Genomic DNA, 72,089 nt, shown 5'->3' on the forward strand with positions numbered 1-72,089 from the left:
TTGGTACTAAAATAAGTTTTTGGAGTCATTTTTCTGCCAGAAATTGGTCGAAATAGAAGCTTCTGAGTAGGAGGAAAAGTCTGTTACATGGCAATTTTGGTCACTGTGGGGCTTTAAAAAGTGGGTATTCAACATGAGGCACAATCCATTTGACATTTTGAATAATTTTTTCAACAGTTCAAAAAATAGTTTTTTTGATGAAAAACGATGACCCCGGACCTGTTGAACTTTCTCCAGATGGTCAGAAATGGTCATTTTTTAATGTTTTCTCTTTTGACTGTAAACAACTATTAAATGTGCATTATCATGTATGGAACTAAAATGAGTTGTTTAGAGTCATTTTTTCTGCCAGAAATCGGTCGAAATAGAAGCTTCTGAGTAGGAGGAAAAGTCTGTAAATTGGCAATTTTGGTCTGTGGGGCTTTAAAAAGTGGGTATTCAACATGAGGCACAATCCATTTGATATTTTGAATTATTTTTCAACAGTTCAAAAAATACATTTCTTGATGAAAAACGATGACCCCGGACCTGTCGAACTTTCTCCAGATGGTCAGAAATTGTCATTTTTTTATTGTTTTCTCATTTTGACTGTAAACAACTGTTAAATGTGAATTATCATGTTTGGAACTAAAATGAGTTGTATAGAGTAATTTTTCTGCCAGAAATTGGTCGAAATAGAAGCTTCTGAGTAGGAGGAAAAGTCTGTTAGAATGGCAATTTTGGTCACTGTGGGGCTTTAAAAAGTGGGTATTCAACATGAGGCACAATCCATTTGACATTTTGAATCATTTTTTCAACAGTTCAAAAAATAAATTTTTTGATGAAAAACGATGACCTTGGACCTGTCGAACTTCCTCCAGATGGTCAGAAATGGTAATTTTTTTTATTGTTTTCTCTTTTGACTGTAAACAACTGTTAAATGTGAATTATCATGTTTAGAACTAAAATGAGTTGTTTAGAGTAATTTTTCTGCCAGAAATTGGTCGAAATAGAAGCTTCTGAGTAGGAGGAACAGTCTGTAAAAATTGCAATTTTGGTCACTGTGGGGCTTTAAACAGTGGGTATTCAACATGAGGCACAATCCATTTGACATTTTGAATCATTTTTTCAACAGTTCAAAAAATAAATTTTTTGATGAAAAACGATGTCCCTGGACCTGTCGAACTTTCTCCAGATGGTCAGAAATGGTCATTTTTTAATGTTTTCTCTTTTGACTAAAAATGACTATTAAATGTGCATTATCATGTATGGAACTAAAATGTGTTGTTTAGAGTCATTTTTCTGCTAGAAATTGGTAGAAATAGAAGATTCTGAGTAGGAGGAAAAGTCTGTAAAAATGGCAATTTTGGTCACTGTGGGGCTTTTAAAAGTGGGTATTCAACATGAGGCACAATCCATTTGATATTTTGAATTATTTTTCAACAGTTCAAAAAATACATTTTTTGATGAAAAACGATGACCCCGGACCTGTCGAACTTTCTCCAGATGGTCAGAAATTGTCATTTTTTTATTGTTTTCTCATTTTGACTGTAAACAACTGTTAAATGTGAATTATCATGTTTGGAACTAAAATGAGTTGTATAGAGTAATTTTTCTGCCAGAAATTGGTCGAAATAGAAGCTTCTGAGTAGGAGGAAAAGTTTGTTAGAATGGCAATTTTGGTCACTGTGGGGCTTTAAAAAGTGGGTATTCAACGTGAGGCACAATCCATTTGACATTTTGAATCATTTTTTCAACAGTTCAAAAAATAAATTTTTTGATGAAAAACGATGACCTTGGACCTGTCGAACTTTCTCCAGATGGTCAGAAATGGTCATTTTTTAATGTTATCTCTTTTGACTAAAAATGACTATTAAATGTGCATTATCATGTATGGAACTAAAATGAGTTGTTTAGAGTCATTTTTCTGCCAGAAATTGGTCGAAATAGAAGCTTCTGAATAGGAGTAAAAGTCTGTAAAAATGGCAATTTTGGTCACTGTGGGGCTTAAAAAAGTGGATATTCAACATGAGGCATAATCCATTTGACATTTTGAATAATTTTTTCAACAGTTGAAAAAATAATTTTTTTGATGAAAAACGATGACCCCGAACCTGTCGAACTTTCTCCAGATGGTCAGAAATGGTAATGTTTTATTGTTTTCTGTTTTGACTGTAAATAACTATTAAATGTGAATTATCATGTTTGGAACTAAAATAAGTGTTTGGAGTCAATTTTCTGCCAGAAATTTGTCGAAATAGAAGCTTCTGAGTAGGAGGAAAAGTCTGTTAAATGGCAATTTTGGTCACTGTGGGGCTTTAAAAAGTGGGTATTCAACATGAGGCACAATCCATTTGACATTTTGTCAACAGTTCAAAAAAAAAATTTTTTGATGAAAAACGATGACCTTGGACCTGTCAAACTTTCTCCAGATGGTCAGAAATGGTCATTTTTTTTATTGTTTTCTCTTTTGACTGTAAACAACTGTTAAATGTGAATTATCATGTTTGGAACTAAAATGAGTTGTTTTGAGTATTTTTTCTGCCAGAAATTGGTAGAAATAGAAGCTTCTGAGTAGGAGGAACAGTCTGTAAAAATTGCAATTTTGGTCACTGTGGGGCTTTAAACAGTGGGTATTCAACATGAGGCACAATCCATTTGACATTTTGAATCATTTTTTCAACAGTTCAAAAAATACATTTTTTGATGAAAAACGATGTCCCTGGACCTGTCGAACTTTCTCCAGATGGTCAGAAATGGTCATTTTTTAATGTTTTCTCTTTTGACTAAAAATGACTATTAAATGTGCATTATCATGTATGGAACTAAAATGAGTTGTTTAGAGTCATTTTTCTGCCAGAAATTGGTCGAAATAGAAGCTTCTGAATAGGAGTAAAAGTCTGTAAAAATGGCAATTTTGGTCACTGTGGGGCTTCAAAAAGGGGATATTCAACATGAGGCATAATCCATTTGACATTTTGAATAATTTTTTCAACAGTTGAAAAAATAATTTTTTTGATGAAAAACGATGACCCCGAACCTGTCGAACTTTCTACAGATGGTCAGAAATGGTAATGTTTTATTGTTTTCTCTTTTGACTGTAAATGACTATTAAATGTGAATTATCATGTTTGGAACTAAAATAAGTGTTTGGAGTCAATTTTCTGCCAGAAATTGGTCGAAATAGAAGCTTCTGAGTAGGAGGAAAAGTCTGTTAAATGGCAATTTTGGTCGCTGTGGGGCTTTAAAAAGTGGGTATTCAACATGAGGCACAATCCATTTGACATTTTGAATAATTTTTTCAACAGTTCAAAAAATAATTTTTTTGATGAAAAACGATGACCTTAGACCTGTCGAACTTTCTCCAGATGGTCAGAAATGGTCATTTTTTTATTGTTTTCTCTTTTGACAGTAAACAACTGTTAAATGTGAATTATCATGCTTGGAACTAAAATGAGTTGTTTAGAGTAATTTTTCTGCCAGAAATTGGTAGAAATAGAAGCTTCTGAGTAGGAGGAACAGTCTGTAAAAATGGCAATTTTGGTCACTGTGGGGCTTTAAACAGTGGGTATTCAACTTGAGGCACAATCCATTTGACATTTTGAATCATTTTTTCAACAGTTCAAAAAATAAATTTTTTGATGAAAAACGATGTCCCTGGACCTGTCGAACTTTCTCCAGATGGTCAGAAATGGTCATTTTTTAATGTTTTCTCTTTTGACTAAAAATGACTATTAAATGTGCATTATCATGTATGGAACTAAAATGAGTTGTTTAGAGTAATTTTTCTGCCAGAAATTGGTCGAAATAGAAGCTTCTGAATAGGAGTAAAAGTCTGTAAAAATGGCAATTTTGGTCACTGTGGGGCTTCAAAAAGGGGATATTCAACATGAGGCATAATCCATTTGACATTTTGAATAATTTTTTCAACAGTTGAAAAAATAATTTTTTGGATGAAAAACGATGACCCCGAACCTGTCGAACTTTCTCCAGATGGTCAGAAATGGTAATGTTTTATTGTTTTCTCTTTTGACTGTAAATGACTATTAAATGTGAATTATCATGTTTGGAACTAAAATGAGTGTGTTTAGAGTCATTTTTTGCCAGAAATTGGTCGAAATAGAAGCTTCTGAGTAGGAGGAAAAGTCTGTAAAAATGGCAATTTTGGTTACTGTGGGGCTTCAAAAAGTGTTTATTTAACACGAGGCACAATCCATTTGACATTTTGAATAATGTTTTGAACAGTTCAAAAAATTAATTTTTTGATGAAAAATTATGACCCCGGACCTGTTGAACTTTCTGCAGATGGTCAGAAATGGTAATTTTTTAATGTTCTCTCTTTTGACTGTAAACAACTATTAAATGTGCATTATCATGTATGGAACTAAAATGTGTTGTTTAGAGTCATTTTTCTGCCAGAAATTGGTAGAAATAGAAGCTTCTGAGTAGGAGGAATAGTCTGTAAAAATGGCAATTTTGGTCACTGTGGGGCTGTAAAAAGTTGTTATTCAACATGAGGAACAATCCCTTTGACATGTTGAATCATTTTTTCAACAGTTAAAAAATGAATTTTTTGATGAAAAACGATGACCCCAGACCTGTCGAACTTTCTCAAGATTGTCAGAAAAGGTCATTTTTTTATGTTTTCTCTTTTGACTCTAAACGACTGTTAAATGTGAATTATCATGTTTGGAACTAAAATAAGTGTTTAGAGTCAATTTTCTTCCAGAAATTGGTCAAAATAGAAGCTTCTGAGTAGGAGGAAATGTCTGCTAAAATGGTAATTTTGGTCACTGTGGGGCTTTAAAAAGTGGGTATTCAACATGAGGCCCAATCCATTTGACATTTTGAATCATTTTTTCAACAGTTCAAAAAATTAATTTTTTGATGAAAAACGATGACCTCAGACCTGTCGAACTTTTTCCAGATAGTCAGAAATGGTCATTTTTTAATGTTTTCTCTTTTGACTGTAAACAACTGTTAAATGTGAATTATCATGTTTGGAAGTAAAATGAGTTGTTTAGATTAATTTTTCTGCCAGAAATTGGTAGAAATATAAGCTTCTGAGTAGGAGGAAAAGTCTGTAAAAATGGCAATTTTGGTCACTGTGGGGCTTTAAAAAGTGGGTATTCAACATGAGGCACAATCCATTTGACAGTTTGAATCGTTTTTTCAACAGTTCAAAAAATACATTTTTTGATGAAAAACGATGACCCCAGACCTGTCGAACTTTTTCCAGATGGTCAGAAATGGTCATTTTTTAATGTTTTCTCTTTTGACTGTAAACGACTGTTAAATGTGAATTATCATGTTTGGAACTAAAATAAGTGTTTGGAGTCATTTTTCTGCCAGAAATTGGTCGAAATAGAAGCTTCTGAGTAGGAGGAAAAGTCTGTAAAAATGGCAATTTTGGTTACTGTGGGGCTTCAAAAAGTGTTTATTCAACATGAGGCATAATCCATTTGACATTTTGAATAATTTTTTCAACAGTTGAAAAAATAATTTTTTTGATGAAAAACGATGACCCCGAACCTGTCGAACTTTCTCCAGATGGTCAGAAATGGTAATGTTTTATTGTTTTCTCTTTTGACTGTAAATGACTATTAAATGTGAATTATCATGTTTGGAACTAAAATAAGTGTTTGGAGTCATTTTTCTGCCAGAAATTGGTCGAAATAGAAGCTTCTGAGTAGGAGGAAAAGTCTGTAAAAATGGCAATTCTGGTTACTGTGGGGCTTCAAAAAGTGTTTATTCAACATGAGGCACAATCCATTTGACATTTTGGATACTTTTTTCAACAGTTAAAAAAATAATTTTTGGATGAAAAACGATGACCCCGGACCTGTCGAACTTTCTCCAGATGGTCAGAAATGGTCATTTTTTAATGTTTTCTCTTTTGACTGTAAACAACTGTTAAATGTAAATTATCATGTTAGGAACTAAAATGAGTTGTTTAGAGTCATTATTTCTGCCAGAAATTGGTCGAAATAGAAGCTTCTGAGTAGGAGGAAAAGTCTGTAAATTGGCAATTTTGGTCACTGTGGGGCTTTAAAAAGTGGTTATTCAATATGAGGCACAATCCATTTGACATTTTGGATACTTTTTTCAACAGTTCAAAAAATTAATTTTTTGATTAAAAATGATGACCCCGGACCTGTCGAACTTTCTCCAGATGGTCAGAAATGGTCATTTTTTTTATTGTTTTCTCTTTTGACTGTAAACAACTGTTAAATGTGAATTATCATGTTTGGAACTAAAATGAGTCATTTAGAGTAATTTTTCTGCCAGAAATTGGTAGAAATATAAGCTTCTGAGTAGGAGGAAAAGTCTGTAAAAATGGCAATTTTGGTCACTGTGGGGCTTAAAAAGTGGGTATTCAACATGAGGCACAATCCATTTGACATTTTGAATCATTTTATCAACAGTTCAAAAAATACATTTTTTGATGAAAAACGATGACCCCGGACCTGTTGAACTTTCTGCAGATGGTCAGAAATGGTCATTTTTTAATGTTTTCTCTTTTGACTGTAAACAACTATTAAATGTGCATTATCATGTATGGAACTAAAATGAGTTGTTTAGAGTAATTTTTCTGCCAGAAATTGGTCGAAATAGAAGCTTCTGAATAGGAGTAAAAGTCTGTAAAAATGGCAATTTTGGTCACTGTGGGGCTTCAAAAAGTGGATATTCAACATGAGGCATAATCCATTTGACATTTTGAATAATTTTTTCAACAGTTGAAAAAATAATTTTTTTGATGAAAAACGATGACCCCGAACCTGTCGAACTTTCTCCAGATGGTCAGAAATGGTAATGTTTTATTGTTTTCTCTTTTGACTGTAAATGACTATTAAATGTGAATTATCATGTTTGGAACTAAAATGAGTGTGTTTAGAGTCATTTTTTGCCAGAAATTGGTCGAAATAGAAGCTTCTGAGTAGGAGGAAAAGTCTGTAAAAATGGCAATTTTGGTTACTGTGGGGCTTCAAAAAGTGTTTATTTAACACGAGGCACAATCCATTTGACATTTTGAATAATGTTTTCAACAGTTCAAAAAATTTATTTTTTGATGAAAAATGATGACCCCGGACCTGTTGAACTTTCTGCAGATGGTCAGAAATGGTAATTTTTTAATGTTCTCTCTTTTGACTGTAAACAACTATTAAATGTGCATTATCATGTATGGAACTAAAATGTGTTGTTTAGAGTAATTTTTCTGCCAGAAATTGGTAGAAATAGAAGCTTCTGAGTAGGAGGAAAAGTCTGTAAAAATGGCAATTTTGGTCACTGTGGGGCTGTAAAAAGTTGTTATTCAACATGAGGAACAATCCCTTTGACATTTTGAATCATTTTTTCAACAGTTAAAAAACTGAATTTTTTGATGAAAAACGATGACCCCAGACCTGTCGAACTTTCTCAAGATGGTCAGAAAAGGTCATTTTTTTATGTTTTCTCTTTTGACTCTAAACGACTGTTAAATGTGAATTATCATGTTTGGAACTAAAATAAGTGTTTAGAGTCAATTTTCTTCCAGAAATTGGTCAAAATAGAAGCTTCTGAGTAGGAGGAAATGTCTGCTAAAATGGTAATTTTGGTCACTGTGGGGCTTTAAAAAGTGGGTATTCAACATGAGGCCCAATCCATTTGACATTTTCAATCATTTTTTCAACAGTTCAAAAAATTAATTTTTTGATGAAAAACGATGACCCCAGACCTGTCGAACTTTTTCCAGATGGTCAGAAATGGTCATTTTTTAATGTTTTCTCTTTTGACTGTAAACAACTGTTAAATGTGAATTGTCATGTTTGGAAGTAAAAGGAGTTGTTTAGATTAATTTTTCTGCCAGAAATTGGTAGAAATAGAAGCTTCTGAGTAGGAGGAAAAGTCTGTAAAAATGGCAATTTTGGTCACTGTGGGGCTTTAAACAGTGGGTATTCAACATGAGGCACAATCCATTTGACATTTTGAATCATTTTTTCAACAGTTCAAAAAAGAAATTTTTTGATGAAAAACGATGTCCCTGGACCTGTCGAACTTTCTCCAGATGGTCAGAAATGGTAATTTTTTTATGTTTTCTCTTTTGACTAAAAATGACTATTAAATGTGCATTATCATGTATGGAACTAACATGAGTTGTTTAGAGTCATTTTTCTGCCAGAAATTGGTCAAAATAGAAGCTTCTGAATAGGAGTAAAAGTCTGTAAAAATGGCAATTTTGGTCACTGTGGGGCTTCAAAAAGGGGATATTCAACATGAGGCATAATCCATTTGACATTTTGAATCATTTTTTCAACAGTTGAAAAAAAAATTTTTTTGATGAAAAACGATGACCCCGAACCTGTCGAACTTTCTCCAGATGGTCAGAAATGGTAATGTTTTATTGTTTTCTCTTTTGACTGTAAATGATTATTAAATGTGAATTATCATGTTTGGAACTAAAATAAGTGTTTGGAGTCAATTTTCTGCCAGAAATTGGTCGAAATAGAAGCTTCTGAGTAGGAGGAAAAGTCTGTTAAATGGCAATTTTGGTCACTGTGGGGCTTTAAAAAGTGGGTATTCAACATGAGGCACAATCCATTTGACATTTTGAATCATTTTTTCAACAGTTAAAAAAATAAATTTTTTGATGGAAAACGATGACCTTGGACCTGTCGAACTTTCTCCAGATGGTCAGAAATGGTCATTTTTTAATTGTTTTCTCTTTTGACTGTAAACAACTGTTAAATGTGAATTATCATGTTTGGAACTAAAATAAGTGTTTAGAGTCAATTTTCTTCCAGAAATTGCTCAAAATAGAAGCTTCTGAGTAGGAGGAAAAGTCTGTAAAAATGGCAATTTTGGTTACTGTGGGGCTTCAAAAAGTGTTTATTTAACATGAGGCACAATCCATTTGACATTTTGAATAATGTTTTCAACAGTTCCAAAAATTAATTTCTTGATTAAAAATGATGACCCCGGACCTGTCGAACTTTCTCCAGATGGTCAGAAATGGTCATTTTTGTATTGTTTTCTCTTTTGACTGTAAACAACTGTTAAATGTGAATTATCATGTTTGGAACTAAAATGAGTTGTTTAGAGTAATTTTTCTGCCAGAAATTGGTAGAAATATAAGCTTCTGAGTAGGAGGAAAAGTCTGTAAAAATGGCAATTTTGGTCACTGTGGGGCTTTAAAAAGTGGGTATTCAACATGAGGAACAATCCCTTTGACATTTTGAATCATTTTTTCAACAGTTCAAAAAATAAATTTTTTGATGAAAAACGATGACCCCGTCACCTGTCGAACTTTCTCCAGATGGTCAGAAATGGTCATTTTTTAATGTTTTCTCTTTTGACTGTAAACGACTATTAAATGTGCATTATCATGTATGGAACTAAAATGTGTTGTTTAGAGTCATTTTTTTGCCAGAAATTTGTAGAAATAGAAGCTTCTGAGTAGGAGGAAAAGTCTGTTAGAATGGCAATTTTGGTCACTGTGGGGCCTTAAAAAGTGGGTATTCAACATGAGGCACAATCCATTTGATATTTTGAATTATTTTTCAACAGTTCAAAAAATAATTTTTTTTATTAAAAACGATGACCCCGGACCTGTCGAACTTTCTCCAGATGGTCAGAAATGGTCATTTTTTAATGTTTTCTCTTTTGACTGTAAACAACTATTAAATGTGCATTATCATGTATGGAACTAAAATGTGTTGTTTAGAGTCATTTTTCTGCCAGAAATTGGTAGAAATAGAAGCTTCTGAGTAGGAGGAAAAGTCTGTAAAAATGGCAATTTTGGTCACTGTGGGGCTGTAAAAAGTTGTTATTCAACATGAGGAACAATCCCTTTGACATTTTGAATCATTTTTTCAACAGTTCAAAAAATAAATTTTTTGATGAAAAACGATGACCCCCGGACCTGTTGAACTTTCTCCAGATGGTCAGAAATGGTCATTTTTTTATTGTTTTCTCTTTTGACTGTAAACGACTGTTAAATGTAAATTATCATGTTTGGAACTAAAATGAATTGTTTAGAGTCATTTTTCTGCCAGTAATTGGTCAAAATAGAAGCTTCTGAGTAGGAGGAAAAGTCTGTTAAAATGGCAATTTTGGTCACTGTGGGGCTTTAAAAAGTGGGTATTCAACATGAGGCACAATCCATTTAACATTTTGAATAATTTTTTCAACAGTTCAAAAAATAAATTTTTTGATGAAAAACGATGACCCCGGACCTGTCGAACTTTCTCCAGATGGTCAGAAATGGTCATTTTTGTATTGTTTTCTCTTTTGACTGTAAACAACTGTTAAATGTGAATTATCATGTTTGGAACTAAAATGAGTTGTTTAGAGTAATTTTTCTGCCAGAAATTGGTAGAAATATAAGCTTCTGAGTAGGAGGAAAAGTCTGTAAAAATGGCAATTTTGGTCACTGTGGGGCTTTAAAAAGTGGGTATTCAACATGAGGCACAATCCATTTGACATTTTGAATCATTTTATCAACAGTTCAAAAAATAAATTTTTTGATGAAAAACGATGACCCCGGACCTGTTGAACTTTCTGCAGATGGTCAGAAATGGTCATTTTTTAATGTTTTCTCTTTTGACTGTAAACAACTATTAAATGTGCATTATCATGTATGGAACTAAAATGTGTTGTTTAGAGTCATTTTTCTGCCAGAAATTGGTAGAAATAGAAGCTTCTGAGTAGGAGGAAAAGTCTGTAAAAATGGCAATTTTGGTCACTGTGGGGCTGTAAAAAGTTGTTATTCAACATGAGAAACAATCCCTTTGACATTTTGAATAATTTTTTCAACAGTTCAAAAAATAAATTTTATGATGAAAAACGATGACCCCGTCACCTGTCGAACTTTCTCCAGATGGTCAGAAATGGTCATTTTTTAATGTTTTCTCTTTTGACTGTAAACGACTATTAAATGTGCATTATTATGTATGGAACTAAAATGTGTTGTTTAGAGTCATTTTTTTGCCAGAAATTTGTAGAAATAGAAGCTTCTGAGTAGGAGGAAAAGTCTGTTAGAATGGCAATTTTGGTCACTGTGGGGCCTTAAAAAGTGGGTATTCAACATGAGGCACAATCCATTTGATATTTTGAATTATTTTTCAACAGTTCAAAAAATAATTTTTTTTATTAAAAACGATGACCCCGGACCTGTCGAACTTTCTCCAGATGGTCAGAAATTGTCATTTTTTTTTATTGTTTTCTCATTTTGACTGTAAACAACTGTTAAATGTGAATTATCATGTTTGGAACTAAAATGAGTTGTATAGAGTAATTGTTCTGCCAGAAATTGGTCGAAATAGAAGCTTCTGAGTAGGAGGAAAAGTCTGTTAGAATGGCAATTTTGGTCACTGTGGGGCTTTAAAAAGTGGGTATTCAACATGAGGCACAATCCATTTGACATTTTGAATCATTTTTTCAACAGTTCAAAAAAAAAATTTTTTGATGAAAAACGATGACCTTGGACCTGTCGAACTTTCTCCAGATGGTCAGAAATGGTCATTTTCTTATTGTTTTCTCTTTTGACTGTACACAACTGTTAAATGTGAATTATCATGTTTGGAACTAAAATGAGTTGTTTAGAGTAATTTTTCTGCCAGAAATTGGTAGAAATAGAAGCTTCTGAGTAGGAGGAACAGTCTGTAAAAATGGCAATTTTGGTCACTGTGGGGCTTTAAACAGTTGGTATTCAACATGAGGCACAATCCCTTTGACATTTTGAATCATTTTTTCAACAGTTCAAAAAATGAATTTTTTGATGAAAAACGATGACCCCAGACCTGTCGAACTCTCTCCAGATGGTCAGAAATGGTCAAGGTTTATTGTTTTCTCTTTTGACTGTAAACAACTGTTAAATGTAAATTATCATGTTTGGAACTAAAATGAGTTGTTTAGAATAATTTTTCTGCCAGAAATTGGTAGAAATAGAAGCTTCTGAGTAGGAGGAAAAGTCTGTAAAAATGGCAATTTTGGTTACTGTGGGGCTTCAAAAAGTGTTTATTCAACATGAGGCATAATCCATTTGACATTTTGAATAATTTTTTCAACAGTTGAAAAAATAATTTTTTTGATGAAAAACGATGACCCCAGACCTGTCGAACTCTCTCCAGATGGTCAGAAATGGTCATGGTTTATTGTTTTCTCTTTTGACTGTAAACAACTGTTAAATGTAAATTATCATGTTTGGAACTAAAATGAGTTGTTTAGAATAATTTTACTGCCAGAAATTGGTAGAAATAGAAGCTTCTGAGTAGGAGGAAAAGTCTGTAAAAATTGCAATTTTGGTCAATGTGGGGTTTTAAAAAGTGGGTATTCAACATGAGGCACAATCCATTTGACATTTTGAATCATTTTTTCAACAGTTCAAAAAATACATTTTTTGATGAAAAACGATGTCCCTGGACCTGTCGAACTTTCTACAGATGGTCAGAAATGGTCATTTTTTAATGTTATCTCTTTTGACTAAAAATGACTATTAAATGTGCATTATCATGTATGGAACTAAAATGAGTTGTTAGAGTCATTTTTCTGCCAGAAATTGGTCTAAATAGAAGCTTCTGAATAGGAGTAAAAGTCTGTAAAAATGGCAACTTTGGTCACTGTGGGGCTTCAAAAAGTGGATATTCAACATGAGGCATAATCCATTTGACATTTTGAATAATTTTTTCAACAGTTGAAAAAATAATTTTTTGGATGAAAAACGATGACCCCGAACCTGTCGAACTTTCTCCAGATGGTCAGAAATGGTAATGTTTTATTGTTTTCTCTTTTGACTGTAAATGACTATTAAATGTGAATTATCATGTTTGGAACTAAAATAAGTGTTTGGAGTCAATTTTCTGCCAGAAATTGGTCGAAATAGAAGCTTCTGAGTAGGAGGAAAAGTCTGTTAAATGGCAATTTTAGTCACTGTGGGGCTTTAAAAAGTGGGTATTCAACATGAGGCACAATCCATTTGACATTTTGAATCATTTTTTCAACAGTTCAAAAATTAAATTTTTTGATGAAAAACGATGACCTTGGACCTGTCGAACTTTCTCCAGATGGTCAGAAATCGTCATTTTTTTATTGTTTTCTCTTTTGACTGTAAACAACTGTTAAATGTGAATTATCATGTTTGGAACTAAAATGAGTTGTTTAGAGTAATTTTTCTGCCAGAAATTGGTAGAAATAGAAGCTTCTAAGTAGGAGGAACAGTCTGTAAAAATTGCAATTTTGGTCACTGTGGGGCTTTTAAAAGTGGGTATTCAACATGAGGCACAATCCATTTGACATTTTGAATCATTTTTTCAACAGTTCAAAAAATACATTTTTTGATGAAAAACGATGTCCCTGGACCTGTCGAACTTTCTCCAGATGGTCAGAAATGGTCATTTTTTAATGTTTTCTCTTTTGACTAAAAATGACTATTAAATGTGCATTATCATGTATGGAACTAAAATGAGTTGTTTAGTCTCATTTTTCTGCCAGAAATTGGTCGAAATAGAAGCTTCTGAATAGGAGTAAAAGTCTGTAAAAATGGCAATTTTGGTCACTGTGGGGCTTCAAAAAGTGGGTATTCAACATGAGGCACAATCCATTTGACATTTTGAATCATTTTTTCAACAGTTCAAAAAATAAATTTTTTGATGAAAAACGATGACCTTGGACCTGTCGAACTTTCTCCAGATGGTCAGAAATGGTCATTTTTTTATTGTTTTCTCTTTTGACTGTAAACAACTGTTAAATGTGAATTATCATGTTTGGAACTAAAATGAGTTGTTTAGAGTAATTTTTCTGCCAGAAATTGGTAGAAATAGAAGCTTCTGAGTAGGAGGAACAGTCTGTAACAATGGCAATTTTGGTCACTGTGGGGCTTTAACAGTGGGTATTCAACATGAGGCACAATCCATTTGACATTTTGAATCATTTTTTCAACAGTTCAAAAAATACATTTTTTGATGAAAAACGATGTCCCTGGACCTGTCGAACTTTCTCCAGATGGTCAGAAATGGTCATTTTTTAATGTTATCTCTTTTGACTAAAAATGACTATTAAATGTGCATTATCATGTATGGAACTAAAATGAGTTGTTTAGAGTCATTTTTCTGCCAGAAATTGGTCGAAATAGAAGCTTCTGAATAGGAGTAAAAGTCTGTAAAAATGGCAATTTTGGTCACTGTGGGACTTCAAAAAGTGGATATTCAACATGAGGCATAATCCATTTGACATTTTGAATAATTTTTTCAACAGTTGAAAAAATAATTTTTTTGATGAAAAACGATGACCCCGAACCTGTCGAACTTTCTCCAGATGGTCAGAAATGGTAATGTTTTATTGTTTTCTGTTTTGACTGTAAATAACTATTAAATGTGAATTATCATGTTTGGAACTAAAATAAGTGTTTGGAGTCAATTTTCTGCCAGAAATTTGTCGAAATAGAAGCTTCTGAGTAGGAGGAAAAGTCTGTTAAATGGCAATTTTGGTCACTGTGGGGCTTTAAAAAGTGGGTATTCAACATGAGGCACAATCCATTTGACATTTTGAATCATTTTTTCAACAGTTCAAAAAATAAACTTTTTGATGAAAAACGATGACCTTGGACCTGTCAAACTTTCTCCAGATGGTCAGAAATGGTCATTTTTTTTATTGTTTTCTCTTTTGACTGTAAACAACTGTTAAATGTGAATTATCATGTTTGGAACTAAAATGAGTTGTTTAGAGTATTTTTTCTGCCAGAAATTGGTAGAAATAGAAGCTTCTGAGTAGGAGGAACAGTCTGTAAAAATTGCAATTTTGGTCACTGTGGGGCTTTAAACAGTGGGTATTCAACATGAGGCACAATCCATTTGACATTTTGAATCATTTTTTCAACAGTTCAAAAAATACATTTTTTGATGAAAAACGATGTCCCTGGACCTGTCGAACTTTCTCCAGATGGTCAGAAATGGTCATTTTTTAATGTTTCCTCTTTTGACTAAAAATGACTATTAAATGTGCATTATCATGTATGGAACTAAAATGTGTTGTTTAGAGTCATTTTTCTGCCAGAAATTGGTAGAAATAGAAGCTTCTGAGTAGGAGGAAAAGTCTGTAAAAATGGCAATTTTGGTCACTGTGGGGCTGTAAAAAGTTGTTATTCAACATGAGGAACAATCCCTTTGACATTTTGAATAATTTTTTCAACAGTTCAAAAAATAATTTTTTTGATGAAAAACGATGACCCCCGGACCTGTTGAACTTTCTCCAGATGGTCAGAAATGGTCATTTTTTTATTGTTTTCTCTTTTGACTGTAAATGACTATTAAATGTGAATTATCATGTTTGGTACTAAAATAAGTTTTTGGAGTCATTTTTCTGCCAGAAATTGGTCGAAATAGAAGCTTCTGAGTAGGAGGAAAAGTGTGTTACATGGCAATTTTGGTCACTGTGGGGCTTTACAAAGTGGGTATTCAACATGAGGCACAATCCATTTGACATTTTGAATAATTTTTTCAACAGTTCAAAAAATAAATTTTTTGATGAAAAACGATGACCCCGGACCTGTTGAACTTTCTCCAGATGGTCAGAAATGGTCATTTTTTAATGTTTTCTCTTTTGACTGTAAACGACTATTAAATGTGCATTATCATGTATGGAACAAAAATGTGTTGTTTAGAGTCTTTTTTTGCCAGAAATTTGTAGAAATAGAAGCTTCTGAGTATGAGGAAAAGTCTGTTAAAATGGCAATTTTGGTCTGTGGGGCTTTAAAAAGTGGGTATTCAACATGAGGCACAATCCATTTGATATTTTGAATTATTTTTCAACAGTTAAAAAAATACATTTTTTGAAGAAAAACGATGACCCCGGACCTGTCGAACTTTCTCCAGATGGTCAGAAATTGTCATTTTTTTATTGTTTTCTCATTTTGACTGTAAACAACTGTTAAATGTGAATTATCATGTTTGGAACTAAAATGAGTTGTATAGAGAAATTTTTCTGCCAGAAATAGGTCGAAATAGAAGCTTCTGAGTAGGAGGAAAGGTCTGTTAGAATGGCAATTTTGGTCACTGTGGGGCTTTAAAAAGTGGGTATTCAACATGAGGCACAACCATTTGACAGTTTGAATCATTTTTTCAACAGTTCAAAAAATACATTTTTTGATGAAAAACGATGACCCCGGACCTGTCGAACTTTCACCAGATGGTCAAAAATTGTCATTTTTAATGTTTTCTCTTTTGACTGTAAACGACTGTTAAATGTGAATTATCATGTTAGGAACTAAAATGAGTTGTTTAGAGTCATTTTTTCTGCCAGAAATTGGTCGAAATAGAAGCTTCTGAGTAGGTGGAAAAGTCTGTAAATTGGAAATTTTGGTCACTGTGGGGCTTTAAAAAGTGGTTATTCAATATGAGGCACAATCCCTTTGACATTTTGAATAATTTTTTCAACAGTTCAAAAAATTAATTTTTTGATGAAAAATGATGACCCCGGACCTGTCGAACTTTCTCCAGATGGTCAGAAATTGTCACTTTTTTTTATTGTTTTCTCTTTTGACTGTAAACAACTATTAAAAGTGCATTATCATGTATGGAACTAAAATGTGTTATTTAGAGTAATTTTTCTGCCAGAAATTGGAAGAAATAGAAGCTTCTGAGTAGGAGGAAAAGTCTGTAAAAATGGCAATTTTGGTCACTGTGGGGCTGTAAAAAGTTGTTATTCAACATGAGGAACAATCCCTTTGACATTTTGAATAATTTTTTCAACAGTTCACAAAATGTATTTTTTGATGAAAAACGATGACCCCAGACCTGTCGAACTTTCTTCAGATGGTCAAAAAAGGTCATTTTTTAATGTTTTCTCTTTTGACTGTAAACGACTATTAAATGTGCATTATCATGTATGGAACTAAAATGTGTTGTTTAGAGTCATTTTTTTGCCAGAAATTTGTAGAAATAGAAGCTTCTGAGTATGAGGAAAAGTCTGTTAAAATGGCAATTTTGGTCTGTGGGGCTTTAAAAAGTGGGTATTCAACATGAGGCACAATCCATTTGATATTTTGAATTATTTTTCAACAGTTCAAAAAATAAATTTTTTGATGAAAAACGATGACCCCGGACCTGTCGAACTTTCTCCAGATGGTCAGAAATTGTCTTTTTTTTTATTGTTTTCTCATTTTGACTGTAAACAACTGTTAAATGTGAATTATCATGTTTGGAACTAAAATGAGTTGTATAGAGAAATTTTTCTGCCAGAAATTGGTCGAAATAGAAGCTTCTGAGTAGGAGGAAAGGTCTGTTAGAATGGCAATTTTGGTCACTGTGGGGCTTTAAAAAGTGGGTATTCAACATGAGGAACAATCCCTTTGACATTTTGAATAATTTTTTCAACAGTTCACAAAATGAATTTTTTTATGAAAAACGATGACCCCAGACCTGTTGAACTTTCTTCAGATGGTCAAAAAAGGTCATTTTTTAATGTTTTCTCTTTTGACTCTAAACGACTATTAAATGTGAATTATTATGTTTGGAACTAAAATAAGTGTTTGGAGTCATTTATCTGCCAGAAATTGGTAGAAATAGAAGCTTCTGAGTAGGAGGAAAAGTCTGTTAAATGGCAATTTTGGTCACTGTGGGGCTTTAAAAAGTGGGTATTCAACATGAGGCACAATCCATTTGACATTTTGAATCATTTTTTCAACAGTTCAAAAAATACATTTTTTGATGAAAAACGATGACCTTGGACCTGTCGAACTTTCTCCAGTTGGTCAGAAATGGTCATTTTTTTATTGTTTTCTCTTTTGACTGTAAACAACTGTTAAATGTGAATTATCATGTTTGGAACTAAAATGAGTTGTTTAGAGTAATTTTTCTGCCAGAAATTGGTAGAAATAGAAGCTTCTGAGTAGGAGGAACAGTCTGTAAAAATTGCAATTTTGGTCACTGTGGGGCTTTAAACAGTGGGTATTCAACATGAGGCACAATCCATTTGACATTTTGAATCATTTTTTCAACAGTTCAAAAAATAAATTTTTTGATGAAAAACGATGTCCCTGGACCTGTCGAACTTTCTCCAGATGGTCAGAAATGGTCATTTTTTAATGTTTTCTCTTTTGACTAAAAATGACTATTAAATGTGCATTATCATGTATGGAACTAAAATGTGTTGTTTAGAGTCATTTTTCTGCTAGAAATTGGTAGAAATAGAAGATTCTGAGTAGGAGGAAAAGTCTGTAAAAATGGCAATTTTGGTCCCTGTGGGGCTTTTAAAAGTGGGTATTCAACATGAGGCACAATCCATTTGATATTTTGAATTATTTTTCAACAGTTCAAAAAATACATTTTCTGATGAAAAACGATGACACCGGACCTGTCGAACTTTCTCCAGATGGTCAGAAATTGTCATTTTTTTATTGTTTTCTCATTTTGACTGTAAACAACTGTTAAATGTGAATTATCATGTTTGGAACTAAAATGAGTTGTATAGAGTAATTTTTCTGCCAGAAATTGGTCGAAATAGAAGCTTCTGAGTAGGAGGAAAAGTCTGTTAGAATGGCAATTTTGGTCACTGTGGGGCTTTAAAAAGTGGGTATTCAACGTGAGGCACAATCCACTTGACATTTTGAATCATTTTTTCAACAGTTCAAAAAATAAATTTTTTGATGAAATACGATGACCTTGGACCTGTCGAACTTTCTCCAGATGGTCAGAAATGGTCATTTTTTTATTGTTTTCTCTTTTGACTGTAAACAACTGTTAAATGTGAATTATCATGTTTGGAACTAAAATGAGTTGTTTAGAGTAATTTTTCTGCCAGAAATTGGTAGAAATAGAAGCTTCTGAGTAGGAGTAAAAGTCTGTAAAAATGGCAATTTTGGTCACTGTGGGGCTTCAAAAAGTGGATATTCAACATGAGGCATAATCCATTTGACATTTTGAATAATTTTTTCAACAGTTGAAAAAATAATTTTTTTGATGAAAAACGATGACCCCGAACCTGTCGAACTTTCTCCAGATGGTCAGAAATGGTAATGTTTTATTGTTTACTCTTTTGACTGTAAATGACTATTAAATGTGAATTATCATGTTTGGAACTAAAATAAGTGTTTGGAATCAATTTTCTGCCAGAAATTGGTCGAAATAGAAGCTTCTGAGTAGGAGGAAAAGTCTGTTAAATGGCAATTTTGGTCACTGTGGGGCTTTAAAAAGTGGGTATTCAACATGAGGCACAATCCATTTGACATTTTGAATCATTTTTTCAACAGTTCAAAAAATAAATTTTTTGATGAAAAACGATGACCTTGGACCTGTCGAACTTTCTCCAGATGGTCAGAAATGGTCATTTTTTTATTGTTTTCTCTTTTGACTGTAAACAACTGTTAAATGTGAATTATCATGTTTGGAACTAAAATGAGTTGTTTAGAGTAATTTTTCTGCCAGAAATTGGTAGAAATAGAAGCTTCTGAGTAGGAGGAACAGTCTGTAAAAATTGCAATTTTGGTCACTGTGGGGTTTTAAACAGTGGGTATTCAACATGAGGCACAATCCATTTGACATTTTGAATCATTTTTTCAACAGTTCAAAAAATAAATTTTTTGATGAAAATCGATGACCCCAGACCTGTCGAACTTTTTCCAGATGGTCAGAAATTGTCACTTTTTTTATTGTTTTCTCTTTTGACTGTAAACAACTATTAAAAGTGCATTATCATGTATGGAACTAAAATGAGTTGTTAGAGTCATTTTTCTGCCAGAGATTGGTCTAAATAGAAGCTTCTGAATAGGAGTAAAAGTCTGTAAAAATGGCAACTTTGGTCACTGTGGGGCTTCAAAAAGTGGATATTCAACATGAGGCATAATCCATTTGACATTTTGAATAATTTTTTCAACAGTTGAAAAAATAATTTTTTTGATGAAAAACGATGACCCCGAACCTGTCGAACTTTCTCCAGATGGTCAGAAATGGTAATGTTTTATTGTTTTCTCTTTTGACTGTAAATGACTATTAAATGTGAATTATCATGTTTGGAACTAAAATAAGTGTTTGGAGTCAATTTTCTGCCAGAAATTGGTCGAAATAGAAGCTTCTGAGTAGGAGGAAAAGTCTGTTAAATGGCAATTTTGGTCACTGTGGGGCTTTAAAAAGTGGGTATTCAACATGAGGCACAATCCATTTGACATTTTGAATCATTTTTTCAACAGTTCAAAAATTAAATTTTTTGATGAAAAACGATGACCTTGGACCTGTCGAACTTTCTCCAGATGGTCAGAAATCGTCATTTTTTTATTGTTTTCTCTTTTGACTGTAAACAACTGTTAAATGTGAATTATCATGTTTGGAACTAAAATGAGTTGTTTAGAGTAATTTTTCTGCCAGAAATTGGTAGAAATAGAAGCTTCTAAGTAGGAGGAACAGTCTGTAAAAATTGCAATTTTGGTCACTGTGGGGCTTTTAAAAGTGGGTATTCAACATGAGGCACAATCCATTTGACATTTTGAATCATTTTTTCAACAGTTCAAAAAATACATTTTTTGATGAAAAACGATGTCCCTGGACCTGTCGAACTTTCTCCAGATGGTCAGAAATGGTCATTTTTTAATGTTTTCTCTTTTGACTAAAAATGACTATTAAATGTGCATTATCATGTATGGAACTAAAATGAGTTGTTTAGTCTCATTTTTCTGCCAGAAATTGGTCGAAATAGAAGCTTCTGAATAGGAGTAAAAGTCTGTAAAAATGGCAATTTTGGTCACTGTGGGGCTTCAAAAAGTGGGTATTCAACATGAGGCACAATCCATTTGACATTTTGAATCATTTTTTCAACAGTTCAAAAAATAAATTTTTTGATGAAAAACGATGACCTTGGACCTGTCGAACTTTCTCCAGATGGTCAGAAATGGTCATTTTTTTATTGTTTTCTCTTTTGACTGTAAACAACTGTTAAATGTGAATTATCATGTTTGGAACTAAAATGAGTTGTTTAGAGTAATTTTTCTGCCAGAAATTGGTAGAAATAGAAGCTTCTGAGTAGGAGGAACAGTCTGTAAAAATGGCAATTTTGGTCACTGTGGGGCTTTAAACAGTGGGTATTCAACATGAGGCACAATCCATTTGACATTTTGAATCATTTTTTCAACAGTTCAAAAAATACATTTTTTGATGAAAAACGATGTCCCTGGACCTGTCGAACTTTCTCCAGATGGTCAGAAATGGTCATTTTTTAATGTTATCTCTTTTGACTAAAAATGACTATTAAATGTGCATTATCATGTATGGAACTAAAATGAGTTGTTTAGAGTCATTTTTCTGCCAGAAATTGGTCGAAATAGAAGCTTCTGAATAGGAGTAAAAGTCTGTAAAAATGGCAATTTTGGTCACTGTGGGACTTCAAAAAGTGGATATTCAACATGAGGCATAATCCATTTGACATTTTGAATAATTTTTTCAACAGTTGAAAAAATAATTTTTTTGATGAAAAACGATGACCCCGAACCTGTCGAACTTTCTCCAGATGGTCAGAAATGGTAATGTTTTATTGTTTTCTGTTTTGACTGTAAATAACTATTAAATGTGAATTATCATGTTTGGAACTAAAATAAGTGTTTGGAGTCAATTTTCTGCCAGAAATTTGTCGAAATAGAAGCTTCTGAGTAGGAGGAAAAGTCTGTTAAATGGCAATTTTGGTCACTGTGGGGCTTTAAAAAGTGGGTATTCAACATGAGGCACAATCCATTTGACATTTTGAATCATTTTTTCAACAGTTCAAAAAATAAACTTTTTGATGAAAAACGATGACCTTGGACCTGTCAAACTTTCTCCAGATGGTCAGAAATGGTCATTTTTTTTATTGTTTTCTCTTTTGACTGTAAACAACTGTTAAATGTGAATTATCATGTTTGGAACTAAAATGAGTTGTTTAGAGTATTTTTTCTGCCAGAAATTGGTAGAAATAGAAGCTTCTGAGTAGGAGGAACAGTCTGTAAAAATTGCAATTTTGGTCACTGTGGGGCTTTAAACAGTGGGTATTCAACATGAGGCACAATCCATTTGACATTTTGAATCATTTTTTCAACAGTTCAAAAAATACATTTTTTGATGAAAAACGATGTCCCTGGACCTGTCGAACTTTCTCCAGATGGTCAGAAATGGTCATTTTTTAATGTTTCCTCTTTTGACTAAAAATGACTATTAAATGTGCATTATCATGTATGGAACTAAAATGTGTTGTTTAGAGTCATTTTTCTGCCAGAAATTGGTAGAAATAGAAGCTTCTGAGTAGGAGGAAAAGTCTGTAAAAATGGCAATTTTGGTCACTGTGGGGCTGTAAAAAGTTGTTATTCAACATGAGGAACAATCCCTTTGACATTTTGAATAATTTTTTCAACAGTTCAAAAAATAATTTTTTTGATGAAAAACGATGACCCCCGGACCTGTTGAACTTTCTCCAGATGGTCAGAAATGGTCATTTTTTTATTGTTTTCTCTTTTGACTGTAAATGACTATTAAATGTGAATTATCATGTTTGGTACTAAAATAAGTTTTTGGAGTCATTTTTCTGCCAGAAATTGGTCGAAATAGAAGCTTCTGAGTAGGAGGAAAAGTGTGTTACATGGCAATTTTGGTCACTGTGGGGCTTTAAAAAGTGGGTATTCAACATGAGGCACAATCCATTTGACATTTTGAATAATTTTTTCAACAGTTCAAAAAATAAATTTTTTGATGAAAAACGATGACCCCGGACCTGTTGAACTTTCTCCAGATGGTCAGAAATGGTCATTTTTTAATGTTTTCTCTTTTGACTGTAAACGACTATTAAATGTGCATTATCATGTATGGAACAAAAATGTGTTGTTTAGAGTCTTTTTTTGCCAGAAATTTGTAGAAATAGAAGCTTCTGAGTATGAGGAAAAGTCTGTTAAAATGGCAATTTTGGTCTGTGGGGCTTTAAAAAGTGGGTATTCAACATGAGGCACAATCCATTTGATATTTTGAATTATTTTTCAACAGTTAAAAAAATACATTTTTTGAAGAAAAACGATGACCCCGGACCTGTCGAACTTTCTCCAGATGGTCAGAAATTGTCATTTTTTTATTGTTTTCTCATTTTGACTGTAAACAACTGTTAAATGTGAATTATCATGTTTGGAACTAAAATGAGTTGTATAGAGAAATTTTTCTGCCAGAAATAGGTCGAAATAGAAGCTTCTGAGTAGGAGGAAAGGTCTGTTAGAATGGCAATTTTGGTCACTGTGGGGCTTTAAAAAGTGGGTATTCAACATGAGGCATAACCATTTGACAGTTTGAATCATTTTTTCAACAGTTCAAAAAATACATTTTTTGATGAAAAACGATGACCCCGGACCTGTCGAACTTTCACCAGATGGTCAAAAATTGTCATTTTTAATGTTTTCTCTTTTGACTGTAAACGACTGTTAAATGTGAATTATCATGTTAGGAACTAAAATGAGTTGTTTAGAGTCATTTTTTCTGCCAGAAATTGGTCGAAATAGAAGCTTCTGAGTAGGTGGAAAAGTCTGTAAATTGGAAATTTTGGTCACTGTGGGGCTTTAAAAAGTGGTTATTCAATATGAGGCACAATCCCTTTGACATTTTGAATAATTTTTTCAACAGTTCACAAAATGTATTTTTTGATGAAAAACGATGACCCCGGACCTGTCGAACTTTCTTCAGATGGTCAAAAAAGGTCATTTTTTAATGTTTTCTCTTTTGACTGTAAACGACTATTAAATGTGCATTATCATGTATGGAACTAAAATGTGTTGTTTAGAGTCATTTTTTTGCCAGAAATTTGTAGAAATAGAAGCTTCTGAGTATGAGGAAAAGTCTGTTAAAATGGCAATTTTGGTCTGTGGGGCTTTAAAAAGTGGGTATTCAACATGAGGCACAATCCATTTGATATTTTGAATTATTTTTCAACAGTTCAAAAAATAAATTTTTTGATGAAAAACGATGACCCCGGACCTGTCGAACTTTCTCCAGATGGTCAGAAATTGTCTTTTTTTTTATTGTTTTCTCATTTTGACTGTAAACAACTGTTAAATGTGAATTATCATGTTTGGAACTAAAATGAGTTGTATAGAGAAATTTTTCTGCCAGAAATTGGTCGAAATAGAAGCTTCTGAGTAGGAGGAAAGGTCTGTTAGAATGGCAATTTTGGTCACTGTGGGGCTTTAAAAAGTGGGTATTCAACATGAGGAACAATCCCTTTGACATTTTGAATAATTTTTTCAACAGTTCACAAAATGAATTTTTTTATGAAAAACGATGACCCCAGACCTGTTGAACTTTCTTCAGATGGTCAAAAAAGGCCATTTTTTAATGTTTTCTCTTTTGACTCTAAACGACTATTAAATGTGAATTATTATGTTTGGAACTAAAATAAGTGTTTGGAGTCATTTTTCTGCCAGAAATTGGTCGAAATAGAAGCTTCTGAGTAGGAGGAAAAGTCTGTTAAATGGCAATTTTGGTCACTGTGGGGCTTTAAAAAGTGGGTATTCAACATGAGGCACAATCCATTTGACATTTTGAATCATTTTTTCAACAGTTCAAAAAATACATTTTTTGATGAAAAACGATGACCTTGGACCTGTCGAACTTTCTCCAGTTGGTCAGAAATGGTCATTTTTTTATTGTTTTCTCTTTTGACTGTAAACAACTGTTAAATGTGAATTATCATGTTTGGAACTAAAATGAGTTGTTTAGAGTAATTTTTCTGCCAGAAATTGGTAGAAATAGAAGCTTCTGAGTAGGAGGAACAGTCTGTAAAAATGGCAATTTTGGTCACTGTGGGGCTTTAAACAGTGGGTATTCAATATGAGGCACAATCCATTTGACATTTTGAATCATTTTTTCAACAGTTCAAAAAATACATTTTTTGATGAAAAACGATGTCCCTGGACCTGTCGAACTTTCTCCAGATGGTCAGAAATGGTCATTTTTTAATGTTATCTCTTTTGACTAAAAATGACTATTAAATGTGCATTATCATGTATGGAACTAAAATGAGTTGTTTAGAGTCATTTTTCTGCCAGAAATTGGTCGAAATAGAAGCTTCTGAATAGGAGTAAAAGTCTGTAAAAATGGCAATTTTGGTCACTGTGGGGCTTCAAAAAGTGGATATTCAACATGAGGCATAATCCATTTGACATTTTGAATAATTTTTTCAACAGTTGAAAAAATAATTTTTTTGATGAAAAACGATGACCCCGAACCTGTCGAACTTTCTCCAGATGGTCAGAAATGGTAATGTTTTATTGTTTTCTCTTTTGACTGTAAATGACTATTAAATGTGAATTATCATGTTTGGAACTAAAATAAGTGTTTGGAGTCAATTTTCTGCCAGAAATTGGTCGAAATAGAAGCTTCTGAGTAGGAGGAAAAGTCTGTTAAATGGCAATTTTGGTCACTGTGGGGCTTTAAAAAGTGGGTATTCAACATGAGGCACAATCCAATTGACATTTTGAATCATTTTTTCAACAGTTCAAAAAATAAATTTTTTGATGAAAAACGATGACCTTGGACCTGTCGACCTTTCTCCAGATGGTCAGAAATGGTAATTTTTTTATTGTTTTCTCTTTTGACTGTAAACAACTGTTAAATGTGAATTATCATGTTTGGAACTAAAATGAGTTGTTTAGAGTAATTTTTCTGCCAGAAATTGGTAGAAATAGAAGCTTCTGAGTAGGAGGAACAGTCTGTAAAAATTGCAATTTTGGTCACTGTGGGGCTTTAAACAGTGGGTATTCAACATGAGGCACAATCCATTTGACATTTTGAATCATTTTTTCAACAGTTCAAAAAATAAATTTTTTGATGAAAAACGATGTCCCTGGACCTGTCGAACTTTCTCCAGATGGTCAGAAATGGTCATTTTTTAATGTTTTCTCTTTTGACTAAAAATGACTATTAAATGTGCATTATCATGTATGGAACTAAAATGTGTTGTTTAGAGTCATTTTTCTGCTAGAAATTGGTAGAAATAGAAGATTCTGAGTAGGAGGAAAAGTCTGTAAAAATGGCAATTTTGGTCCCTGTGGGGCTTTTAAAAGTGGGTATTCAACATGAGGCACAATCCATTTGATATTTTGAATTATTTTTCAACAGTTCAAAAAATACATTTTCTGATGAAAAACGATGACACCGGACCTGTCGAACTTTCTCCAGATGGTCAGAAATTGTCATTTTTTTATTGTTTTCTCATTTTGACTGTAAACAACTGTTAAATGTGAATTATCATGTTTGGAACTAAAATGAGTTGTATAGAGTAATTTTTCTGCCAGAAATTGGTCGAAATAGAAGCTTCTGAGTAGGAGGAAAAGTCTGTTAGAATGGCAATTTTGGTCACTGTGGGGCTTTAAAAAGTGGGTATTCAACGTGAGGCACAATCCACTTGACATTTTGAATCATTTTTTCAACAGTTCAAAAAATAAATTTTTTGATGAAATACGATGACCTTGGACCTGTCGAACTTTCTCCAGATGGTCAGAAATGGTCATTTTTTTATTGTTTTCTCTTTTGACTGTAAACAACTGTTAAATGTGAATTATCATGTTTGGAACTAAAATGAGTTGTTTAGAGTAATTTTTCTGCCAGAAATTGGTAGAAATAGAAGCTTCTGAGTAGGAGTAAAAGTCTGTAAAAATGGCAATTTTGGTCACTGTGGGGCTTCAAAAAGTGGATATTCAACATGAGGCATAATCCATTTGACATTTTGAATAATTTTTTCAACAGTTGAAAAAATATTTTTTTGATGAAAAACGATGACCCCGAACCTGTCGAACTTTCTCCAGATGGTCAGAAATGGTAATGTTTTATTGTTTACTCTTTTGACTGTAAATGACTATTAAATGTGAATTATCATGTTTGGAACTAAAATAAGTGTTTGGAATCAATTTTCTGCCAGAAATTGGTCGAAATAGAAGCTTCTGAGTAGGAGGAAAAGTCTGTTAAATGGCAATTGTGGTCACTGTGGGGCTTTAAAAAGTGGGTATTCAACATGAGGCACAATCCATTTGACATTTTGAATCATTTTTTCAACAGTTCAAAAAATAAATTTTTTGATGAAAAACGATGACCTTGGACCTGTCGAACTTTCTCCAGATGGTCAGAAATGGTCATTTTTTTATTGTTTTCTCTTTTGACTGTAAACAACTGTTAAATGTGAATTATCATGTTTGGAACTAAAATGAGTTGTTTAGAGTAATTTTTCTGCCAGAAATTGGTAGAAATAGAAGCTTCTGAGTAGGAGGAACAGTCTGTAAAAATTGCAATTTTGGTCACTGTGGGGTTTTAAACAGTGGGTATTCAACATGAGGCACAATCCATTTGACATTTTGAATCATTTTTTCAACAGTTCAAAAAATAAATTTTTTGATGAAAATCGATGACCCCAGACCTGTCGAACTTTTTCCAGATGGTCAGAAATTGTCACTTTTTTTATTGTTTTCTCTTTTGACTGTAAACAACTATTAAAAGTGCATTATCATGTATGGAACTAAAATGTGTTATTTAGAGTCATTTTTCTGCCAGAAATTGGAAGAAATAGAAGCTTCTGAGTAGGAGGAAAAGTCTGTAAAAATGGCAATTTTGGTCACTGTGGGGCTGTAAAAAGTTGTTATTCAACATGAGGAACAATCCCTTTGACATTTTGAATAATTTTTTCAACAGTTCACAAAATGAATTTTTTGATGAAAAACGATGACCCCAGACCTGTCGAACTTTCTTCAGATGGTCAAAAAAGGTCATTTTTTAATGTTTTCTCTTTTGACTGTAAACGACTATTAAATGTGCATTATCATGTATGGAACGAAAATGTGTTGTTTAGAGTAATTTTTTTGCCAGAAATTTGTAGAAATAGAAGCTTCTGAGTATGAGGAAAAGTCTGTTAAAATGGCAATTTTGGTCTGTGGGGCTTTAAAAAGTGGGTATTCAACATGAGGCACAATCCATTTGATATTTTGAATTATTTTTCAACAGTTCAAAAAATACATTTTTTGATGAAAAACGATGACCCCGGACCTGTCGAACTTTCTCCAGATGGTCAGAAATTGTCTTTTTTTTATTGTTTTCTCATTTTGACTGTAAACAACTGTTAAATGTGACTTATCATGTTTGGAACTAAAATGAGTTGTATAGAGAAATTTTTCTGCCAGAAATTGGTCGAAATAGAAGCTTCTGAGTAGGAGGAAAGGTCTGTTAGAATGGCAATTTTGGTCACTGTGGGGCTTTAAAAAGTGGGTATTCAACATGAGGCACAATCCATTTGACAGTTTGAATCATTTTTTCAACAGTTCAAAAAATACATCTTTTGATGAAAAATGATGACCCCGGACCTGTCGAACTTTCACAAGATGGTCAAAAATTGTCATTTTTAATGTTTTCTCTTTTGACTGTAAACGACTGTTAAATGTGAATTATCATGTTAGGAACTAAAATGAGTTGTTTAGAGTCATTTTTTCTGCCAGAAATTGGTCGAAATAGAAGCTTCTGAGTAGGAGAAAAAGTCTGTAAATTGGCAATTTTGGTCACTGTGGGGCTGTAAAAAGTTGTTATTCAACATGAGGAACAATCCCTTTGACATTTTGAATAATTTTTTCAACAGTTCACAAAATGAATTTTTTTATGAAAAACGATGACCCCAGACCTGTCGAACTTTCTTCAGATGGTCAAAAAAGGTCATTTTTTAATGTTTTCTCTTTTGACTCTAAACGACTATTAAATGTGAATTATTATGTTTGGAACTAAAATAAGTGTTTGGAGTCATTTTTCTGCCAGAAATTGGTCGAAATAGAAGCTTCTGAGTAGGAGGAAAAGTCTGTTAAATGGCAATTTTGGTCACTGTGGGGCTTTAAAAAGTGGGTATTCAACATGAGGCACAATCCATTTGACATTTTGAATCATTTTTTCAACAGTTCAAAAAATACATTTTTTTATGAAAAACGATGACCTTGGACCTGTCGAACTTTCTCCAGATGGTCAGAAATGGTCATTTTTTTATTGTTTTCTCTTTTGACTGTAAACAACTGTTAAATGTGAATTATCATGTTTGGAACTAAAATGAGTTGTTTAGAGTAATTTTTCTGCCAGAAATTGGTAGAAATAGAAGCTTCTGAGTAGGAGTAAAAGTCTGTAAAAATGGCAATTTTGGTCACTGTGGGGCTTCAAAAAGTGGATATTCAACATGAGGCATAATCCATTTGACATTTTGAATAATTTTTTCAACAGTTGAAAAAATAATTTTTTTGATGAAAAACGATGACCCCGAACCTGTCGAACTTTCTCCAGATGGTCAGAAATGGTAATGTTTTATTGTTTACTCTTTTGACTGTAAATGACTATTAAATGTGAATTATCATGTTTGGAACTAAAATAAGTGTTTGGAGTCAATTTTCTGCCAGAAATTGGTCGAAATAGAAGCTTCTGAGTAGGAGGAAAAGTCTGTTAAATGGCAATTTTGGTCACTGTGGGGCTTTAAAAAGTGGGTATTCAACATGAGGCACAATCCATTTGACATTTTGAATCATTTTTTCAACAGTTCAAAAAATAAATTTTTTGATGAAAAACGATGACCTTGGACCTGTCGTACTTTTTCCAGATGGTCAGAAATTGTCACTTTTTTTATTGTTTTCTCTTTTGACTGTAAACAACTATTAAAAGTGCATTATCATGTATGGAACTAAAATGTGTTATTTAGAGTCATTTTTCTGCCAGAAATTGGAAGAAATAGAAGCTTCTGAGTAGGAGGAAAAGTCTGTAAAAATGGCAATTTTGGTCACTGTGGGGCTGTAAAAAGTTGGTATTCAACATGAGGAACAATCCCTTTGACATTTTGAATAATTTTTTCAACAGTTCACAAAATGAATTTTTTGATGAAAAACGATGACCCCAGACCTGTCGAACTTTCTTCAGATGGTCAAAAAAGGTCATTTTATAATGTTTTCTCTTTTGACTGTAAACGACTATTAAATGTGCATTATCATGTATGGAACTAAAATGTGTTGTTTAGAGTAATTTTTTTGCCAGAAATTTGTAGAAATAGAAGCTTCTGAGTATGAGGAAAAGTCTGTTAAAATGGCAATTTTGGTCTGTGGGGCTTTAAAAAGTGGGTATTCAACATGAGGCACAATCCATTTGATATTTTGAATTATTTTTCAACAGTTCAAAAAATACATTTTTTGATGAAAAACGATGACCCCGGACCTGTCGAACTTTCTCCAGATGGTCAGAAATTCTTTTTTTTATTGTTTTCTCATTTTGACTGTAAACAACTGTTAAATGTGAATTATCATGTTTGGAACTAAAATGAGTTGTATAGAGAAATTTTTCTGCCAGAAATTGGTCGAAATAAAAGCTTCTGAGTAGGAGGAAAGGTCTGTTAGAATGGCAATTTTGGTCACTGTGGGGCTTTAAAAAGTGGGTATTCAACATGAGGCACAATCCATTTGACAGTTTGAATCATTTTTTCAACAGTTCAAAAAATACATTTTTTGATGAAAAACGATGACCCCGGACCTGTCGAACTTTCACAAGATGGTCAAAAATTGTCATTTTTAATGTTTTCTCTTTTGACTGTAAACGACTGCTAAATGTGAATTATCATGTTAGGAACTAAAATGAGTTGTTTAGAGTTATTTTTTCTGCCAGAAATTGGTCGAAATAGAAGCTTCTGAGTAAGAGAAAAAGTCTGTAAATTGGCAATTTTGGTCACTGTGGGGCTGTAAAAAGTTGTTATTCAACATGAGGAACAATCCCTTTGACATTTTGAATAATTTTTTCAACAGTTCACAAAATGAATTTTTTTATGAAAAACGATGACCCCAGACCTGTCGAACTTTCTTCAGATGGTCAAAAAAGGTCATTTTTTAATGTTTTCTCTTTTGACTCTAAACGACTATTAAATGTGAATTATTATGTTTGGAACTAAAATAAGTGTTTGGAGTCATTTTTCTGCCAGAAATTGGTCGAAATAGAAGCTTCTGAGTAGGAGGAAAAGTCTGTTAAATGGCAATTTTGGTCACTGTGGGGCTTTAAAAAGTGGGTATTCAACATGAGGCACAATCCATTTGACATTTTGAATCATTTTTTCAACAGTTCAAAAAATACATTTTTTGATGAAAAACGATGACCTTGGACCTGTCGAACTTTCTCCAGATGGTCAGAAATGGTCATTTTTTTATTGTTTTCTCTTTTGACTGTAAACAACTGTTAAATGTGAATTATCATGTTTGGAACTAAAATGAGTTGTTTAGAGTAATTTTTCTGCCAGAAATTGGTAGAAATAGAAGCTTCTGAGTAGGAGGAACAGTCTGTAAAAATGGCAATTTTGGTCACTGTGGGGCTTTAAACAGTGGGTATTCAACATGAGGCACAATCCATTTGACATTTTGAATAATTTTTTCAACAGTTCAAAAAATAAATTTTTTGATGAAAAACGATGACCCCGGACCTGTTGAACTTTCTCCAGATGGTCAGAAATTGTCATTTTGTTATTGTTTTCTCTTTTGACTGTAAATGACTGTTAAATGTAAATTATCATGTTAGGAACTAAAATGAGTTGTTTAGAGTCATTTTTTCTGCCAGAAATTGGTCGAAATAGAAGCTTCTGAGTAGGAGGAAAAGTCTGTAAATTGGCAATTTTGGTCACTGTGGGGCTTTAAAAAGTGGTTATTCAATATGAGGCACAATCCATTTGACATTTTGGATACTTTTTTCAACAGTTCAAAAAATAAATGTTTTGATTAAAAATGATGACCCCCGGACCTGTTGAACTTTCTCCAGATGGTCAGAAATTGTCATTTTTGTATTGTTTTCTCTTTTGACTGTAAACGACTGTTAAATGTAAATTATCATGTTTGGAACTAAAATGAATTGTTTAGAGTCATTTTTCTGCCAGTAATTGGTCAAAATAGAAGCTTCTGAGTAGGAGGAAAAGTCTGTTAAAATGGCAATTTTGATCACTGTGGATTTAAAAAGTGGGTATTCAACATGAGGCACAATCCATTTAACATTTTGAATCATTTTTTCAACAGTGCAAAAAATAGATTTTTTGATGAAAAACGATGACCCCGTCACCTGTCGAACTTTCTCCAGATGGTCAGAAATGGTCATTTTTTAATGTTTTCTCTTTTGACTGTAAACGACTATTAAATGTGCATTATCATGTATGGAACTAAAATGTGTTGTTTAGAGTCATTTTTTTGCCAGAAATTTGTAGAAATAGAAGCTTCTGAGTATGAGGAAAAGTCTGTTAAAATGGCAATTTTGGTCTGTGGGGCTTTAAAAAGTGGGTATTCAACATGAGGCACAATCCCTTTGACATTTTGAATCATTTTTTCAACAGTTCAAAAAATTTATTTTTTGATGAAAACGATGACCCCGGACCTGTTGAACTTTTTCCAGATGGTCAGAAATTGATATTTTTTTATTGTTTTCTCTTTTGACTGTAAACGACTGTTAAATGTAAATTATCATGTTAGGAACTAAAATGAGTTGTTTAGAGTCATTTTTTCTGCCAGAAATTGGTCGAAATAGAAGCTTCTGAGTAGGAGGAAAAGTCTGTAAATTGGCAATTTTTGTCACTGTGGGGCTTTAAAAAGTGGTTATTCAATATGAGGCACAATCCATTTGACATTTTGGATACTTTTTTCAACAGTTCAAAAAATTAATTTTTTGATTAAAAATGATTACCCCGGACCTGTCGAACTTTCTCCAGATGGTCAGAAATGGTCATTTTTTTATTGTTTTCTCTTTTGACTGTAAACAACTATTAAATGTGCATTATCATGTATGGAACTAAAATGTGTTGTTTAGAGTCATTTTTCTGCCAGAAATTGGTAGAAATAGAAGCTTCTGAGTAGGAGGAAAAGTCTGTAAAAATGGCAATTTTGGTCACTGTGGGGCTGTAAAAAGTTGTTATTCAACATGAGGAACAATCCCTTTGACATTTTGAATCATTTTTTCAACAGTTCAAAAAATAATTTTTTTGATGAAAAACGATGACCCCCGGACCTGTTGAACTTTCTCCAGATGGTCAGAAATGGTCATTTTTTTTATTGTTTTCTCTTTTGACTGTAAATGACTATTAAATGTGAATTATCATGTTTGGTACTAAAATAAGTTTTTGGAGTCATTTTTCTGCCAGAAATTGGTCGAAATAGAAGCTTCTGAGTAGGAGGAAAAGTCTGTTACATGGCAATTTTGGTCACTGTGGGGCTTTAAAAAGTGGGTATTCAACATGAGGCACAATCCATTTGACATTTTGAATAATTTTTTCAACAGTTCAAAAAATAAGTTTTTTGATGAAAAACGATGACCCCGGACCTGTTGAACTTTCTCCAGATGGTCAGAAATGGTCATTTTTTAATGTTTTCTCTTTTGACTGTAAACGACTATTAAATGTGCATTATCATGTATGGAACTAAAATGTGTTGTTTAGAGTCTTTTTTTGCCAGAAATTTGTAGAAATAGAAGCTTCTGAGTATGAGGAAAAGTCTGTTAAAATGGCAATTTTGGTCTGTGGGGCTTTAAAAAGTGGGTATTCAACATGAGGCACAATCCATTTGATATTTTGAATTATTTTTCAACAGTTCAAAAAATACATTTTTTGAAGAAAAACGATGACCCCGGACCTGTCGAACTTTCTCCAGATGGTCAGAAATTGTCATTTTTTTATTGTTTTCTCATTTTGACTGTAAACAACTGTTAAATGTGAATTATCATGTTTGGAACTAAAATGAGTTGTATAGAGAAATTTTTCTGCCAGAAATAGGTCGAAATAGAAGCTTCTGAGTAGGTGGAAAAGTCTGTAAATTGGAAATTTTGGTCACTGTGGGGCTTTAAAAAGTGGTTATTCAATATGAGGCACAATCCCTTTGACATTTTGAATAATTTTTTCAACAGTTCAAAAAATTAATTTTTTGATGAAAAATGATGACCCCGGACCTGTCGAACTTTCTCCAGATGGTCAGAAATTGTCACTTTTTTTTATTGTTTTCTCTTTTGACTGTAAACAACTATTAAAAGTGCATTATCATGTATGGAACTAAAATGTGTTATTTAGAGTCATTTTTCTGCCATAAATTGGAAGAAATAGAAGATTCTAAGTAGGAGGAAAAGTCTGTAAAAATGGCAATTTTGGTCACTGTGGGGCTGTAAAAAGTTGTTATTCAACATGAGGAACAATCCCTTTGACATTTTGAATAATTTTTTCAACAGTTCACAAAATGAATTTTTTGATGAAAAACGATGACCCCAGACCTGTCGAACTTTCTTCAGATGGTCAAAAAAGGTCATTTTTTAATGTTTTCTCTTTTGACTGTAAACGACTATTAAATGTGCATTATCATGTATGGAACTAAAATGTGTTGTTTAGAGTCATTTTTTTGCCAGAAATTTGTAGAAATAGAAGCTTCTGAGTATGAGGAAAAGTCTGTTAAAATGGCAATTTTGGTCTGTGGGGCTTTAAAAAGTGGGTATTCAACATGAGGCACAATCCATTTGATATTTTGAATTATTTTTCAACAGTTCAAAAAATACATTTTTTTATGAAAAACGATGACCCCGGACCTGTCGAACTTTCTCCAGATGGTCAGAAATTGTCTTTTTTTTTATTGTTTTCTCATTTTGACTGTAAACAACTGTTAAATGTGAATTATCATGTTTGGAACTAAAATGAGTTGTATAGAGAAATTTTTCTGCCAGAAATTGGTCGAAATAGAAGCTTCTGAGTAGGAGGAAAAGTCTGTTAAATGGCAATTTTGGTCACTGTGGGGCTTTAAAAAGTGGGTATTCAACATGAGGCACAATCCATTTGACATTTTGAATCATTTTTTCAACAGTTCAAAAAATACATTTTTTGATGAAAAACGATGACCTTGGACCTGTCGAACTTTCTCCAGATGGTCAGAAATGGTCATTTTTTTATTGTTTTCTCTTTTGACTGTAAACAACTGTTAAATGTGAATTATCATGTTTGGAACTAAAATGAGTTGTTTAGAGTCATTTTTCTGCCAGAAATTGGTCAAAATAGAAGCTTCTGAATAGGAGTAAAAGTCTGTAAAAATGGCAATTTTGGTCACTGTGGGGCTTCAAAAAGTGGATATTCAACATGAGGCATAATCCATTTGACATTTTGAATAATTTTTTCAACAGTTGCAAAAATAATTTTTTTGATGAAAAACGATGACCCCGAACCTGTCGAACTTTCTCCAGATGGTCAGAAATGGTAATGTTTTATTGTTTTCTCTTTTGACTGTAAATGACTATTAAATGTGAATTATCATGTTTGGAACTAAAATAAGTGTTTGGAGTCAATTTTCTGCCAGAAATTGGTCGAAATAGAAGCTTTCTGAATAGGAGTAAAAGTCTGTAAAAATTGCAATTTTGGTCACTGTGGGGCTCCAAAAAGTGGATATTCAACATGAGGCATAATCCATTTGACATTTTGAATAATTTTTTCAACAGTTGAAAAAATAATTTTTTTGATGAAAAACGATGACTCCGAACCTGTCGAACTTTCTCCAGATGGTCAGAAATGGTAATGTTTTATTGTTTTCTCTTTTGACTGTAAATAACTATTAAATGTGAATTATCATGTTTGGAACTAAAATAAGTGTTTGGAGTCAATTTTCTGCCAGAAATTGGTCGAAATAGAAGCTTCTGAGTAGGAGGAAAAGTCTGTTAAATGGCAATTTTGGTCACTGTGGGGCTTTAAAAAGTGGGTATTCAACATGAGGCACAATCCATTTGACATTTTGAATCATTTTTTCAACAGTTCAAAAAATAAATTTTTTGATGAAAAACGATGACCTTGGACCTGTCGAACTTTCTCCAGATGGTCAGAAATGGTCATTTTTTAATGTTTTCTCTTTTGACTAAAAATGACTATTAAATGTGAATTATCATGTTTGGAACTAAAATAAGTGTTTGGAGTCAATTTTCTGCCAGAAATTGGTCGAAATAGAAGCTTCTGAGTAGGAGGAAAAGTCAGTTAAATGGCAATTTTGGTCACTGTGGGGCTTTAAAAAGTGGGTATTCAACATGAGGCACAATCCATTTGACATTTTGAATCATTTTTTCAACAGTTCAAAAAATACATTTTTTGATGAAAAACGATGACCTTGGACCTGTTGAACTTTCTCCAGATGGTCAGAAATGGTCATTTTTTTATTGTTTTCTCTTTTGACTGTAAACAACTGTTAAATGTGAATTATCATGTTTGGAACTAAAATGAGTTGTTTAGAGTAATTTTTCTGCCAGAAATTGGTAGAAATAGAAGCTTCTGAGTAGGAGGAACAGTCTGTAAAATTGCAATTTTGGTCACTGTGGGGTTTTAAACAGTGGGTATTCAATATGAGGCACAATCCATTTGACATTTCGAATCATTTTTTCAACAGTTCAAAAAATAAATTTTTTGATGAAAAACGATGTCCCTGGACCTTTCGAACTTTCTCCAGATGGTCAGAAATGGTCATGTTTTATTGCTTTCTCTTTTGACTAAAAATGACAATTAAATGTGCATTATCATGTATGGAACTAAAATGTGTGGTTTAGAGTCATTTTTCTGCTAGAAATTGGTAGAAATAGAAGCTTCTGAGTAGGAGGAAAAGTCTGTAAAAATGGCAATTTTGGTCACTGAGGGGCTTTTAAAAGTGGGTATTCAACATGAGGCACAATCCATTTGACATTTTAATCATTTTTTCAACAGTTCAAAAAATACATTTTTTGATGAAAAACTATGTCCCTGGACCTGTCAAACTTTCTCCAGATGGTCAGAAATGGTCATTTTTTAATGTTTTCTCTTTTGACTGTAAATGACTATTAAGTGTGCATTATCATGTATGGAACTAAAATGTGTTGTTTAGAGTCATTTTTCTGCCAGAAATTGGTAGAAATAGAAGCTTCTGAGTATGAGGAAAAGTCTGTTAAAATGACAATTTTGGTCTGTGGGGCTTTAAAAAGTGGGTATTCAACATGAGGCACAATCCATTTGACATTTTGAATCGTTTTTTCAACAGTTCAAAAAAGAAATTTTTGATGAAAACCGATGACCCCAGACCTGTCGAACTTTTTCCAGATGGTCAGAAAAGGTCATTTTTTAATGTTTTCTCTTTTGACTGTAAACGACTGTTAAATGTGAATTATCATGTTTGGAACTAAAATAAGTGTTTAGAGTCAATTTTCATCCAGAAATTGGTAGAAATAGAAGCTTCTGAGTAGGAGGAAAAGTCTGTAAAAATGGCAATTTTGGTCACTGTGGGGCTTTAAAAAGTGGGTATTCAACATGAGGCACAATCCATTTGACATTTTGAATCGTTTTTTCAACAGTTCAAAAAAGAAATTTTTGATGAAAAACGATGACCCCAGACCTGTCGAACTTTTTCCAGATGGTCAGAAAAGGTCATTTTTTAATGTTTTCTCTTTTGACTGTAAACGACTGTTAAATGTGAATTATCATGTTTGGAAGTAAAATGAGTTGTTTAGAGTCATTTTTCTGCCAGAAATTGGTCGAAATAGAAGCTTCTGAATAGGAGTAAAAGTCTGTAAAAATGTCAATTTTGGTCACTGTGTGGCTTCAAAAAGTGGATATTCAACATGAGGCATAATCCATTTGACATTTTGAATAATTTTTTCAACAGTTGAAAAAATAATTTTTTTGATGAAAAACGATGACCCCGAACCTGTCGAACTTTCTCCAGATGGTCAGAAATGGTAATGTTTTATTGTTTTCTCTTTTGACTGTAAATGACTATTAAATGTGAATTATCATGTTTGGAACTAAAATAAGTGTTTGGAGTCATTTTTCTGCCAGAAATTTGTCGAAATAGAAGCTTCTGAGTAGGAGGAAAAGTCTGTAAAAATGGCAATTTTGGTTACTGTGGGGCTTCAAAAAGTGTTTATTCAACATGAGGCACAATCCATTTGACATCTTGGATACTTTTTTCAACAGTTAAAAAAATAATTTTTGGATGAAAAACGATGACCCCGGACCTGTCGAACTTTCTCCAGATGGTCAGAAATAGTAATTTTTTAATGTTTTCTCTTTTGACTGTAAACAACTGTTAAATGTGAATTATCATGTTTGGAACTAAAATGAGTTGTTTAGAGTAATTTTTCTGCCAGAAATTGGTAGAAATATAAGCTTCTGAGTAGGAGGAAAAGTCTGTAAAAATGGCAATTTTGGTCACTGTGGGGCTTTAAAAAGTGGGTATTCAACATGAGGCACAATCCATTTGATGAAAAACGATGACCCCGGACCTGTCGAACTTTCTCCAGATGGTCAGAAATGGTCATTTTTTTATGTTTTCTCTTTTGACTGTAAATGACTATTAAATGTGAATTATCATGTATGGAACTAAAATGTGTTGTTTAGAGTCATTTTTCTGCCAGAAATTGGTAGAAATAGAAGCTTCTGAGTAGGAGGAAAAGTCTGTAAAAATGGCAATTTTGGTCACTGTGGGGCTTTAAAAAGTGGGTATTCAACATGAGGCACAATCCATTTGACATTTTTAATAATTTTTTCAACAGTTCAAAAAATACATTTTTTGATGAAAAACGATGTCCCCGGACCTGTCGAACTTTCTCCAGATGGTCAGAAATGTTCATTTTTTTATGTTTTCTCTTTTGTCTGTAAATGACTATTAAATGTGAATTATCATGTTTGGAACTAAAATAAGTGCTTGGAGTCATTTTTCTGCCAGAAATTGGTCGAAATAGAAGCTTCTGAGTACGAGGAAAAGTCTGTTAAAATGGCAATTTTGGTCTGTGGGGCTTTAAAAAGTGGGTATTCAACATGAGGCACAATCCATTTGATATTTTGAATCATTTTTTCAACAGTTAAAAAAATATTTTTGGGATGAAAAACGATGACACCGGACCTGTCGAACTTTCTCCAGATGGTCAGAAATGGTCATTTTTCATTGTTTTCTCTTTTGACTGTAAATGACTATTAAATGTGAATTATCATGTTTGGAACTAAAATAAGTGTTTGGAGTAATTTTTCTGCTGGAAATTGGTCAAAATAGAAGCTTCTGAGTAGGAGGAAAAGTATTTTAAAATGGCAATTTTGGTCACTATGGGGCTTTAAAAAGTGGGTATTCAACATGAGGCACAATCCATTTGACATTTTGAATCATTTTTTCAACAGTTAAAAAAATAAATTTTTTGATGAAAAACGATGGCCCCGGACCTGTCGCACTTTCTCCAGATGGTCAGTAATGGTCATTTTTTATTGTATTCGCTTTTGACTGTAAACAACTGTTAAATGTGAATTATCATGTTTGGAACTAAAATGCGTTGTTTAAAGTAATTTTTCTGCCAGAAATTGGTCGAAATAGGAGCTTCTGAGTATGAGGAAAAGTCTGTTAAATGGCAATTTTGGTCACTGTGGGGCTTTAAAAAGTGGGTATTCAACATGAGGCACAATCCATTTGAAATGTTGAATCATTTTTTCAACAGTTCAAAAAATTAATTTTTTGATGAAAAACGATGACCCCGGACCTGTCGAGCTTTCTCCAGATGGTCAGTAATGGTAATTTTTTATTGTATTCTCTTTTGACTGTAAATGATTATTAAATGTGAATTATCAAGTTTGAAACTAAAATAAGTGTTTAGAGTAATTTTTCTGCCAGAAATTGGTCGAAATAGAAGCTTCTGAGTAGGAGGAGAAGTCTGTTAAATGGCAATTTTGGTCACTGTGGGGCTTTAAAAAGTGGGTATTCAACATGAGGCACAATCCATTTGACATGTTGAATCATTTTTTCAACAGTTCAAAAAATTAATTTTTTGATGAAAAACAATGACCCCGGACCTGTCGAACTTTCTCCAGATGGTCAGAAATGGTCATGTTTTATTGTTTTCTCTTTTGACTGTAAATGATTATTAAATGAGAATTATCAAGTTTGGAACTAAAATAAGTGTTTAGAGTCATTTTTCTGCCAGAAATTGGTCAAAATAGAAGCTTCTGAGTAAGAGGAAAAGTCTGTTAAAATGGCAATTTTGGTCTGTGTGGCTTTAAAAAGTGGGTATTCAACATGAGGCACAATCCATTTGACAATGTTGAATCATTTTTTCAACAGTTCAAAAAATTAATTGTTTGATGAAAAACAATGATCCCGGACCTGTCGAACTTTCTCCAGATGGTCAGAAGAAATGGTCATGTTTTATTGTTTTCTCTTTTGACTGTAAATGATTATTAAATGTGAATTATCAAGTTTGGAACTAAAATAGGTGTTTAGAGTCATTTTTCTGCCAGAAATTGGTCGAAATAGAAGCTTCTGAGTACGAGGAAAAGTCTGTTAAAATGGCAATTTTGGTCTGTGGGGCTTTAAAAAGTGGGTATTCAACATGAGGCACAATCTATTTGATATTTTGAATAATTTTTTCAACAGTTCAAAAAATATATTTTTTGATGAAAAACGATGACCCCGGACCTGTCGAACTTCCTCCAGATGGTCAGTAATGGTCATTTTTTATTGTATTCTCTTTTGACTGTAAACAACTGTTAAATGTGAATTATCATGTTTAGAACTAAAATGCGTTGTTTAAAGTAATTTTTCTGCCAGAAATTGGTCGAAATAGAAGCTTCTGAGTAGGAAGAAAAGTTTGTTAAAATAGCAATTTTGGTCACTGTGGGGCTTAAAAAGTGGTTATTCAACATGAGGCACAATCCATTTGACATTGTGAATAATTTTTTCTACATTTGAAAAAATAGATTTTTTGATGAAAAACGATGACCCCGGACCTGTCGAACTTTCTCCAGATGATCAGAAATGGTCATTTTTTAATGTTTTCTCTTTTGACTGTAAACGACTATTAAATGTGAATTATCATGTATGGAACTAAAATGTGTTGTTTAAAGTCATTTTTCTGCCAGAAATTGGTAGAAATAGAAGCTTCTGAGTAGGAGGAAAAGTCTGTAAAAATGGCAATTTTGGTCACTGTGGGGCTTTAAAAAGTGGGTATTCAACATGAGGCACAATCCATTTGACATTTTGAATCATTTTTTCAACAGTTCAAAAAATACATTTTTTGATGAAAAACGATGTCCCCGGACATGTCGAACTTTCTCCAGATGGTCAGAAATGGTCATTTTTTAATGTTTTCTCTTTTGACTGTAAATGACTATTAAATGTGAATTATCATGTTTGGAACTAAAATGAGTGTGTTTAGAGTCATTTTTTGCCAGAAATTGGTCGAAATAGAAGCTTCTGAGTAGGAGGAAAAGTCTGTAAAAATGGCAATTTTGGTTACTGTGGGGCTTCAAAAAGTGTTTATTCAACATGAGGCACAATCCATTTGACATTTTGAATAATTTTTTCAACAGTTCAAAAAATATATTTTTGGATAAAAAACGATGACCCAGGACCTCTCAAACTTTCTCCAGATGGTCAGAAATGGTCATGTTTTATTGTTTTCTCTTTTGACTGTAAATGACTATTAAATGTGAATTATAATGTTTGGAACTAAAATAAGTGTTTGGAGTCATATTTCTGCCAGAAATTGGTCAAAATAGAAGCTTCTGAGTAGGAGGAAAAGTCTGTTAAAATGGCAATTTTGGTCTGCGGGGCTTTAAAAAGTGGGTATTCAACATGAGGCACAATCCATTTGATATTTTGTATCATTTGTTCAACGGTTCAAAAATATATTTTTTGATGAAAAACGATGGCCCGGGACCTGTCACACTTGCTCCAGATGGTCAGTAATGGTCATTTTTTATTGTATTCTCTTTTGACTGTAAACAACTGTTAAATGTGAATTATCAAGTTTGGAACTAAAATGCGTTGTTTAAAGTAATTTATCTGCCAGAAATTGGTCGAAATAGAAGCTTCTGAGTAGGAGGAAAAGTCTGTTAAATGGCAATTTTGGTCACTGTGGGGCTTTAAAAAGTGGGTATTCAACATGAGGCACAATACATTTGACATGTTGAATCATTTTTTCAACAGTTCAAAAAATTAATTTTTTGATGAAAAACAATGACCTGTCGAACTTTCTCCAGATGGTAAGAAATTGTCATGTTTTATTGTTTTCTCTTTTGACTGTAAATGATTATTAAATGTGAATTATCAAGTTTGGAACTAAAATAAGTGTTTAGAGTCATTTTTCTGCCAAAATTGGTCAAAATAGAAGCTTCTGAGTACGAGGAAAAGTCTGTTAAAATGGCAATTTTGGTCTGTGGGGCTTTAAAAAGTGGGTATTCAACATGAGGCACAATCCATTTGATATTTTGAATCATTTTTTCAACAGTTCAAAAAATATATTTTTTGATGAAAAACGATGAACCCGGACCTGCCAAACTTTCTCCAGATGGTCAGTAATGGTAATTTTTTATTGTATTCTCTTTTGACTGTAAACAACTGTTAAATGTGAATTATCATGTTTGGAACTACTAGGGGGGCACAATCTTACTTGGGTTTCTATTATCATAGGAGCTGTCTTTACCCTTAGGGATATTGCTGCCACCAGTGGGTATCTCCCACTCAACTACTGTTCTCTTGCAAAAGCAATTTTAGCTTGGGCCAGGGCTACTTCCTCCCTCTCTATTTGGAGTTTAACAGCTCTCATCCTGGCCTCATGCTCTATTTTCTGGTATGAAGTCATTCCCCTTTGAGATTCTCTTGAGGCACTAGAAATGTGAGAATCTCTTGAAAGAGATCTCTCCCTTCTATTGCCTGTGAGAACTCTGGTATGTACTCTGAGAAGGGGCTGGCCCTCTCCATTTCCATGTAGGTCCAAGTTGGCCCGGCTAAGCCTTCCAACTGGTACCTGGCTAACTCCTTGATCAGTTTCTGAATCTTCACCATTTGAATCTGGGTTCACCTCCTCATCTTATATCTCTGGGGAAGTATTCTCAGTATCTGGGGGGTTCACTCCTTCTCCTGACCCTGAGGGAACTACTCTAGCTTTCTCAAGATCATCCTTCAGCAGGATGGCTATCAGGATGGGAATGGTAGGGTTGTGACCCTTTCTCAGCTCCCTTGCAGTGCATAAAGCACCCAAGTCCTTGTGGCTGAATTTGTCATAGCTGGAGGTTGTCTGTGGAGGGTCAACCACCACAGGTAGAGAACTTGCAGCTTCACCTGTGCCAGACATGACTCTAGTGTGTAGTGTGTTTATCTAGGGACCTGAATCGATATTTCTATTTTATGCCCCTGTCCGGTTATAATCAATAATATCCATACAACGGCATAAAAGCCCTATTCATAATTCAGTCATAGCAAATGCTGTCACATTAAGCAAGACTACTCCTCCAGCCCCCTAGAAGGCACACCGAGTTCTCTAAACAAAACCAAGCCTCCAGCAACCTGGGAAATCCCCCTTGCCCTTGTTTTGATTTAGTCCGAGAACTCCTGTAAAGCACTGTAAGAACGGCCAGTTCTTAGTGACATCTTTATTGACGTCTTATGTCCAACCTTACGTCAAACCCGGCACCTTTCAGGTATAAATATACCAACGTTGCCTTAAGCAAACACACGGTGGTGATTCTGGAGCAGCTATCTACTTGCCCGAGAGCCCAGCTGATGCGAGAGCCCACGGACGCTGCCCCTCCCTTTTGACGCGCTGAGAAAGACGCTGTCTTTTCTCCTGCTGAGAAAATCCAGCTCCGGCATTTCCAGCCTACCCTTGCGGGTGACTGGGATATCGAGTCCTGAGAGGGAGATACCAGACCTCCTGCTTTCTATTTACCCAGGTACGGAACTGACTAAACCCTTGAAGAGAATTCTTGAGTCAGATTCTTGGCAAAACAAACGTAACTTAAATTGCTACTTACTTACTCCTTCCCACGTAATTAGGCTTAGGTCAGGTACACCGGGGAAGGCGTATTTAGAAGCACCAGTTGAGTACGATTAGTCAATGTACATATGTATGTATATATTTTATCTATTTTAAAGTATCATATGGCTAAGAAACCATATCAATGCTTTTACAGCATTATTTCATAATACTCCTTTTACTGTACGCACTTTACTTTACTATAAGTATTGCAATGTAGCAATTCATTTCTCTTGTATGAGGAAGAAGACTGCTCAATAAATAATACCTTTTATTGAAAACGCCTGTCTCTCTTTTCTCTGCAATCTGGTGAAACTAAGTACGCACATTTTGACTGAGTGAAACAGCTGTCTTTTGTTTTCACATGACTCTAGAGATACACTCTTATTCAGGGAGAGCAAAGTTGTCATGTTTTATGGTTGTCAGAAACTAATCCCTTCTTGTCTATCCAGGGAGGTTAAACTCCTCCTCGCTTATTCGAGAAAGTTTCTAGTGACCTCTGAGCTAGCTGGCAAACCTTAAGTCTAATATAGTCAGTAGAGACCTAGTTAACCTCAGTCCTACGTCTACACAGCTGAATATATTATTCCAATGCGCAGAGCCTATTGGGAATATAGGAACTACACTACAAGTGAGGTGTAAGTGATGCACTTACCTACACTAAGTGTTTTCCTTCTGTACCTTGCTAGTGAGTTGTAGTCAGGGTGTGCTAAGCCCTTTTATCTACAACTACTAAGTTCAGTAGAACTTAAATATGCTAAGCTTTGTTTATATGTACCTATGGTTCTTAATGGGATCTTTCAATTTTATAAAAAGATTGCAATGGTAAAACAACAGCAAGCTCAAATCCGCACCGTTGTACACCAATGTGAGACGTTGGCCTGGTATATGGTGTCCACAGTTCTGTGGGCACCTTGTATCAGTCCAAACAATCCCTTATGGTGGTGGTTGTAAGTCAACCTTATAGACAAGCTATCCTAGGGGTAGCATGGACTAAGCAGCCTTAAAGGCTTAACTCAAGAGGGCATGTGAAGCCAGCTGTTTTACCATATGCAATCCTGTAATATCAAATGAAAGTACACCACACAAGTTATATATTATAAAAATATATGTATTTATTCTCAGAATAATCCCCACTCCTCTTTATGAGCAAGAAAGCACAAGCGTTTACACAAAAGCACAATATAACATGAAAGTTGCACAATTATGGATGAGGCCGGTGGCCACTCAAACCATATATCATAGAAATTGGTATAACAATCACTAATCGATCAGTGGTAAGGCCTAGGGCCTTGGTAATCGCTTGGACTACACTGGACTAACAATAGTTAGGACGGGAGTAGCCCGCGGGATTCGGGTGCAGTGCCTAAAGAACACGCATGCACCAATGCAAAGTCAATGGTGAGTAAAAGTTATCGAGTTACAGTTTTAAGAGTCTTCCGACTGAACTAGAAGGACAAAACTTTAGACTTAGACACTAGAGGTGCAAACCACTACAGGAGCACTGGCGTTCAAGAGTTACCTCACCCACAGGAAGCGGGTGCACAGGTGCAAAGATGTGTCGGGTTTCGTCACGCAGTTCTATGGTGCCTGAAGATGAAGATGCTACAGGCGTCCAGAAGAGAAGTGTCCGGTGCGATCCAAGGGTGGATCGAAGATGCTGGGTACCTGAAAGCAGAGGGGACAGAGTCTGGGTCACTAGCCTGTGACCAGGAAGGAACCAGGAAGGAACCAGGCGATGTCGGGCGCAATCAGGTTGAAGTCGTGAAGCTTGTCTCCGCTGCCACGTGGACTCTGGTGCACCGAGGATGTCCAGGAGTGGATCAAGAGCTGTCCCACAAAGGCTCTCGCTGTCGGCGGTGTCGGTCTCCGGATTGGAGTCAACAAGCCTTGGCAAAGGCAACCCACGCAGATTTTAAAGATTGCTTAATACTCGGACCAGCAAGGTCAGAGCGGGTGCTCCTTTTCAGGTAAGTGAGGGCCAGTCTGGAGCAACAAGACTAGCTGTGTAAATTCTTAGGTTCGTCAGTTCTGGGGCCACTAGCCAACAGGCAAGCCACCGGATCAACGCGTTGAGCAGAAAAATGCAAAAGAGCCCACGCAGCACTCGGTGAGTGTGGCGGGGTGAACTTCGGTGCAAAAGCTGCTCGGGGATAGAGCTTCTGAAACTCCAATGCACAGCTTCGAGGGATCCTCGAGTGCTGCACGGTCAGTGCTTTGTGGTTTTTCTAAGATGGCCGCTCCCACGCTTCGGGTCACCTCCACGGGTCTCAGCTCTGCATAGACTGTGGATTGTGCTGTTAGGAGGCAGGAAAGCTGGCTCTTATTGATCTCTGTTGCTAGAGTTCTGGCGGGAACTGCAAAAAATCAAACATCGAGGTGCTGGATTGTGCCTGTTTGCACAGGGTGGTCACTCCTTGACCACAAGGGAGATTCTTCAGTCTTCCACATCGAGTGGGATGTTGAAGGGTCCAGAGTTTCATTTCATAAGTTTCAGTCAGGATAATCTGATGTGCATCTGCACAGCTCCTACCTTTATTCCAAATTGTAGGAGAGTAGGGTCTGCTATCCTATGTTCACCCAAATTTTTTGCTTTTTGCTTCACTGGTTTTCGACTTAATGTGGCTGTGGGCCTGCTAATCAGACCCATAGCCTGCTGTTCTCTCTCTAAATTCACAGACATGTACTATAGGTACATAACCACATTGGTACTGGACTCCTTGTCAGCCCCTGTAGAGTGCACTATAGGTGCCCAGGGCATAGGGGCATCCAAGGCCTACCAGGGGCTGAAGCATAGCTTTTGCCACCCCTGGCTGGTCCTTAAATTGACACAACTTGCTGATCACTCAGCTGGAGCAAGGTGGTGTAATCACCCCTTGCTTAGATATAGTATACCTATGTCTAAACCTATATCTGGACACATATATACCTATCAGCCACTCCTATAGCAGGCCTTAACAATCCTGGAGGCAGAGTGCTTGGTTTTATGTGAGATAGTGCTCTGGCATGAGCTGAGCCTGTCTGCAGCTTGCGGGACCATTTCCCTATAGCTGTTCCAGTGATACTGCCATACCATATAGTGCATAATAATCCTTAGGGTTATTGCAACTCCGGTTTGGCTTTATCAAAACATGTCGTGTTTGGTGTCATACAACGTGGAATGCTACCCCCTCGACGATTCTGACGATGGGGGCAGCGTCCCACCCCTCCAGGAGGGGAAGACGTGTTACTTACTGCAATGCGGTTAATCCAAACCAGAGCCCCAGCATCACAAAATGAATGCTGCTGCCACAGACACTAGTCTGGCCTCCTGCTGCTGACCGATACTTGACAGAGGAGGCTTGATCAAAGGATCTCCTGTCACAGGGAGGTGTTACACTACCCCAGACAGGAGATAGTGGATTGTAGCAGGGAGGGTTGAAAGAAACTAGACACTGCCTGGGGTGCACAAGGTGTCCCCAAGCAAATGCCAGCCAAACCGGTTCTGGGGCACTCCAGCCCCAGTCCTGGCGGGAAGCTGGACAAAGGAAAAGGGGTGTAACCACCCCCTTCCTGGGTCCCACCCATAGGAGGGACCTAGCAGGTAATCCAGACCCTTGATTTGGAATAAAGGTAGGAGCTGTGCAAATGCACATCAGATTATCCTGACTGAAACTTATGAAATGAAATTCTGGACCCTTCAACATTCTACTCGACGTAGAAGACTGAAGAATCTCCCTTGTGGTCAAGGAGTGACCACCCAGTGCAAACAGGCATCATCCAGCATCTTGATGTTTGCTTTGTTGCAGTTCCCGCCGGAACTCGAGCGACAGAGTTTGACAAGACCCAGCGTGCCTGCCTTCTTATAGCCCGATCCACAGTCTATGCAGAGCTGAGACCCGTGGAGGTGACCTGAAGCGTGGGGGTGGCCATCTTGGAAAACCCACGAAGCGCTGACCGTGCAGCACCCGAGGCTCCCTCGAAGCTGTGCATTGGAGTTTGAGAAGATCCAGCCCCGAGCAGCTTTTGCACCAAAGCTCACCCCTCCACACTTGACGAGTGCTGCATGGGGCCCTTTTGCATTTTCCTGCATCGACACATTGGTCCGGTCGCTTGCCCGTTGGCTAGTGGCCCCAGAACCGACAAAGCTTTGAATTTACACAGCTGGTCTGGTTGCTCCAGACTGGCACTCGCTCCCCTGAAAAGGAGAACCCGCTCTGACCTTGCTGGTCCGAGTGTTAAGCCATCTTTGAATCCTGCGTGGGTTGCCTTTACCAAGGTTTTTTGACTCCGATCCAGAAGTCGACACCGCCGACAGCGAGAGCCTTTATGGGACAGCTCGTGATCCACTCCTGGACATCCTCGGTGCCCCAGAGTCCACGTGGCAGCAGAGACAAGCTTCACAACATCGACTTGATTGCGCCCGACATTGCCAGGTTCCTTCCTGGTTCCTTCCTGGTCACTGGCTAGTGACCCAGACTCTGTCCCCTCTGCTTTCAGGTACTCTTCAACTTCGATCCACCCTTGGATCGCACCGGACACTTCTCTTCTGGACACCTGTAGCATCTTCATCTTCAGGCACCATAGAACTGCGTGACGAAACCCGACACATCTTTGCACCTGTGCACCCGCTTCCTGTGGGTGGGGTAACTCTTGAACGCCGATGCTCCTGTAGAGGTTTACACCTCTAGTGTCTAAGTCTAAAGTTTTGTCCTTCTAGTCCAGTCGGAAGACTCTTAAAACTGTAACTCGATAACTTTTACGCACCATTGACTTTGCATTGGTGCATGCGTGTGCTTTCTGCACTGCACCCGAATCCCACGGGCTACTCCCGTCCTACCTGCGGTTAGTCCAGTGTAGTCCCAGCGATTCCCAAGGCCCTAGGCCTAATCCCCGATTGATTAGTGATTATTATACCACTTTTTTTGATATATGGTTTGAGTGGCCACCGGCCTCATCCAAAAATGTGCAACTTCTATATGTTATATTGTGCTTTTGTTTAAACACTTGTGCTTCATTGCTCATAAAGAGTAGTGGGGATTATTCTGAGAATAAATACATATATTTTTATAATATATAACTTGTATGGTGTCCTTTCATTTGATATTACAGGATTGCATATGGTAAGACAGCTGGCTTCACATGCCCTCTTGAGTTAAGCCTTTAAGGCTGCTTAGCCCATGCTACCCCTAGGATAGCTTGTCTATAAGGTTGACTTACAACCATCACCATAAGGGATTGTTTGGACTGATACAAGGTGCCCACAGAACTGCTGCACGGTCAGCTCTTCGTAGTTACTACAAGATGGCCGCTCCCACGCTCCAGGTCACCTCCACGGGTCCCAGCTCTGCATGGACTGTGGATCGGGCTGTTGGAAGTCGGGATAGCTGGCTCTTGTTGATCTCTGTTGCTCAAGTTCTGGCGGGAACTGCAACAAAGCAAACATCGAGGTGCTGGATGGTGCCTGTTTGCACAGGGTGGTCACTCCTTGACCACAAGGGAGATTCTTCAGTCTTCTACGTCGAGTAGGATGTCGAAGGGTCCAGAGTTTCGTTTCATAAGTTTCAGTCAGGATAATCTGATGTGCAGTGGCACTGCTCCCACCTATATTCCAAATCTTGGGGCTGGATTACCTGCTAGGTCCCTCCTATGGGTGGGACCCAGGAAGAGGGTGGTTACACCCCTTTCCTTTGTCCAGTTTGCCGCCAGGACCAGAACCGGTTTGACTGGAATCTGCTCAGGTACACCTTGTGTGCCCCAGGCAGTGTCTAGTTTCATTCAACCCTCCCTGCTACAATCCACTATCTCCTGTCTGGGGTGGTGTGACACCTCCCTGTGACAGGAAACCCTTAGTCCAAGCCCCCACTGCCAAGTTTCGGTCAGCAGCAGGAGGTCAGACATGTGTCTGTGGCAGCAGCATCCATTTTGTGATGCTGGGGCTCTGGTTAGGATTAACCGCATTTGCAGTAAGTAACATGTCTTCTCCCTCCTGGAGGGGTGGGACGCTGCCCCCATCATCCGAATCGTCGAGGGGGTAGCATTCCACGTTGTATGACACCAAACACGACATGTTTTGATAGAGCCAAACCGGAGTTGCAATAACCATAAGGATTATAATGCACTTAAGAGTATATGGTGTGGCAGTATCACTGGAACAGCTATAGGGAAATGGTCCCGCAAGCTGCAGACAGGCTCAGCTCATGCCAGAGCACTATCGCACATAAAACCAAGCACTCTGCCTCCAGGATTGTTAAGGCCTGCTATAGGAGTGGCTGATAGGTATATATGTGTCCAGATATAGGTTTAGACATAGGTATACTATATCTAAGCAAGGGGTGATTACACCACCTTGCCCCAGCTGAGTGATCAGCCAGTTGTGTCAATTTAAGAACCAGCCAGGGGTGGCAAAAGCTATGCTTCAGTCCCTGGTAGGCCTTGGATGCCCCTATGCCCTGGGCACCTATAGTGCACTGTACAGGGGCTGACAAGGAGTCCAGTACCAATTTGGTTATGCACCTAGGGTGCATGGAGTCCATTTAAAGGGAGAGCAGATAGCCTGGGGCCCTGGTTAGCAGAATCCCAGGCCAACTAAGTCGAAAACCAGCTAAACACTAGGCAAAAAGTCTGGGGTAACCATAGTCAGGTATCCACCCTCCTATATAACCCCCCCAAATGAAAGGAGATAAGGCTATCCTTGTCCAGGTAAGCCTATATTTCCTGAGTGGCCATATAAGGAGGAACCTGCACTGGCATGGTTACCCCCTGTGTCATGGTCCACCAAGTAATCACTCACCCTATGGGCATCAGAGGGTCTCCACCATGGGGAATTACTACCTGTGGTGTGTTTTGGCAAAGTCAAAGGCTGGTGTTGAGATGGAGTACTGAAGTGAGGCTCCACTAATGTAGGGCTCAGCTTCCTCCAATCATCTTCCACCATGTGTGCCTTTCTTTCCTTGACTGAGTTGCACTGTGCTCTCAGGGTCAACCTCTGGCTGCCTACAGCTGGAGGCTGGGTCCCTTCTGTTGGCTTACTGGAGGGACAGGTCAGGTTTGGGGCCCTTAGGTCCCAGGTTTGGCTGTGCCCAACAGTTTCCATCTGTGGGAGGTCCCTAACTAGTGGTAAGGGGGATCCCTCAGGAGTTTTAAACTTTTTTACCTTGCTAGGGCTGCTAGCTTTGGTGCCCCTAATCTGCTGATGGGGGTGCTTTATTTGACAGGGGGCCCTTTGGGGCTCCCTGACGTCCTTGACCTCTATAGCCCTGGGCTGACTGAGGCAGGGTAGAGAGGGGCAGGTTACCTGCTCCAGACTGGGTCCCACCTTGGAAGGGTCCACTGACATCAGGGACTCTGCCAGGCTAGGCCTGACTACCTCTGGGGCCGTTCCTTCAACAGGGGCAAGATCAGTTCCCTGAGGAGGCTGATCCTTTCCTAATGTCTGGTAGGAGGGAGATTTCTCTTCCTTCTCAATGCTCTCTGTTTGTGTGGAGTGATCCATAGTTTCAGGCTTCACAACACATGAATCAGTTTGAGTTTGGGCTGAGGCCATCACAGCCCCACCAACCTTTTCAGGAAGGGACTCAGTTTGGGTATGGGCTGTTACCATAACAGCTCTGCTAATCTGTCTAGGAAGAGATTCTGTTGAAGATGGGGCTGAGTCTTGCACTGCCCTACCAACCTTTATAGGAAGGACATCTTGGATTGGGGCTGTAGCCATGACAGCCCCACTAACCTTTCCATGGACATTTACCATTTTAGAATGGGTTTCTTGTTCCACCTCAGCCCAGGCTGAGATTTCTAAATCATTCCCAAGTAGACAATCTACAGGCAAGTTTGATGACACTGCCACTCTCTTTGGGCCAGTGACACCTCCCGAGCTAAGTTTACTACTGCCATGGGGTGATTTCTCTGCACTCCATCAATGTTTGTCACCTGATATGTGGCACCAGGTAAAAGTTGCCTTGAGGGGACTAGATTCTCAGTCACCATAGTGATACTAGCCCCCTGTGTCTCTGTAGGCCTTAACGTTTTGACCATTGATGATGGGCTCCTGTCTATACTTGCTCAAAGTATTTGGGCAATCAGTGAAGTTGGCAAACCCCATGCCATTTTCATAGACAAGAGTATCTGTGTTAGGGGACCTGGTTAGGCCAGAGTCCACCTGAGTTCCAAAAGTAAACCCACACAAATTCTTGGGGGTGCTCCCACCACCTGGGGGATTACTGCTGACAGTAACAGGAGGTGTTGGAGCTTTACTTGGAGGTATATTTTCTTTATTGCTATTCCTTGGACAACAGCTGTCTGTTTTCCAGTGGCCAGGCTGTTTACAGTCATGGCAGTAAGGTTTCTTCTGGGTAGAGGAGTTGTTTTGGGACCCACCCCCATCCTTGGAGTTTTGGGGCCCTGTGGGAGACTTGTCTTTAGATTTATCCCCACCCTTCTCTTGAGCCTTGGAAGTATCCTTCTTCTGGTCATTAAACTGATTTTTAGGCCTAATCCTGGTTCTGACCCATTTGTCTGCCCTCTTACCCAATTCTTGTGGAGAAGTCAGATCTGAGTCCACCAGGTGCTGGTGTAAAAGCTGGTTCTGACAATTACTTAGGATCTGTTCCCTCATAATCAAATTATACAATCCTGTATAGTCATGTACTTTGCTGCCATGTAGCCAATCTTCCAGAGCCTTAGTAGCACAATCTACAAAATCAGTCCAGTCCTGAGCCTGTGTTTTTTGTGTGTCTCTGAACAACAACCTGTATTGTTCAGTGGTTAATCCAAACCCATCAATAAGAGCACTCTTCATGACAGTGTAATTTTTAGCATCCTCAGCTCTAACAGTGAGGAGCTTATCTCTCTTTCTCAGAAAAGGAGAGCCACAAGATTGCTGCCCACTGATCTTGGGGGACCTTCTGTACCATGCAGGACCTCTCCAGAGCAGTTATCCATTTGTGGATATCATCCCCTTCTCTGTAGAGGGGCACAATCTTACTCAGGTTTCTAGTATCATAGGACCTGTCTTTATCTCTTGGGATAATGCTGCCACCAGTGGGAGTCTCCCCCCTTAACCTTTGCTCTCTTGCAAGAGCTAGTCTAGCTTGGGCCAGGGCTAATTCCTCTCTTTCTATTTGGAGATTAACTGCTCTCATCCTGGCTCTATGCTCTTTTCTTTGAGGGGAAGTCATTCCTCTCTGTGATTCCTTTGAGGCACTAGTAATGTGAGAATCCCTGGAAGGGCTTCTATCTCTCCTATTGCCTGGGAGAATCCTGTTATGTACTATGGGGAGGTGCTGGCCCTCTCCATTTCCATGTAGGTCCAAGTTGGCTTGGCTAAGCCCCCTCACTGGTACATGGTTATCCCCTTGACCAGGATCTGACTCTTCACCTTCTGATTCAGGGTCTACCTCCTCATTTTCTACATCTGGGGAGGTGTTCTCAGTGTCTGGGGGATTCACTCCTGCTCCTGATCCTGAGGGAATTACTATAACTCTCTCTAAGTCATCCTTCTCTAGAATGGCAATCATGATAGGAATGGTAGGGTTGTGGCCCTTTCTCAGCTTCCTTGCAGTGCACAAGGCACTCAAGTCTTTGTAGATGAATTTGTCATAGCTGGAGGTTGCCTGTGGAGGGTCAACTCTCGCAAGTAGAGACCCTGTAGGTTCACCTGTCCCAGACATGACCCTAGTGTGGTGTAAGTGATGCACCTACCTACACTTAGTGTTTTCCTACTGTCCCTTACTAGTGAGTTGTAGTGAGGGTGTGCTAATCCCTTTTCTCTACAACTACTAAGTCCAGTAGAACTTAAATATGCTAAACTTTTATTTATATGTACCTATGGTACTTTAATGTGATCTTTCAATTTGATAAAAAGATTGCAAAGGTAAAACAACAGCAAGCTCAAATCTGTACCGCTGCTCACCAATGTGAGAAGTTGGCCTGGTATATGATGTCCACAGTTCTGTGGGCACCTTGTATCAGTCCAAACACTCCCTTATGGTGGTGGTTGTAAGTCAACCTTATAGACAAGCTATCCTAGGGGTAGCATGGACTATGCAGCCTTAAAGGCTTAACTCCAAAGGACATGTGAAGCCAGCTGTTTTACCATATACAATCCTGTAATATCAAATGAAAGGACACCACACAAGTTATATATTATCAAAATATATGTATTTATTCTTAGAATAATCCCCAATACTCTTTATGAGCAATGAAGCACAAGCGTTTAAATAAAAGCACAGTTAAACATATACAAGTTGCATGTTTTTGGATGAGGCCGGTGGCCACTCAAACCATATATCAAAAAAGTGGTATAACAATCACTAATCGATCGGGGGTAAGGCCTAGGGCCTTGGGAATCGCTTGGACTACAGTGGACTAACAGCAGTTAGGACAGGAGTAGCCCGCGGGATTCGGGAGCAGTGCGGGAAGCACGGCTTTCACCAATGTAAAGTCAATGGTGCGTAAAAGTTACAATGTTATTGCAAAAGGAGTCTTCCCACTGGACTAGGACTACCAAACTTTAGACTTAGGCACTAAAGGTGTGTACCAGTGTGGGAACACCGGCGCTAGTAAGTTGCCTCACCCACAGGCCGCGGGTGCACAGGTGCCAACCTGTGTTGGGTTTCGTCACGCAGTTCGATGGTGCCTGAGGATGAAGATGCTGCAGGCGTCCAGAAGAGAAGTGTCCGGTGCGATCCAAGGGTGGATCAAAGTAGAAGGGTACCTGAAAGCAGAGGGGACACAGTCTGGGTCACTAGCCAGTGACCAGGAAGGAACCAGGAAAGAACCAGGAAGGAACCAGGCAATGTCGGGCGCAGTCAGGTCATTGTCGGGTGCCTTGTCTCCACAGCCACGTGGACTCTGGGACAACGAGGATGTCCTGGAGTGAATCACGAGCTGTCCCACGAAGGCTCTCGCTGTTGGCGGTGTCGCCTTCACGATCGGAGTTAACAAGCCTTGGCAAGGGCAACCCACGCAGGATTCGAAGAAGGCTTAACACTCGGACCAGCAAGGTCTGAGCGGGTGCTCCTTTTCAGGGGAGCGAGTGCCAATCTGGAGCAACCAGATCAGTTGTTCAAAGTGAAAGGTTCGTTGGTTCAGGGGCCACTAGCCAACGGGCAAGCGACCGGACCAACACGTCAAGCAGAAAAATGCAGAAGGGCCCCACGCAGCACTCGTCGAGTGTAGAGGGGTGGGCTTCGGTGCAAAAGCTGCTTGGGGCTGGAGCTTCTCACGCTCTAATGCACAGCTTCAAGGGAGCCTCGGGATGCTGCACGGTCAGCTCTTCGTAGTTACTTCAAGATGGCCACTCCCACACTTCAGGTCGCCTCCACTGGTCCCAGCTCTGCATGGACTGTGGATTGGGCTGTTGGAAGTTGGGATAGCTGGCTCTTGTTGATCTCTGTTGCTCGAATTCCGGCGGGAACTGCAACAAAGCAAACGTCGAGGTGCTGGATGGTGACTGTTTGCACAGGGTGGTCACTCCTTGACCACAAGGGAGATTCTTCAGTCTTCTACGTCGAGTAGGATGTCGAAGGGTCCAGATTTTCGTTTCATATGTTTCAGTCAGGATAATCTGATGTGCAGTGGCACTGCTCCCACCTATATTCCAAATCTGGGGGGTTGGATTACCTGCTAGGTCCCTCCTATGGGTGGGACCCAGGAAGGGGGTGGTTACACCCCTTTCCTTTGTCCAGTTTGCCGCCAGGACTGGGGCTGGAAATTCCCAGAACCGGTTTGACTGGAATCTGCCCAGGGACACCTTGTGTGCCCGAGGCAGTGTTTAGTTTAGTTTAGTTTATGCCATTTGTTAAGCGCTTGGTTGCACAGAGAACAGTGCGTCCCCGCGCTGACAACCCTACCTACATCTCTTCAGCTTAGCTCACAGAGGGTGAGCAAAGGGACACGGGCGTACTATGCTGAATTTATCTAGGGGAAAAGATGCGTTTTCAGCCTCTGTCTGAACCTGGTTTCAGACGGCTCCATCCTCAATTCGATAGGTAGGTTATTCCAGTCATTGCTGGCATGGTGTCTAAAGGAACGTCCTCCCATCCTTGCTCTATGTATCCGAGGCGCCACTAATAGCATACTGCCCATCGACCTCAAAGGACGTGAGGGGCGATAGACTGGAAGCAAGTCCTGAAGATATGGAGGGGCTTTTTTGTGAGCTATACGGTGGGTGATGCACATCGTTTTAAATTTGATTCTTTCCTTTATCGGGAGCCAGTGAAGGGAGCGTAATGCATGTTTCCCAGAGGCTCTCCTAGGGAGGTTAAGGACCAGCCTAGCAGCTGCGTTCTGGACGCGTTGTAGCTGTGTTAGGCCTTTTTTACTAAGTCCACATAGGAGGGAGTTCCCATAATCTAAATGGGAGGTGACCAGGGCGTGTACCATAGTTTTTCTGGAGCTAGGGGGCAATAGGTCCAGGATTTTCCTCAGGACCTTCAGAAGTCCATAGCATTTTCCCGCGACCTTACCAACATGATTGGTGTAGGCTAGTTTAGAGTCAAGAAGAAAGCCAAGGTTTTTAACTGTGTCTACCGGGGCCGGGACAGAGCCCAGTTCAATGGGCCACCAGGCAGAGGTCCAGATGGAAGGACAGGGACCTACAATAAGAACTTCCGTCTTGTTACCATTAAGGCGGAGACAGTTCTGTTTCATCCACCCTTCAAGTGCCACAAGGCAGGCCGAGAAATTCTCAGCGTCCACAACTGGATCACGGGGCAGATTGATGACCAGTTGTGTATCATCTGCATAGGAGACTATTGCCACACCATATGACTCCACCAGTTTGGCAAGGGGTTCCATGTACAGATTGAATAATGTGGGGCTCAAAATCGAGCCCTGAGGAACCCCTTGCTTGAGACATCTTACACTGGATTTACATGGTGGGCAGTGCACTTGAAATCTCCTGTTCTTAAGAAAGGATACCAGCCACTCATGTGCAGGTCCGGTTATTCCCTTTTCACTCAGGCGGTCCAGTAATACGGGGTGTGATACGGTATCAAACGCCGCACTTAAGTCCAGTAGGACCAGTGCGGCCGTGTGACCTTCATCCGCCTTGCTCCGTAGCAGTTCTGTCGATAGGAGGAGGGCGGTCTCTGTCGAGTGTTTGGCTCTAAAACCCGACTGAGACATGTGAAGGAGCAAGTTTTCCTCCACAAAGCTCACCAGCTGTCGGTTAACCAATTTTTCTACTACCTTCGCGCAGTAGGGGAGAAGGGAGATTGGTCTCAGGTTGTCTAATTGCGTTATGCTTATGTGGGCTTTCTTTTTTATTGGGACGACTTGGGCCAGTTTCCAGCTCTCCGGAACTAGACATTCATGGAAGGAAAGCGAGGCCATGTTGCCTATATGCTTCGCTACCTGAGGAAGATGACTTCGAAGAATTCTCGCTGGTACCGCATCTAAGGGAGAGCCCGAGTGAATGTCCGATAGGATGTTGATAAGCTCCTCAGTTTGGGGAACCACAAATTTCCTAAGTTCTTCCCTGACCTTCTTTCCGCAGTTAGGGTCGGGCGAATTAGTAGCATCAGAATTAGTCTGAAACGAAGCATAGATCTTTTCTACCTTCCCTATAAAGAAGTCTGCGATCTCATTGCATGACTCGGTCGTGTGGAGGACTTCCCCTGAACTCGCTGGAGGGGCGGAGAGTTCCTTCAAAATCACAAAGAGCTCTTTCGATGTATTCTCTGCACAGTCTATCCTGTTATTATAGTACTCTCTTTTAGATTTCCTGATCTGGCTGTGGTAGAATCTAAGTTTACTCTTATAGACTTCGCGTAGTGAGGGGGCATAATCCACTCTCCATCTACGCTCCAGGGTTTTACATTTGGTTTTAGCGGCGCGTAGCTCAGCGGTGAACCACGGAGCGGATTTCGTGCTCCGTGCCATGGCTTTGTGAGTCCACGGGGCTACCTTATCCAGCGCACCTTGAACCCACTCTTCATACATCTTGTCCGCCTCAACCAAATTGTCGCTAAGCTTAGGGGGATCCTGTTCTAGGGCTTGACTGAAGGCGTCGTGACTAAATTTCCTCCAGTCCCTGCGTCTAATGACGGGAGGTTTCTGTAAGGGCCCCCTGTTGGGCAGTTTTCTGAGTTGAAATGGGATCAGATAATGATCTGACCATAGGATCTTAATCGGAGCAGAGACACTTATATCGTCCCAGTTAGTAAAAATTGGGTCCAGTAGATGTCCTGCTTGATGGGTGGCTCTATTGTCAGCTAAAACAAACATTAGAGCTCTAAGTTCATTGACTAAGGAAACGGCCTCTCTGCAGTTGACATCATCCAAATGCACGTTGAGGTCTCCTACAATCATGAACTTATTATGGCGTAAAGCAGATTGCGTTAGAGCATCCAGGAGGCTTTCAATGAACACAGTTGCCACACCCGGAGGACGATAGATAAGGTAGCCCTTAATGGTGCAGTTGGGGCTAACCGCGATAGAAAAAAGTCCTGCTTCACATTTATTGATGGAAGTTGGTTCAAGAGAGACTGGTAGGTCGCTTTTGTGAATAATAGCTATCCCCCCCCCTCTTTGATCCCCTCTATTGATGTGAAGAATATTGAAGCCGGGAGGAAGGGCCTCTACGATATCAGGGATGGATTGTCCATCCAGCCATGTCTCGGTCAAGAAGACTAAGTCGGGTTTGTCATCTATCAGTAGGTCATAAATGTTCAAGCTATGCCGTTTCATCGATCGGCAGTTCAGTAATAAGGCAGATAGTTCGTTACCTTCCTTACTCGTCGCTTGGTCTCTGAGGATAGTATGGCCGCAGCCCACACACTTCAGGGGCCATTGTTCCACCTGCAGCTTGTGATTGCATTCCGGCGGCAGCCTCCTACGCAGCTGTAGTAACGCCTGCCTCGTATAGGTTACAATCCCATGTTGGTCTGCGATGGTTTGGCCAGGGGGACGGGGCCTGGGCCGCGGATGGCCTTCGGCGCGCAAACGGCGCTCCCGCTGCGCTCGTCCGCTGCGCTTGCGTGGATGGCACATTTAGGGAGAGGGTGGGTGTGGCCAGAGAGATGGGCGTGGCCTCGCGAGTGCAGCGATGGCGGCCCTTCAACTAGCTGTCCCGCGATGCAGCGCTAGCTCTAGTGTCTAGTTTCATTCAACCCTCCCTGCTACAATCCACTATCTCCTGTCTGGGGTGGTGTGAAACCTCCCTGTCACAGGAAATCCTTTGTGCAAGCCCTCTACTGCCAACTTTCGATCAGCAGCAGGAGGTCAGACATGTGTCTGTGGCAGCAGCATCCATTTTGTGATGCTGGGGCTCTGGTTAGGATTAACCGCATTTGCAGTAAGTAACATGTCTTCTCCCTCCTGGAGGGGTGGGACGCTGCCCCATCGTCAGAATCGTCGAGGGGGTAGCATTCCACGTTGTATGACACCAAACACGACATGTTTTGATAAAGCCAAACCGGAGTTGCAATAACCTTAAGGATTATAATGCACTTAAGAGTATATGGTGTGGCAGTATCACTGGAACAGCTATAGGGAAATGGCCCCGCAAGCTGCAGACAGGCTCAGCTCATGCCAGAGCACTATCTCACATAAAACCAAGCACTCTCCCTCCAGGATTGTTAAGGCCTGCTATAGGAGTGGCTGATAGGTATATATGTGTCCCGATATAGGTTTAGACATAGGTATACTATATCTAAGCAAGGGGTGATTACACCACCTTGCCCCAGCTGAGTGATCAGCCAGTTGTGTCAATTTAAGAACCAGCCAGGGGTGGCAAAAGCTATGCTTCAGTCCCTGGTAGGCCTTGGATGCCCCTATGCCCTGGGCACCTATAGTGCACTGTACAGGGGCTGACAAGGAGTCCAGTACCAATTTGGTTATGCACCTAGGGTGCATGGAGTCCATTTAAAGGGAGAACAGATAGTCTGGGGCCCTGGTTAGTAGGATCCCAGGCCAACTAAGTCGAAAACCAGCTAAACACTAGGCAAAAAGTCTCGGGTAACCATAGTCAGGTATCCACCCTCCTACAATAACAGAGTTCTCCCAGGCAATAGGAGGGAGAGATCTCACTCCAGAGATTCTCACCTTTCTAGTGCCTCAAGAGAATCTCAAAGGGGCATGACTTCTGCCCAGAAACTAGAGCATCAGGCCAGGATGAGAGCTGTTAAACTCCAAATAGAGAGGGAGGTAGTAGCCCTTGCTCAAGCTAGGCTTGCTTTGGCAAGAGAACAGAAGTTGAGTGGGGAGATCCTCACTGGTGGCAGCACTATCCCTAAGGATAAAGACAGGTCCTATGACAATAGAAACCAGAGTAAGATTGTGCCCCTCCTACAGAGATGGGGATGACATCCATAAATGGATAACTGCTTTGGAGAGGGCCTGCATGGTACAGCAGGTCCCTCAAGACCAGTGGGCAGCAATCTTGTGGCTCTCCTTTTCTGAGAAAGGGAGAGATAAGTTCCTCACAGTTAGACCTGAGGATGCTAAAAACTACTCTGTCTTGAAGAGTGCTCTTATTGAAGGGTTTGGCCTAACCACTGAGCAATACAGGTTGTTGTTCAGAGACACCCAAAAAGCACAGACTCAAGACTGGACTGATTTTGTTGATTGTGCCACTAAGGCTCTGGAGGGTTGGTTGCAGGGAAGTAAAGTCTCAGACTATACAGGAGTGTACAATCTTATAATGAGAGAGCAGATCCTTAATAACTGTCAGAACCAGCTTTTGCATCAACACCTTGTAGACTCTGATCTGACCCCTCCCCAAGAATTGGTAAAGAAGGCAGACAAATGGGTCAGAACAAGGGTTAAGCAGAAACCCCAGAACCAAGGAGGTGATCAGAAGAAAGCAGATCAGAAGGGTGGAAATCAGAAAGATAAAGACCAGAAGTCTTTTACAGGCCCCCAAACTAGTAATAAGGAGGGTGGTTCCCAAAATTGAAACAAGAAAAAGAAGAATGATGGCCCAAAGAAACCTTGGTGCAACTTTTGCAAGTCCACTTCTCATTGGGGAAATGAATGCACCAAGAAAAATCCAGTCTCTACCACTGCAGCCCCTAAGGCAACTGCTCCCCCTAGTACAGTCAGCAGTGGTGGTACACAACCCAAGGCGGTAGTAGGGTTAACCCTGGGTACTGAGATGGAGTCTGGCTTAGTCAGAATCCCTACTCAGGCAGTTCTGCTATATGATGTGAACATATCTGTGTCCACACCTATGAGTCCCAATACTTTGGGCAAATATAGACAGACGCCTTTAATTAATGAGAAACTGGATCAGGCCTACAGGGACAATTGTGCCAGTGTCACTATGGTGACACCAAACTTTGTGGACCCTGGAAAATCATACTAGGTGAGAACTACCTAGTGACCAATGCTAGCAATGCCACTACTACCCATAGTGTGGCTGTTGTTAAATTCTCCTGGGGAGGGGTAACTGGCCTCAAGAAGGTTGTTGTTAGTGCAGACCTCCCAGTAGACTGTCTTTTGGGCAATGACCTAAAGGAATCATTATGGTCAGAAGTGGAGTACAGGACTCATGCAGAAATGCTAGGGATATCATCCCATGTCCTTGCTGTAACCAGGTCCCAGGCTAAAAAGTGCCTACCTGAACCTGTGGTGGAAACAATAGACCATCCACAACCCAAGAGAAGGAGCAAGAGAGGAAAGGCAGAGCCTTCCCCCTTGCCGCAGGTTGAGGATCAGACCTCACAGGAGGATTATTCTGTGATCCAAGAGGAGACTGTCCTTGAAGAGCTTGAACCTGATCAGGTTGAGTTTCTGGGGACAGGGGGACCCTCAAGGGCAGACCTGGGGCATGCTCAGTTGACTTGCCCTTCACTTGAACCCCTCAGACAGCAAGCTGCTGCTGAGGCTGCTGGTAATGCTCAAGGTACCCATAAAGTATATTGGGATGATGGGATGGGCTCCTTTATTCAGAGGCTAGAGACCCCAAGCCTGGTGCAACCAGGAGGTTGGTCATACCTTTGCAATTTAGGGGCTTCCTTTTAACCTTGGCCCATGATATTCCCCTTGCAGAACACCTAGGCCAGAACAAGACTTGGGACAGGCTAGTCCCTCACTTTCACTGGCCTCACATGTCAGAAGATGTCAAGGAGTTTTGCCGCTCCTGTGTCACCTGCCAAGCCAGTGGCAAATCAGGTAGCACAACAAAGGCCCCCCTTATACCTCTACCTGTGGTGGGGGTGCCCTTTGAGAGAGTTGGGATTGACATTGTTGGACCAATGGATCCCCAAACAGCATCTGGGCACAGATGTATCCTGGTGGTAGTGGATCATGCCACCAGGTACCCAGAGGCAATTCCCCTGAGGCCCACAACTGCTCCTGTTGTGGCAAGGGCCCTACTTGGAGTTTTCCCCAGAGTGGGCTTTCCAAAGGAGGTACTTTCAGACAGTGGTACTAACTTTATGTCTGGATATTTAAAGGCAATGTGGAAGGAGTGTGGAGTGAACTACAAGTTCACAACAGCCTATCACCCACAGTGCAATGGGCTTGTTGAGAGATTCAACAAGACCCTAAAGGGAATGATAAAAGGGTTACCAGAAAAGCTTAGGCGAAGAATGGACATCCTTTTACTCTGCTTGCTCTTTGCTTACAGAGAGTTCCCACAGAAGGGGGTTGGCTACAGCCCTTTTGAACTTTTGTTTGGCCACCCTGTGGGGGGTCCATTGTGTTTGGTGAAGGAAGGATGGGAGTTACCTCTCAAAAAGCCTAAGCTAGATATTGTGGACTATGTACTTGGTCTCCGCTCCAGGATGGCTGAGTACATGGAGAGAGCATCCAAAAACCTGGAGGCCAGCCAAGAATTACAGAAAGCTTGGCATGTCCAAAAGGCTGTTCTGACTGAGTACCAGCCAGGGCAGAAGGTGTGGGTGTTGGAGCCAGTGGCCCCAGCAGCTCTCCAGGACAAATGGTCTGGACCCTACACCATACTGGAAAAGAAGGGGGAGGTCACCTACTTGGTGGACCTTGGAACCCCTAGGAGCCCCCACAGGGTGCTCCATGTGAACAGATTGAAAGCATTTGTGGACAGGGAAGACATGGGCTTCCTCATGGCTACAGATGGGGATCAGGAGGTAGAGAGTGACACTCTCCCAGACCTGCTTTCCCAGAACCCTGATGATGGCTCAGTTGATGGAGTAGCCTTGGCAGGCAGCCTCACTGACCAGCAACAGATGGACTGCAGACAGGTTTTGTATGCCCATAGACACATGTTTTCACTCACACCCTGTCAGACTAACTGATGCACCCATGTGGTGGATACTGGTGACAGTCTACCTGTATAGAACAAAATTTACAGGCAACCTGACCATGTCAGGGATTGTATCAAGGCTGAGGTGCAGAAAATGTTAGAACTTGGAGTGATTGAGCCATCAGAGAGCGCCTGGGCCAGCCCAGTAGTCCTTGTGCCAAAACCTCATACCCAAGATGGAAAGAGAGAAATGAGATTTTGTGTGGACTATAGAGGTCTCAATGCTGTCACTAGTACAGATGCTCATCCCATTCCAAGGGCAGATGAGCTCATTGACAAATTGGCTTCTGCCAAGTTTCTGAGCACATTTGACTTGACAGCTGGCTATTGGCAAATCAGGTTAGCTGAGGAGTCTAAAGCCAAGACAGAATTCTCTACCCCCAGTGGGCATTATCAACTTGTGGTGATGCCCTTTGGTTTGAAGAATGCACCTGCCACCATCCAAATGTTGGTGAATCAAGTCCTTTTTGGGTTGGATGACTTTTGTGCAGCATATCTAGATGATATTGCTGTCTTTAGCTCTACCTGGGAGGATCACCTGATCCACCTGAAGAAGGTTCTGGAGGCCCTGCAAAAGGCAGGCCTGACTATCAAGGCTTCTAAGTGCCAGATAGGATAGAGCAAGGGTGTGTACCTGGGCCACCTAGTAGGTGGGGGTCAGGTTCAACAATTGGAGAGCAAATTCCAGGCCATACAGGACTGGGCTCCTCCAACTACCCAGACACAAGTCAGAGCCTTCTTGGGCCTGACTGGGTATTACAGGAAGTTTGTAAAGAACTATGGGTCCATTGTGACACCATTAAATGATTTGACATCCAAGAAGATGCCCAAAAAAGTTCAGTGGAGAGTCAGCTGTCAAAAGGCATTTTTGATGACCTGAAGAAGGCCATGTGCGCTGCACCTATCCTGAAGATTCCTGACTACTCCAAAGAGTTTATTGTCCAAACAGATGCTTCTGAGTGGGGAGTGGGAGCTGTGCTTTCACAACTTAATGTAGATGGTCAAGATCAGCCCATTGCTTTTATTAGCAGGAGGCTAACCCCTAGAGAGAAACGTTGGTCAGCTATTGAGAGGGAGGCCTTTGCTGTGCTTTGGGCCCTGAAGAAGTTGAGACCATACTTGTTTGGCACTCACTTCCTAATTCAGACAGACCATAAGCCCCTCTTGTGGCTTAATCAGATGAAGGGTGAAAATCCCAAACTGCTCAGGTGATCCATTTCCCTACAGGGGATGTACTTTACAATGGAGCACAGACCATGGACTGACCATGGCAATGCAGATGGTCTCTCCAGGTATTTCCACTTAGAACATGAAGACTTATCTGGTCAAGGTTAAGTTTATTGTCCCTGCGTTTGGGGGGGGGGGGGTTGTGTAGGAGAGTAGGGTCTGCTATCCTATGGTCACCCCAATTTTTGCTTTTTGCTTCACAGGTTTTCGACTTAATGTGGCTGTGGGCCAGCTAACCAGACCCACAGCCTGCTGTTCTCTCTCTAAATTCACAGACATGTACTTTAGGTACATCACCAATTTGGTACTGAACTCCTTATCAGCCCCTGTACAGTGCACTATAGGTGCCCAGGGCATAGGGGCATCCTAGGCCTACCAGGGGCTGAAGCATAGCTTTTGCCACCCCTGGCTGGTTCTTAAATTGACACAACTGGCTGATCACTCAGCTGGGGCAAGGTGGTGTAATCACCCCTTGCTTAGGTATAGTATACCTATGCCTAAACCTATATCTGGACACATATATACCTATCAGCCACTCCTATAGCAGGCCTTAACAATCCTGGAGGCAGAGTGCTTGGTTTTATGTGAGATGGTGCTCTAGCATGAGCTGAGCCTGTCTGCAGCTTTCGGAACCATTTCCTTATAGCTGTTCCAGTGATACTGCCATACCATATACTCTTAAGTGCATTATAATCTTCGCGGTTAATGCTAACTTTGGTTTGGCTTTATCAAAACATGTCGTGTTTGGTGTAATACACTTTGGAATACTACCCCCTCGCCAGTTCTGGCGACGGGGGTAGCATTCCACCCTTCTAGAGGGAGAAGACATGTTACTTTACTTAAAACGCGGTTAATCCTAACCAGAGCCCCAGCATCACAAAATGGATGCTGCTGCCACAGACACGGGTCTGGCCTCCTGCTGCTGACCGAAACTCGGCAGAGGACGCTTGATCAAAGGATTTCCTGTCACAGGGAGGTGTCACACCACCCCAGACAGGAGATAGTGGATTGTAGCATGGAGGGTTGAAAGAAACTAGACACTGCCAGGGGCGCACAAGGTATCCCCAAGCAAATGCCAGCCAAACCGGTTCTGGGACACTCCAGCCCTAGTCCTGGCGGGAAGCTGGACAAACAAAAAGGGGTGTAACCACCCCCTTCCTGGGTCCCACCCATAGGAGGGACCTAGCAGGTAATCCAGCCCCTTGATTTGGAATAAAGGTAGGAGCTGTGCAAATGCACATCAGATTATCCTGACTGAAACTTATGAAATGAAACTCTGGACCCTTTGACATCCTAGTCGACGTAAAAGACTGAAGAATCTCCCTTGTGGTCAAGGAGTGACTACCCTGTGCAAATAGGCACCATCCAGCACCTCGACATTTGTTTTGTTGCAGTTCCCGCTAGAACTCAAGCAACAGAGTTCGACAAGACCCAGCGTGCCTGCCTTATAATAGCTCGATCCACAGTCTATGCAGAGCTGAGACCCGTGGAGGTGACCTGAAGCGTGCGAGCGGCCATCTTGGAAAACCCACGAAGCGCTGACCGTGCAGCACCCCAGGTGCCCTCGAAGCTGTGCATTGGAGTTTGAGATGCTCCAGCCCCGAGCACCTTTTGCACCAAAGCTCACCCCTCCACACTCGACGAGTGCTGCGTGGGGCCCTTTTGCATTTTCCTGCTCGACGCGTTGGTCCGTTGGCTTGCCCGTTGGCTAGTGGCCCCAGAACCAACAAACCTTTAAATTTACACAGCTGGTCTGGTTGCTCGAGACTGGCACTCACTCCCCAGAAAAGGAGCACCCGCTCTGACTTTGCTAGTCCGAGTGTTAAGCCATCTTCGAATCCTGCATGGGTTGCCTTTGCCAAGCTTTGTTGACTCCGATCCAGAAGCCGACACAGCCGGCAGCGAGAGCCTTCTTGGGACAGCTCGTGATCCACTCCTGGACATCCTCGGTGCCCCAGAGTCCACGTGGCAGCGGAGACAAGCTTCACAACATCGACTTGATTGCGCCCGACATTGCCTGGTTCCTTCCTGGTTCCTTCCTGGTCACTGGCTAGTGACCCAGACTCTGTCCCCTCTGCTTTCAGGTACTCTTCAACTTCTATCCACCCTTGGATCGCACCGGACACTTCTCTTCTGGGCGCCTGCAGCATCTTCATCTTCAGGCACCAGAGAACTGCGTGACGAAACCCGACACATCTTTGCACCTGTGCACCCGCTTCCTGTGGGTGAGGTAACTCTTGAACGCCGATGCTCCTGTAGAGGTTTACACCTCTAGTGTCTAAGTCTAAAGTTTTGTCCTTCTAGTCCAGTCGGTAGACTCCTAAAACTGTAACTCGATAACTTTTACGCACCATTGACTTTGCATTGGTGCATGCGTGTGCTTTTTGCACTGCACCCGAATCCCGCGGGCTACTCCCGTCCTAACTGCTGTTAGTCCAGTGTAGTCCCAGCGTTTCCCAAGGCCCTAGGCCTTATCCCCGATCGATTAGTGATTGTTATACCACTTTTTTGATATATGGTTTGAGTGGCCACCGCCCTCATCCAAAAAAGTGCAACTTGTATATGTTATATTGTGCTTTTGTTTTAACGCTTGTGCTTCATTGCTCATAAAGAGTAGTGGGGATTATTCTGAGAATAAATACATATATTTTTATAATATATAACTTGTGTGGTGTCCTTTCATTTGATATTACAGGATTGCATATGGTAAAACAGCTGGCTTCACATGCCCTCTTGAGTTAAGCCTTTAAGGCTGCTAAGTCCATGCTACCCCTAGGATAGCTTGTCTATAAGGTTGACTTACAACCATCACCATAAGGGATTGTTTGGACTGATACAAGGTGCCCACAGAACTGTGGACATCATATACCAGGCCAACTTCTCACAACCGGTTTGACTGGAATCTGCCCAGGAACACCTTGTGCGCCCGAGGCAGTGTCTAGTTTCTTTCAACCCTCCCTGCTACAATCCACTATCTCCTGTCTGGGGTGGTGTGACACCTCCCTGTGACAGGAAACCCTTTGTCCAAGCATCCTCTGCCAAGTTTCGGTCAGCAGCAGGAGGCCAGACTTGTGTCTGTGGCAGCAGCATTTTGTGATGCTATGGCTCTGGTTAGAATTAACCGCGTTTTCAGTAAAGTAACACGTCTTCTCCCTCTAGAAGGTTGGAATGCTACCCCCGTCGCCAGAACTGGCGAGGGGGTAGTATTCCAAAGTGTATGACACCAAACACGACATGTTATAAGGAAATGGTTCTGAAAGCTGCAGACAGGCTCAGCTCATGCTAGAGCACCATCTCACATAAAACCAAGCACTCTGCCTCCAGGATTGTTAAGGCCTGCCAAAGGAGTGACTTATAGGTATATATGTGTCCAGATATAGGTCTAGATATAGGTATACTATATCTAAGCAAGGGGTGATTACACCACCTTGCCCCAGCTGAGTGATCAGCGAGTTGTGTTGATTTAAGTACCAGCCAGGGGTGGCAAAAGATATGCTGCAGCCCCTGGTAGGCCTTGGATGCCCTTATGCCCTGGGCACCTATAGTGCACTGTACAGGGGCTGACAAGGAGTCCAGTACCAAATTGGTGATGTACCTAAAGTACATGTCTGTGAATTTGGAGAGAGAACAGCAGGCTGCGGGTCTGATTAGCAGGCCCACAGCCACATTAAGTCGAAAACCAGTGAAGCAAAAAGCAAAAATTGGGGTGACCATAGGATAGCAGACCCTACTATCCTACAGCTAGATAGCTAGATTGATAGATAGCTAGATTGATAGGTAGATAGATAGATATATAGATAGATAGATAGATAGATAGATAGATAGATAGATAGATAGATAGATAGATAGATAGATAGATAGATAGATAGATAGATAGATAGATAGATAGATAGATAGATAGATAGATAGATAGATAGATAGATAGATAGATAGCTAGATTGATAGATTGATAGATAGCTAGATAGAGAGATAGATAGAGAGATAGATAGATAGATAGATAGATAGATAGATAGATAGATAGATAGATAGATAGATAGATAGATAGATAGATATATAGATAGATAGATAGATAGATAGATAGATAGATAGATAGATAGATAGATAGATAGATAGATAGATAGATAGATAGATAGATAGATAGATAGATAGATAGATAGATAGATAGATAGATAGATAGATAGATAGATAGATAGATAGATAGATAGATAGATAGATAGATAGATAGATAGATAGCTAGATTGATAGATTGATAGATAGCTAGATAGAGAGATAGATAGAGAGATAGATAGATAGATAGATAGATAGATAGATAGATAGATAGATAGATAGATAGATAGATAGATAGATAGATAGATAGATAGATAGATAGATAGATAGATAGATAGATAGATAGATAGATAGATAGATAGATAGATAGATAGATAGATAGATAGATAGATAGATAGATAGATAGATAGATAGATAGATAGATAGATAGATAGATAGATAGATAGATAGATAGATAGATAGATAGATGGAGAAGTGTGGCTCACTGGTTAGAGGAGGCAGACCCTGAAGCAGAAGTCAGACCCGGGACCAGGGTTCAATTCCCGACGCGGTAGGGTCTTGAGCCCAAATATCCACGGACTTGATAATTCTCGTTTCGGTGCCTACTCGAATCACGGGTTCACACTCTGCAGCTCTGGGCATTAGCCTGCTTAATCTCCACTACGGCCCCCCCCGCGGCGGGATGCCTGGCTTTCACCTTGGGGAAGCCAGGACGGGTTCCCAAGGCAAGCGCCGAGATTCCTACGGGTAATCGAGCGCTATATAAGAATGCATAATAATAATAATAATAATAATAGATAGATAGATAGATAGATAGATAGATAGATAGATAGATAGATAGATAGATAGATAGATAGATAGATAGATAGATAGATAGATAGATAGATTTATAGATAGCTAGATAGCTAGATTGATAGATAGCTAGATAGCTAGATAGATAGATAGCTAGATAGCTAGATAGCTAGATTGATAGATAGCTAGACAGCTAGATAGCTAGCTAGATTGATAGATAGCTAGATAGCTAGATAGCTAGTTAGCTAGATAGATAGATTGATAGATAGCTAGATAGCTAGATTGATAGATAGCTATATAGCTAGATTGATAGATAGCTAGATAGCTAGATAGATAGCTAGATAGCTAGATAGCTAGATAAATAGCTAGATTGATAGATAGCTAGATAGCTAGATAGCTAGATTGATAGATAGCTAGATAGCTAGATTGATAGATAGCTAGATAGCTAGATAGATAGCTAGATAGCTAGATAGCTAGATAAATAGCTAGATTGATAGATAGCTAGATAGCTAGGTTGATAGATAGATAGCTAGATAGATAGCTAGATAGCTAGATCGTTAGATAGCTAGATAGCTTGAAAGCTAGATAGATAGCTAGATAGCTAGATAGCTAGCTAGATAGATATATAGCTAGATAGGTAGATAGCTAGATGGATAGCTAGATAGCTAGGTAGCTAGATAGCTAGATAGATAGCTAGATTGATAGATAGCTAGATAGCTAGATTGCTAGATAGCTAGATAGATAGTGTGAGAAGTTGGCCTAGTATATGATGTCCACAGTTCTGTGGGCACCTTGTATCAGTCCAAACAATCCCTTATGGTGATGGTTGTAAGTCAACCTTATAGACAAGCTATCCTAGGGGTAGCATGGACTAAGCAGCCTTAAAGGCTTAACTCAAGAGGGCATGTGAAGCCAGCTGTTTTACCATATGCAATCCTGTAATATCAAATGAAAGGACACCACACAAGTTATATGTGTCAAGGATCCCCCTCGGTAGAGGAGGCTGTTCATCCACAGGAGCAAAGATGAATGTCCCACACACTTCCGGACAACAGCGACCCAAGCGAGAAAGATAACTGCACTCAAAGTCAGCTGCTACCAAAAAGTGTGGGGGGAATTATCCCAGGGAGTATACCACTCTCCCCCAGCAAGGTGACGTCGCTGCAGTCTTGATGGCAGGAGAAGACTGGAAAATAAATGTACAACAATACTTACCTCACCAGTACTTTACAGGGCTGATACATAAGTGTTCAATATAGCATTCCACTTACCTCACCAAGTGAGCGTCAGGGCTTTATGCTAGTAGTCAAGGCGTGAATCAGGAGATACAGGAGGGGACCTGGGTGACTACTAGCAAGGATATCTCCAAGGAAGAATGCATACAAATCCAGTCCTGCTCATAAACTAAAGACAGAGCAAGACTGGGGCCACAAGCGCAGCTGATGACAAACTGGTATCACTTATAAAGCTAAAGACAAAGTGATACAGAAATTCCCACTTCCAGCACATAAACTTAAGACAGCGCGGAGTGAGAAACAGACATACAACACAGACAATCCTCACTAACGGCTCATAAGCTTAAGACAGAGCGGAGAGAGGACAAACAACATAGAACACGGACAATAAACAAACCACGTCCGACTCTTAAACTTAGAACAGAGCGGAGCGGGTGTACATGTAACAATACGAGATAGACCAGCAGTGCTCCACTCATAATCTAAAGAAGGAGTGGAGCGCAGAAACACACATAAACAGAACCCCTTCAATCACAGAAATGACCGCTGAGAATAACAGAGCGGAATCGCCAGCAAGTAACTGACAAACACGAGGAGAGAAGGGCAGACGGGGAATCAATGCGGAAGGGAGAGCTAGGCACAGGGGAAGGGCGTGCCGCAATGGAGAAAGATAGCGGAGCAGAGCGGGAGGTACAAACAATGAATAGGACCCAAATCAGGAATAGAAATACCGTGACTCAAGGACAAAAACCACAGGAACATGAAAAGAGCACAAACGGGATCGTTAGGGCAAAGCAGGATCTCAGAACGCTAAGGGAACCTCACGGAGCAGAACGCTGAGTAGAGGGGGCGTGGTCACTAACCAAACAGTAAGCCAAGCAAGGATTTGCGGGTGAGCTTCCCTTTTCTGTTACCTAGGGAGCGTCTCAAAATACCGTAGCTTCAGTCTGTAAGAGGTTTAGGGATGGTCACAAAAGGGTCACAGGGGCACAATAAGTTTGCATTCTGCGCAGCTCTGAGGAATCTACATTGAACACTCATGAAAGGGGTCAAATCCTACCACCCCTAACAATATGTTATAAAAATTTATGTATTTATTCTCAGAATAATCCCCACTACTCTTTATGAGCAATGAAGCACAAGCGTTTAAACAAAAACACAATATAACGTATACAAGATGCACGTTTTTGGATGAGGCCGGTGGCCATTCAAACCATTTATCAAAAAGTGGTATAACAATCACTGATCGATCGGGGATAAGGCCTAGGGCCTTGGGAATCGCTGGGACTACACTGGACTAACAGCAGTTAGGACGGGAGTAGCCCGCGGGATTCGGGTGCAGTGCAGAAAGCACACGCATGCACCATTGCAAAGTCAATGGTGTGTAAAAGTTATCGAGTTACAGTTTTAAGAATCTTCCGACTGGACTAGAAGGACAAAACTTTAGACTTAGACACTAGAGGTGTAAACATCTACAGGAGCATTGGCGTTCAAGAGTTATCTCACCCACAGGAAGAGGGTGCACAGGTGCAAAGATGTGTCGGGTTTCGTAACGCAGTTCTATGGTGCCTGAAGATGAAGTTGCTGCAGGCGTTCAGAAGAGAAGTGTCCGGTGCGATCCAAGGGTGGATCGAAGTTGAAGAGTACCTGAAAGCAGAGGGGACAGAGTCTGGGTCACTAGCCAGTGACCAGGAAGAAACTGTGAGAAGTTGGCCTGGTATATGATGCTCACTAGTTCTAGTGATCACCTTGTACCATGCCAAGCAACCCTTATGGTGGAGGTTGTAAAGTCAACCTTATAGACAAGCTATCCTAGGGGTAGCATGGACTAAGCAGTCTTAGGCTAAACTCTGTAAAGGC

Source organism: Lissotriton helveticus, chromosome 4_1 (genome assembly GCF_964261635.1).
Source record: "Lissotriton helveticus chromosome 4_1, aLisHel1.1, whole genome shotgun sequence".
NCBI lineage: Eukaryota > Metazoa > Chordata > Amphibia > Caudata > Salamandridae > Lissotriton > Lissotriton helveticus.